Genomic DNA, 56,018 nt, shown 5'->3' with positions numbered 1-56,018 from the left:
CCATTCAGAGGGTGAATGGGCTAGACAAATTATTTAAGTGCCTTTGAACTGGGTATGGTAGTAGGTGCCAGCTGCACCGGTTTGTGTCAAGAACAGTTTTTATACGCTCAACAGTTTCCCATGTGTATCAAGTGTGTATCATGTGTATCAAGAATGGTCCACCACCAAAAGGACATCCAGTTTTTTTTTTTTTTTTTAACTGAGATTACAACATTCCCAATGACAGACAGGTTTGGTAGGATGTCCTCTATGGGCTGTCCTCTTTTTACACCACTAGATGTCCCTATCTCACCAGATAAGGGATGAGTCTGGATTTTGCCCAATGGACCGGTGGTGTGGCCTGGACTGGATTGAAACAGATACATACAGTACATTCGGAAAGTATTCAGACCCGCTGACTTTTTTTGTTAAGTTACAGCCTTATTCTAAAATAGAGCTGTTATTCTACGATGTAGAAAATTGTCAATATAAAGAAATACCCTGGAATAATATACAACTTTTGATCAATATATATATATATATATAGGTATATATATGTATATATATGTGTATATATATATATATATATATGTATATATATATATATATATGTATATATATATATATATATATATATATATATATATATATATATATATATATATATATATATATATATATATATACATTTTAGTTTATCAATTTAGTTTTAGACTTGTAATTTTGTGTTCTCATCAATGGTTATGTCCATTGCTTTTCATGGTTTTATTCACACTCTTTCTTTGAAAGATCAGTCACCCTTGACCCTGAACATCATTACTACCCCGAGTAAGGTCTGAAAATCATTTGGTTCTGATGAGTGAGAGAGAGAGAGAGGATGGCTCTTTGTTTCACTTAATATCATTATAAGACAGTTCCATTGTTGAGTCACACTGTAGGGTCCAGTGGTAGCACCCTGCTGCCTGGAGATTTGGCGAGATGCTGTGTCTTTTAAGGATGGAGCATTGCCAAGTTAACGAGGTAAAGAGATGGAGTTGAATTTGCTAGCGCATGCAGGCTAGCTGTCTGGATCTCTGTTAGCAGATCTGAAGTGACAGACGGGCTGATGAGAAGGAGCAGAAAGCATTAGAGCGCAATCCTCCTCTCATTATCTCCCTCCAGTTCAGCTAAAGATCTCCTTGTACTTTGGCTTCAACTCATGACCCTGAAAGAAATGACAAAATGTTACATTATTGAAAATGCTGAAACACCCGTGGTTATGAAAAAAATCCATGATGTTCCTTGAATAAATTCAGGAGATTATAGGCCTATATGACTTACACAATTTAGTTATGCTTTTCCATGTCCAGTCATTACAGTGTACAATATATTGTCACTGGATATCCTTATGTTACCCCAACACAGACACCCTGACATCAGTGTGTTCCGGAGTTCTAAATTGAGCAGCTGCTGAAAAATGAGCTCCTGTATATATTGAGATTTAAATGTTTTTTAGAGTGAAGTACATCGAAAAAATCAAGAGAGAACTGCAAGACTCAATAGAAGACAAAACAAGGAACAAACCAAAAAAGACAGGCTTTTGAAAAAGTAACTATTTTTCATAAAATTGTACAGTTATCTTAGCTAGCTGAATTGCTAGCAGAATTGTTTACTTGTTGCTAAGCAGTTGCTAGGGACTCTCCTGGAAGAAGCTAGCTAGCTTACAAAGAATAACAACAAAAAATATCTAGTTAACAGAAGAAAGGAAGACAAAATAAGGACAAAAGAAGGACAGAAGAAAAAGGAAAAGAAAGAGGACAACAAAGTCAAACAGTCAGCACTTCTATAGCAACTTCGTATTTCGTCGTCCTAACGTAGTCTACACTGCTATCTGCCCAGCAGCTAGCCAGCTAGCATACGTCCACCGTCTACCGAATAGCAGCACTGTAGAAACTATTACACTCAACTGAACGACTTGATTAGTGTAGTGTTAGCTAGCTACATAGTTGTCTTTGCTGTCTTTGTATCCAAGATAATTGTGTAGTTTAGAGCGTGTAGTCTTAGAGTGATTATCTTAATTTACTGAGGTTAGCTAGCCAGCTATTTGTCGTCCTTAACGTAGGAGACACTGCTAGCTAGCCAACAGCTAGCCAACGTCTACTGAATAGAACTTCCGCACTCAACAACCCGGTCGCATTCCGCTTCGCTCCACAAGTAGTATCACATTTTTCATTTAATTTCATTACAGCACAACGGTTTGATTTGTTTGATCGTAGCTAGCTACATAGCCGTCTGTGTATCACAGATAATTGTGTAGTCTAGAGCGATTTTCTAGGTTAGCTAGCCAGCTATTGTCGTTCTTTTAACGCAACGTAACGTAATCAACACTGCTAGCTAGCCAGCTAGCCCCCGAATAGCAGCACTGTAGAAACTATTACACTCAACGGAACGACTTGATTAGTGTAGTGTCAACAACGCAGCCACTGCCAGCTAGCCTACAAAGTCAACAACGCAGCCACTGCCAGCTAGCCTACTTCAGCAGTACTGTATCATTTGAATCATTTTAGTCAATAAGATTCTTGCTACGTAAGCTTAACTTTCTGAACATTCGAGACGTGTAGTCCACTTGTCATTCCAATCTCCTTGCATTAGCGTAGCCTCTTCTGTAGCCTGTCAACTATGTGTCTGTCTATCCCTGTTCTCTCCTCTCTGCACAGACCATACAAACGCTCCACACCGCGTGGCCGCTGCCACCCTAATCTGGTGGTCCCAGCTCGCACGACCCACGTGGAGTTCCAGGTCTTCGGTAGCCTCTGGAACTGCCGATCTGCAGCCAACAAGGCAGAGTTCATCTCAGCCTATGCCTCCCTCCAGTCCCTCGACTTCTTGGCACTGACAGAAACATGGATCACCACAGATAACACTGCTACTCCTACTGCTCTCTCTTCGTCCGCCCACATGTTCTCGCACACCCCGAGAGCTTCTGGTCAGCGGGGTGGTGGCATCGGGATCCTTATCTCTCCCAAGTGGTCATTCTCTCTTTCTCCACTTACCCATCTGTCTATCGCCTCCTTTGAATTTCATGCTGTCACAGTTACCAGCCCTTTCAAGCTTAACATCCTTATCATTTATCGCCCTCCAGGTCCCCTCGGAGAGTTCATCAATGAGCTTGATGCCTTGATAAGCTCCTTTCCTGAGGACGGCTCACCTCTCACAGTTCTGGGCGACTTTAACCTCCCCACGTCTACCTTTGACTCATTCCTCTCTGCCTCCTTCTTTCCACTCCTCTCCTCTTTTGACCTCACCCTCTCACCTTCCCCCCCTACTCACAAGGCAGGCAATACGCTCGACCTCATCTTTACTAGATGCTGTTTTTCCACTAACCTCATTGCAACTCCCCTCCAAGTCTCCGACCACTACCTTGTATCCTTTTCCCTCTCGCTCTCATCCAACACTTCCCACACTGCCCCTACTCGGATGGTATCGCGCCGTCCCAACCTTCGCTCTCTCTCCCCCGCTACTCTCTCCTCTTCCATCCTATCATCTCTTCCCTCTGCTCAAACCTTCTCCAACCTATCTCCTGATTCTGCCTCCTCAACCCTCCTCTCCTCCCTTTCTGCATTCTTTACTCTCTATGTCCCCTATCTTCCAGGCCGGCTCGGTCCTCCCCTCCCGCTCCGTGGCTTGACGACTCATTGCGAGCTCACAGAACAGGGCTCCGGGCAGCCGAGTGGAAATGGAGGAAAACTCGCCTCCCTGCGGACCTAGCATCCTTTCACTCCCTCCTCTCTACATTTTCCTCCTCTGTCTCTGCTGCTAAAGCCACTTTCTACCACTCTAAATTCCAAGCATCTGCCTCTAACTCTAGGAAGCTCTTTGCCACCTTCTCCTCCCTCCTGAATCCTCCTCCCCCTCCCCCCCTCCTCCCCCTCTGCAGATGACTTCGTCAACCATTTTGAAAAGAAGGTCGACGACATCCGATCCTCGTTTGCTAAGTCAAACGACACCGCTGGTTCTGCTCACACTGCCCTACCCTGTGCTCTGACCTCTTTCTCCCCTCTCTCTCCAGATGAAATCTCGCGTCTTGTGACGGCCGGCCGCCCAACAACCTGCCCGCTCGACCCTATCCCCTCCTCTCTTCTCCAGACCATTTCCGGAGACCTTCTCCCTTACCTCACCTCGCTCATCAACTTATCCCTGACCGCTGGCTACGTCCCTTCCGTCTTCAAGAGAGCGAGAGTTTCACCCCTTCTGAAAAAACCTACACTCGATCCCTCCGATGTCAACAACTACAGACCAGTATCCCTTCTTTCTTTTATCTCCAAAACTCTTGAACGTGCCGTCCTTGGTCAGCTCTCCCGCTATCTCTCTCAGAATGACCTTCTTGATCCAAATCAGTCAGGTTTCAAGACTAGTCATTCAACTGAGACTGCTCTTCTCTGTATCACGGAGGCGCTCCGCACCGCTAAAGCTAACTCTCTCTCCTCTGCTCTCATCCTTCTAGACCTATCGGCTGCCTTTGATACTGTGAACCATCAGATCCTCCTCTCCACCCTCTCCGAGTTGGGCATCTCCGGCGCGGCCCACGCTTGGATTGCGTCCTACCTGACAGGTCGCTCCTACCAGGTGGCGTGGCGAGAATCTGTCTCCTCACCACGCGCTCTCACCACTGGTGTCCCCCAGGGCTCTGTTCTAGGCCCTCTCCTATTCTCGCTATACACCAAGTCACTTGGCTCTGTCATAACCTCACATGGTCTCTCCTATCATTGCAATGCAGACGACACACAACTAATCTTCTCCTTTCCCCCTTCTGATGACCAGGTGGCGAATCGCATCTCTGCATGTCTGGCAGACATATCAGTGTGGATGACGGATCACCACCTCAAGCTGAACTTCGGCAAGACGGAGCTGCTCTTCCTCCCGGGGAAGGACTGCCCGTTCCATGATCTCGCCATCACGGTTGACAACTCATTGTGTCCTCCTCCCAGAGCGCTAAGAACCTTGGCGTGATCCTGGACAATACCCTGTCGTTCTCAACTAACATCAAGGCGGTGGCCCGTTCCTGTAGGTTCATGCTCTACAACATCCGCAGAGTACGACCCTGCCTCACACAGGAAGCGGCGCAGGTCCTAATCCAGGCACTTGTCATCTCCCGTCTGGATTACTGCAACTCGCTGTTGGCTGGGCTCCCTGCCTGTGCCATTAAAACCCTACAACTCATCCAGAACGCCGCAGCCCGTCTAGTATTCAACCTTCCCAAGTTCTCTCACGTCACCCCGCTCCTCCGCTCTCTCCACTGGCTTCCAGTTGAAGCTCGCATCCGCTACAAGACCATGGTGCTTGCCTACGGAGCTGTGAGGGGAACGGCACCTCAGTACCTCCAGGCTCTGATCAGGCCCTACACCCAAACAAGGGCACTGCGTTCATCCACCTCTGGCCTGCTCGCCTCCCTACCACTGAGGAAGTACAGCTCCCGCTCAGCCCAGTCAAAACTGTTCGCTGCCCTGGCCCCCCAATGGTGGAACAAACTCCCTCACGACGCCAGGACAGCGGAGTCAATCACCACCTTCCGGAGACACCTGAAACCCCACCTCTTTAAGGAATACCTAGGATAGGATAAAGTAATCCTTCTCACCCCACCCCCCTTAAAATATTTAGATGCACTATTGTAAAGTGGCTGTTCCACTGGATGTCATAAGGTGAATGCACCAATTTGTAAGTCGCTCTGGATAAGAGCGTCTGCTAAATGACTTAAATGTAAATGTAAAAATGTAAATCAGAGAAAATATTCATATTCTATACATGACCTTGGATGTCAGGGTGTGTCTATGGGATAAAAGAGTGATATCCAGAGAGGGACATCAGTCACGTGTGACAGAGAAAACTGTCTGCAGAGTGGAGTTAAGGCCTCTTGCATTGGTCCTGCTCTTAATGACCACAGCCTTTTGGAGCAGAGAGAAACGCACAGATACAGATGCCACACAGCACAACACTGCAGCCAGTCAGGCAGGCCATGCTACTAGCACAGTGTGCCCTGATCCAAAACCCTTCCAGAGAGATGCAGTACACCTACACATCCACAGGAGGGCACTCTGATGTCTTGATGATGATCAGGTTTTCGGAGGGTAGTCACCAGATAGCCACGCTAGAATGTAATAGAGTACTTGCACGGGTCAGTTTCCTGGAGCCGCACCCTCACCACGCCGCATAGAATTGTTCCAAGAGCCGACCCGTTACCCATCATATAACATCAATTTATGTCATTGTTTTTATGACTCCAGAGTAGTAGGCTTTACTATTATTGTTATTAATAGGCTATTATTACTAATTCCCTTCCCCACATGAATTAATTTCTCTGCATGTCTATTCAACATTGTATAAAAGGAAAACATGCCATGAATTAAGAATGATATATTTTTATTTTCACAATCCGATGCATCACTCAAATTATTTTGAGAAAAAGAGCATTCTAATTAGCCTTCTTACCTAATGAAAACATATAGCTGACATAACAAAACAATACATTGACATGCAATATTGTCTAGATAATGATATAGTTTATACCGAATTAAAACTTAAATAAACCATTCCCAGAGTCGAATAAAGGCTGCAAAGATAGGCTACATAAGTAAGCTGTTGGCAACTCAAACTCAGTGGTGGAAAAAGTACCCATTGTCAAACTTGAATAAAAGTAAAGATACCTTAATAGAAAATGATTCAAGTAAAAATGAAAGTCACCCAGTAAAATACTACTTGAGTAAAAGTATTTGGCTTTAAATATACTTAAGTATCAAAAGTAAATGTAATTGCTAAAATATACTGAAGTAACAAAAGTAAAAGTATAAATAATTTCAAGTTCCTTATATTAAGCAAACCAGAGGCACCATTTTCTTGTTATTTTAAGATACGTATAGCCAGTGGCACATTCCAACACTCAGACATTATTTACAAACTGTCAGGACTTCTACCGAAGTCGTTGCCTCTCCTTGTTCGGGCGGTGCTCAGCGTTCGACGTCACCGGTCTTTTAGCCATCATTGATCCTTTTTTCATTTTCCATTGGTTTTGTCTTGTCTTCCCACACACCTGTTTGCAATCCCATTAATTACCTGTTGTGTATTTAACCCTCTGTTTCCCCTCATGTCTTTGTCAGAGATTGATTTGTTGTCAGTGTAGTGTGATTGTTTGTATAGGTGCACGTCGGGTCTTCGTACCCATGTTTTGTTTGTTTGTACATTTATTGTTATGGAGCATACTCTTGGAACTTTATTAAAAGACTGTCCTGCTAAGCAGTGCTAACCTCTCCAAATGTAACGAGTACTTTTGTGTGTCATGGAAAATGTATGGAGTAAATAGGACATTGTTTTCTTTAGGAATGTAGTAAAGTGAAAGTTGTCAAAAAATGAAATAGTAAAGTACAGATACCCCGAAAAACTGCTTAAGTATTTCATTAAAGTATTTTTAGTTAAGTACTTTACACCACTGCTCAAATGTTTACCAGCTGCACAGGTTTAAACTTTATTTGGCCGATGTATGGTCTAATGAACAAAAGCCTGAATTAATGTAATAATCCTAATTGATACTTAACTGAACTATTGAAAACAAATAGGCCTAACTGCTTGCACTTTGTGCAGGCTGTGTATCCATAATCAATCTACCGTGTTGATGTCCTTCCAAACTGGGGATTTCACTCGCGCAGCACCTGTTTCCATGATGCTATTGTAGCCTATTCCTTTAACCTTTATTTTTATTTCTCGTGTTAGGCCTATGTTAGCCATTTTAGTGTGAGTTAGGCTATGCAGGGAGTCAACTTGTCAACGAGTCATATTCTCACGTGGGGAGAGGGAAAATTATAACATTTTAGCACCACACAAATAGGCCTTTTCACCACATAAACCCTTTTTACATTAGCAGATGTCACAAGGTAATATACAGAAACCCAGCCTAAAACCCCAAACAGCAAGCAACGAAGATGTAGAAGCATGGTGGCTAGAAAAAAACCTTAGAAAGGCAGGAACCTAGGAAGAAACCTAGAGAGGAACCAGGCTCTGAGGGGTGGCCAGTCCTCTTCTGGCTGTGCCGGGTGGAGATGATAATAATAGACATCCAGATTGTTCTTCAAGATGTTCAAATGTTCATAGATGACCAGCAGGGTCAAATAATAATCACAGTGGTTGTAGAGGGTGCAACAGGTCAGACAGCAGGTGCAAGAGAGAGAGAGAGAGAGAACCCCTGCCTTGGTGGGACATACTTGAATATTTTTGCTGAGAGAGAAAAGTGATACAATCAGATTGGATCTTCTGTTAAATACAGAAGTGCTGTTCTCTGAGAATAGCTGTTCTCAGGTCAGATGCTCATTGTGAGATTGCCAAGTTAAACCAATTGCAGCCAAATTCCTTTCATTCCAAAGCTTGGGGACAAATGATTGCTGGACTCAACACCCATGGATTCCTCAACACTGATCATCTTGTTTTTTGAGACATAAAGCCACTTTTAATCGTCTGGGTTTAGGTTTGTTTGTTAGCAGAATTCCTTCACTTTGGTGAGGGAGCAAAGGTCAACAGACATAACTGCCTGACTCTCTGGGGAAACACTGTTTATGCTCAACCATCTGACAGACGCTCATGGGTCATGGCCCAATACTTTGGTAACTAGGCTGAGGTGTGTTTGAGGCGGCATTCTATCTGGGAACTGAGTGGTACCTGGGACATTGGTGGGAGCAGGGTAAGGGCTTGGTCAGGTTTGTTCTGGAGTTAGCGCCTCACCCATTAGGGACACTGGCCTGGCCATTGTTCCCAAAAGCTCTTTGTGCAAATGCCGAAGAGAGAAATAGAAAACACTAATGTTTTTTTTTTTGTGCAACATCTTTATTAGGATTATTGAAATTGCTTGTATATCATCCACACTCAGTAATCTTGAACAGAATAATAATGCTGGTAAGTGGTTTTCAGATTGTTCACATTATAATGTTACACGGACAGAAGGGAAGTACATACATGGACGTTTAATTATTGTATTTTTTCATATTTTTTTGTTACCTGGTTAATGCAAGCCACATGCTTTGGAGCTCAAGAAACAGGGTTAATGAATTATCATCATCACCATCGTCATCATCATCATCATCAATATTATCAGACATTCTCTAATTAGGCCTATTTTTATTAATTGCACAAACTTTTGAAAGTCATAGAAACCTGAATGACTTTGTTTATAGAATTCAAGACAGAGAAAACATGACAGATAAAATGCAAGGGGTTCACTATGGTTATACAGACGAGCTTGGCCGAGCTGACTGTTCTAATTGCAACTAGGTTCTTCTGGGCCTTTTTCACTGGGGCCTTGTGCTTAAATGGACTCAGCTAGCTCGCTCTCGGAGGTGTATGAAATGACTCTTCATTTCACAGTAGTCTGACAGCAGCTTAAAAAACGAATCCTTTCATTTGAATCATGAGCGACCATTTGTAACAGAGCGGGTAGAAACACTTTTCCCATTTACAATTGTAAACACTAACATCAAAAACTTCCCACAAACCAACACATAAAGCCCCTTTAGAGCAAGGGCATCTTGTGTAATGAAACAGTAACTACACTGAACATAAACCCTGCATGCAGGATTACCTTGACAAAGGAGAAATGCTCACTAACAGGGATGTAAACAAATTTGTGCAGAAAATTTTAAGAGAAATAAGCTTTTTGTGCATATGGAAAATTATTGGGATATTTTATTTCTGCTCATGAAAAATTAGAACAACACTTTAAATGTTGCGTTTGTGAGGTAAAACTACTGCTGATACCTTACTGTAACTCTGAGATGAAATCCTGCCGGTTTCGTAAATACAATGTGCACAAACAGGCATAGTAACACATAGCACAACTGCATGCACTTTGTCAACACTATGTAGGAAACTTCAAGAATTATACAATTGTATACCACATTTTTCTTCCACAATGAAAAATACATCAAGTTAAAAGGTTCTGTGGCATAGCACCTAGCACCGAAAATGAGAAACTATCAATAGACTCAACACACAGGCAATACAACATTCAGGACAACACATCTAAAAACGTAACCAAAATCCAGTTTTATGTACAATACTCCAAAATACTTCTGTTTAACTGTACCAATCGACAACTTCCTTTATCTGGCACCAGAATATTTCTACCTAAGAACTGCATGTCCCCCCCACCTTCAGTGTGACAATCAGACTGCAAAGCTACATCTGATTGGAGTAGGAGGTGGGTCCGCCCACAGGACTGTATTCTGATACCTGCTCCTGGTCTCCCTGGGCGCTGTAGCCTCCTGACTGGTCAAAACTGCCCTGGTTGTAGGGCTGCTGCTGGTTGATTGTCTCAGCCTGTTTTTCGGGAGGCGCTCCAGCGTACCGAGCTGGTCCTCCTTTATGCCAACCAGTCTCCTTGAAGACAAACCAGATGTTTCCTGCCCACAGGACAAAGTTTAGGAAGCCAAACACCTGGGGAGAGACAGAGGTAACACTTTATTTGGATAGTCCATCTGTCGCTGCTCTAAAGACTAGTAAGATCAGTAAGATTTCAACTATCTACTAACCCTAACCTTAACCATTATTCCAAACCTAACTGTAACCTTAGCAAGCAGTTGCTCATCAACAGATAGTTTGTTGACAGTAGGACCATCTGTAGAGTATCTACAGATGGACTAGCTGGACTATCTAAATAAAGTGTGACTGAGACAGAGTATCACAGCAAAACAAACATACTATGGTTTATAATGTGTGTTTTGGTAGTGTGCAGTTCGCATTCGGACGCACCACAGAGGTATTGAGGCCTGACCAGCGGGGTCCTTGCACTGAGCCACACTTGTTGGTCATGACCTTACAGGCAGACATGAGCTCCTGCACCTCATCTGGGTCTGTGGCCACCTTGATGTCCGACAGGGCTTTAGCCCAGGCTGAAGAACTGACCAGCCACATGAAGGAGAACACCACGGTCACTATAAAGTCCTGAGGGGGAGGGGGACATGTTACTGAATATTGTTCAAGTTACTGTTTGCACAACCAGCAGATGTCAAATGTGCAGGGACTGAGTATAATATAGAAAATATATTGTCTGTAATATATATTGCCACATGGAAGCACTACAAACACATAGCACACTATCTTATTCAAAATGTAGATTTGAACATGGAAAAGCGTGAAAGGTGAGCAGCTCACGATCAGAGGGCCTCGGTTATTTTCGCGGTACTTGTTCTGGAAGAAGATGTAGACTATGGTGGCCATGAAGGAGTAGAGGAAGGCGAACACAGCGATGGTGACAAAGAACTCAGCCGAGGAAGTGTAGTCCCCGATGAGAGAGAGCCTCTCCCTCCTCCTCCCCTCACACAGCGGAGCTTCGAAGGACACCTGGTGCAACCTTCCACAGAGAGGGGAACAGAGGAGTCTAAAACACCTGTAGTCACTCTTTCAATAATTGAGAAAATGGATCTTAATTGCCTTGACTAAATCTTCCATATGATGTTAGAAAATACATCTGACATCGTCTCAAATATTAAACCCACTAGGCTGGTGTTGAAACGTATACTTCACACACACGCACATTCATACGCAAATAAACAGTAACACATTGACCAAGAAGACATTTTAATGAGGGGCAATAGTTCTGGAGATGATGACTCCTATTCTCTTTGGATGATTTAAAATGTTAACGGGGCTACACTGCACTCTTTTTACTGCTGCTGATCTTAGACTCATTCAGTCCGAAGAACAAATATTGACTCATGTCATTCATTTGAGTCAGTAATGACAGACCGCGCAGGAACCCCTACCGGCGAACGATTAACTGAAAACAAATGATTCTACAAGCCTCTCGTTCAGCATAGGGGGTTTATCTGAGCTGTCATTTGTGACTGGGATTTACAAAAATGTGCTTCAAACATTTGTGATGGCTAGGCATATAAATAAGATTATTTATAGATACCTTTGATATTATGTTAAATTGCAGCAGCAACCAGACTAGATTGTGGATGACTCTTTTTGAAATTACTTGACTACCGCGAAGGAGATAAGCACATAACGTTTGCGAACTGCAGCAGCCCCCCAATCGATTAATGAACGAGTTCGAGTTTGTTGAGCAAAGGCAGGCCGTGAAGTCTGTGTTTTGGTTTGACAAAGCTGTGTCCATCAATAACATTCAATAATCAATTAATTACATTCATTCTTGCACCATACGATAGATTATTAGTTGTAAATATGTATTTTTCACATAATAATCCGGCTGTATGATTCATTGTGGCAAGCAGGTCAAACTAAAATGAATGAGTCACTTGGAAAAATGTATAATGACCCTCGAGTCAGTAAAAATAGTAATTTAAAAAAAAAAAGAATCGTTCGCGAACTGCACATCACTAATTCCTATTATCTGTCTGAAATGTTACGAGAGAAAGTTTCGTACCTAAAAGGGTAGGCAAAATCAATGCCAATACTGAGGTTGCTGCTGGCCTTGTCAAGCTGGCAGTCCACACTAACCCACAGCTGTCCACTGTAGCCTCCACATGTCGCAAATGCAAAAATTGAAAAAAGCTGTTGAGAAACACAAACAAAAACCACAACATTATTGAATTGGAACTCTGTTCAGGAGTAAATTGCCTAACCATTTAATAACTAATCTGTTTAAAGTCTGAGAGGACATTACTAAAGACCCAACCAACTGAGAACTAGAAGAACCTCAGGGATAACATGTCTTGCTGTCATTTCCTCTAAAATATTTATGCATCCATCAATTCAAATCAAACTTTATTTGTCACATGCACCAAATACAACTAGTGTAGGTAGACCTTACTGTGAATTGCTTACTTATAAGCCATTAACCAACAGTGCAGTTCATGAAGAGTTAAGAAAATATTCACCAAATAAACTAAAGTAAAAATAAAAAAGGTTACACAATAACGAGGCTATATACAGGGGGTACTGGTACAGAGTCAGTGTGTGGGGGTACAAGTTAGTTGAGGTAATTTGAACATGTAGGTAGGGGTGAAGTGACTATGCATAGATAATAAACAGCAAGTAGCAGCAGAGCACAAAACAAATGAGGGGGGTGTCAATGTAATAGTCCGGTGTCCATTTGATTAATTGTTCAGCAGTCTTATGGCTTGGGGGTAGAAGCTGTTAAGGAGCCTTTTGGTCCTAGACTTGGCGCTAAGGTACCGCTTGCCGTGCGGTAGCAGAGAAAACAGTTTATAACTTGGGTGACTGGAGTCCATGACAATTTTATGTGCTTTCCTCTGACACCGCCTAGTATATCGGTCCTGGATGGCAGGAAGCTTGGCCCCAGTGATGTACTGGGCCGTACGCACTACCCTCTGTAGAGCCTTACGGTCAGATGCCGAGCAGTTGCCATACCAGGCAGTGATGCAACTGGTCACTATGCTCTCGATGGTGCAGCTGTATAACTTTTTGAGGATCTGGGGACCCATGCCAAATCAGCTGTCATGTCAAAGATAAACATGAAGGCCAAGCTAGCAGCACTAATCCCTCCAAACAATTGTTTTGTCTTCCGGCAGGCAAAGCAGTGTTCAATTTCAATTAGGCCTCCTCCCACACACAGGTAATTCACATCCAGGACCACTATAGAAAAGGTCCATAGAGTTGGTGGAATTGCTGTTTAATTAATTACCATTTGCGCAGCTGGGCCAAAGCGCTTTAATTAGGTCAGGCGGAAATGTCCGACAGATCTCATCTCATTAAAAGGAGGAAATCGTCCCAACTCTTGTCTAATCCAGACATTCTGTGCGTCCACGAATCAACCGATTCTGTTATCTTTCATCAAAACTATCTGTAGCAATCGGGAGAGCAGGTCCTCAGTTATTGTTTATAGTTATTACCGCGGAGCCCGGCTTGGAGCGCAAGCTTCAAACCTATTGTGTTATGTCAATGGACAATGATCACGGACCTATAGAACATCCCAGGCCAATTATGCCATTGATATCTGGTTCAAATGTAACGAAATTACATGTACATATGAAAATAAACCTGGAAGGATGAAATATGAAATGTCATTATTATTTGGTGAATTGATAAATCTTGATATCAAACTGATTGAGATTATAGACTGAATAATTGATAACTGATCGATTTATTTGCATTATTATTCTCATGATTATGATTTATGGTTAGGATCCTAAATGACTCAATCATGATTCCTATTGAACTGAATGACCTAATTATGTTCATAATGATTGTTATGATTAGACTTTTGTGATTATGAATTTGATTGGATACATGTTATTCTGTTTCCTTTTGTTATGCAGCACAGACAGACTACCCAGTAAATAAATATACCACGTTGTGGTTAAAGAAATTCCTGCCTCAGTCTCCTCCAGTCCTCTGTCATCTTACCCATGACCACCTGTTCACCTTCACTATTGTCAGTCTGTCTAGCTACCCACACAGATTCCAATAATCGTTCAACCACTCTCTCTGTGGTGAACTCACCCTGCAGACTTATACAGAGGCAGCGATACGGCTATGGCTAACAATGTCTGGAGTACCCACCCAAGGAAGAGTGAGCCAGGTTGAGAAAGACAGAGACACACAGAGAACGAAACAGAGAAGAAACTCTTCAATGTGAAGGATCTTTATAGTGTAAATTACAGGCCTGACAAAGAACAGTTGAAGACAGAAGTTTACATACACGTAGGTTGGAGTCATTAAAACTAGTTTTTCAACCACTCCACACATTTCTTGTAAACAAACTATAGTTTTGGCAAGTCGGGTTAGGACATCTACTTTTTGCATGACACAAATAATTTTTCCAACAATTGTTTACAGACAGATTATTTCACTTATAATTCACTGTATCACAATTCCAGTGGGTCAGAAGTTTACATACACTACGTTAACCACTTGGAAAAATACAGAAAATGACGTCATGGCTTTAGAAGCTTCTGATAGGCCAATTGACATCATTTGAGTCAATTGGAGGTGAACCTGTGGATGTATTTCAAGGCCTACCTTCAAACTCAGTGCCTCTTTGCTTGACATCATGGGAAAATCAAAAGAAATCAGCCACGACCTCAGAAAATAAAATGTAGACCTCCACAAGTCTTGTTCATCCTTGGGAGCAATTTACAAACACCTGAAGGTAGCACGTTCATCTGTACAAACAATAGTACGCAAGTATAAACCCCATGGGACCACGCAGCCGTCATACCGCTCAGGGAGGAGACACATTCTGTCTCCTAGAGATGTACGTACTTTGGTGCAAAAAGTGCAAATCAATCTCAGAACAACAGCAAAGGATCTTGTGAAGATGCTGGAGGAAACAGGTACAAAAGTATCTATATCCACAGTAAAACGAGTCCTATATCGACATAACCTGAAAGGCCACTCAGCAAGGAAGAAGCCACTGCTCCAAAAGCAGCATAAAAAAGCCAGACTACGGTTTGCAACTGCACATTGGGTCAAAGATTGTACTTTTTGGAGAAATGTCCTCTGGTCTGAAGAAACAAAAATATAACTGTTTGGCCATAATGACCATTGTTATGTTTGGAGGAAAAAGAGGGAGGTTTGCAAGCTAAAGAACACCATCACAACAGTGAAGCATAGTGGTGGCAACATCATGTTGTGGGAGTGCTTTGCTGCAGGAGGTACTGGTGCCCTTCCCAAAATAGATGGCTTCATGAGGGTGGACAATTATGTGGATATATTGAAGCAACATCTCAAGACATCAGTTGGTCGCAAATGGGTCTTTCAAATGGACAATGACCCCAAGCATATTTCCAAAATGGCTTAAGGACAACAAAGTCAAGGTATTGGAGTGGCCATCACAAAGCCCTGACCTCAATCCGACAGAAAATTTGTGGGCAGAACTGAAAAGGCGTGTGCGAGCAAGGAGGCCTACAAATCTGATTCAGTTACACCAGCTCCGTCAGGAGGAATGGGCCAAAATTCACCCAACTTACAACTTATTGTGGGAAGCTTGTGGAAGGCAACCCGAGTTAAACAATTTAAAGGCAATGCTACCAAATACCAATTTAGTGTTTGTAAACCTCTGACCCACTGGGAATGTGATGAAAGAAATAAAAGCCAAAATAAATAATTCTCTCTACTATTAGAGAAAGAATCTACAAGACCCTGCTAGGTAAAGTCTCCCCTTATCTCAGCTCGCTGGTCACCATAGCAGCACCCACCTGTAGCACGTGCTCCAGCAGGTATATCTCTCTAGTCACCCCCAAAACCAATTCTTTCTTTGGCCGCCTCTCCTTCCAGTTCTCTGCTGCCAATGACTGGAATGAACTACAAAAATCTCTGAAACTGGAAACACTTATCTCCCTCACTAGCTTTAAGCACCAGCTGTCCGAGCAGCTCATAGATTACTGCACCTGTACATAGCCCATCTATAATTTAGCCCAAACAACTACCTCTCCCCCTACTGTATTTATTTATTTATTTTGCTCCTTTGCACCCCATTATTTCTATCTCTACTTTGCACATTTGTCGACTGCAAATCTACCATTCCAGTGTTTTACTTGCTATATTGTATGTACTTCGCCACCATGGACTTGTTTTGCCTTTACCCCCCTTATCTCACCTCATTTGCTCACATTTTTCTACTGTATTATTGACTGTATGTTTGTTTTACTCCATGCTCCATGGGTAACTCTGTGTTGTTGTATTTGTCCAACTGCTTTGCTTTATCTTGGCCAAGTCGCAATTGTAAATGAGAACTTGTTCTCAACTTGCCTACCTGGTTAAATAAAGGTGAAAAATGTCAAAAAAATAAAAATAAACAGAGTTTAAATGTATTCGGCTAAGGTGTATGTAAACTAACGACTTCAACTGTAAAACAGTCAGAGGAAATACTGTCATTAGAGAAAACAATAGTCATAATCATACTCAACAAGCATGGTCATTCTGTAGCAGTTGAGTAGGAAAGGGAAAGGGGGATACCTAGTCAGTTTTACAACTGAATGCATTCAACTGAAATGTGTCTTCCGCATTTATCCCAACCCCTCTGAATCAGAGAAGTGCGGGGGGCTGCCATAATCGACAGCCACGTCTCCGGCGCCCAGGGAACAGTGGGTTAACGGCCTTGCTCAGGTGCAGAATGGCAGAACCTTTCTGGTCCAATGCTCTAACCAACTAGAGCAGGGCTGAACCCAGCAACCCTGCAGTAACAGGGCAAGAACACTACCTACGCCATTAAGGTCCAGACATGTTGGCTGTAGTTGTGCTGTGCTGACATACAGATGGGCTATAATACTCCAATACACTTGTAATGTCTATGATTGGATCATTGAGGGAGATATGAGGGTCAGTACTGGAGTACCTTAAGGGAGGTGTTGAAAGAATGAGGAACAATAACATTTAATATGATTTAATACACGTCCTGTCCTTAAAGCAATGTAGTGGTTTTGAGTGTGCTCCCTAATCCTAGAGCCTGGGGGATTGTTCTTCCTCTTGAGGCCAGGACTAATGGGGTGTTACCAATTGTATCTGGGACTATCGGGAGGAATCACAGGCTGTGACAAATGCAGATGTGTAGTTTAATATTGCATAGGTTATCATTTCTATTGTAAAAATACAAACAAATAACTCTCTGTGGCAATGATAGAAGAAAATCCTACGGCTATAGGGGAAAAAAACTGTGATTCCATGTATTCATTGTATCTGGTGAATTTCATGACGTAATTACAACGAAATGAAAGAAAAAAAAGATCAACATCCCTTTGAGGTAACACCTCCCTGTCTATAGTTCTCCAGTGAGATGTTTCTAATACCTATGAAAACGCATATAGAGGTTCTACCTCAAGACGCAGATTAGTGTTATAAGCCTGACATGGCAGCTTGGAGGTAGTTATATTAAGTAGTCTACACCACTGAGCATTGAACCTCGGCTCCAAACTCTGTCTCAAACCAGGTATATGTACCCAGATACTTTTGTATAGTGTATCTGAGTGTATGTGGACTCCCCTTCAAATTAGTGGATTTGGCTATTTCAGCCACACCTGTTGCTGACAGGTGTATAAAATCGAGCACACTGCCATGCAATCTCCACAGACAAACATTGGCAGTAGACTGGGCTTATTGTAGAGCTCAGTGACTCAGTTTTTGCATCTGTGGTTTGACAAAATGATGTTGAACTACTTCAGTTGAAAAAGAGGGCACCCACGGAACACATGTTAATTGAATCAGGCACCAAAAAAACAGACATAGGATGGAAGAAATTGGAGAGAACTAGCGTATGATGGACAGTGGCCTATGTTCACTGAAGAGCAATGGGCCTAATACTTGTTGGATTATACTTTGTTTTTGCATCTGTGGTTTGACAAAATGATGTTGAACTACTTCAGTTATGCACTCTAAAGATGAATCTCACTAGTTATTTCCTTGTCTCCTCTCCTTCATACCCACTGATCTGAAAAACAGCCTAGTTTCTTCATCAAAGACACAGGGTAGAGTCCCCCCAAGCGGTAAAGAGAGAAGCAGCAATACCTCCACTACAAGTCCCTCTCAATGCATCTCAGCAGGACACACCATCTCCTACACTTTATCTTGGTCTCTCCAAGACCATTTTCCATATAAAGCTATTTGCCTACAGGCTGCTCAAAACCATGATCACCATAATCAGAGCTGACACCTACTTAGCATGCAGCTCCATTCCGCCATTACAGGCAGCTGGATGGCCAGCTTGCCAAAAGGAGGAGAGATGGCAGTTTGGTTTCAATTCCTGGAAAGGCTGATTAAATGTCTTCTGACATTTTCAGATAATGCAGTTTGACCTCACACACTCACCTGGGTACGAGCGTCAGTATTGACTAACTGGTCTATTAACCAATTTACTGCCTGGTGTTCAGACTGAGGTCTTTTCAAACAGCTCATAATTTTCACAACTTCACAGTATTATTCCAACCTCATAGCGCGGAAATCCACTGAGTATACAAAACATTAAGAACACCTGCTCTTTCCATGACATAGACTGACTGACCAGGTAAATCGCAGTGAAAGCTATGATTCCTTATTGATGTGGGGGGTGGGGTGTGTGTGTGTGTGTGGGGGGGTGTTCCTAATGTTTAGTATACTCAATATATATATGTAAATCACAGGGAAATCATGTTTTAGCCTGCACTGGGCCATTAAGAGTGTACCGTTCAGTTTGCTTCCCTCTACTGGAGGTAATGGGTACTACTGAGCACTAACTACAGTGAAGATGGAAGCCCTTCCATTATAAGGGGAAGGTAGTGTAGTAAGTAGGTAGTGTAGTAAGTAGGTAGTGTTGTAAGTAGGTAGTGTAGTAAGTAGGTAGTGTAGTAAGTAGGTAGTGTAGTAAGTAGGTAGTAAGTAGGTAGTGTAGTAAGTAGGTAGTGTTGTAAGTAGGTAGTGTAGTAAGTAGGTAGTGTAGTAAGTAGGTAGAGTAGTAGGTAGGTAGTGTAGTAAGTAGGTAGATTAGTAAGTAGGTAGTGTAGTAAGTAGGTAGTGTAGTAAGTAGGTAGTGTAGTAAATAGGTAGTGTTGTAAGTAGGTAGTGTAGTAAGTAGGTAGAGTAGTAGGTAGGTAGTATAGTAAGTAGGTAGTGTAGTAAGTAGGTAGAGTAGTAAGTAGGTAGTGTAGTAAGTAGGTAGTGTAGTAAGTAGGTAGTGTAGTAAGTAGGTCGACCGTGCAGTCCAGTGTGGGAAGTGTTTCATTAATAGAGCTGTAATGTGTTCCTGGTTAGGCTGCCGGCTTAGACAGCTTTATGTCATCTCCTTCTTTAATTAACTGAGCTTCATATATCGACAGTGCATGAGGGATTGTGTGTGTGTGTGTGTGTGTGTGTGTGTGTGTGTGTGTGTGTGTGTGTGTGTGTGTGTGTGTGTGTGTGTGAGAGAGAGAGAGAGAGAGAGAGAGAGAGAGAGAGAGAGAGAGAGAGAGAGAGAGCCAATCACAATTCACAGAATCATGATCATGTAAAATAAAAAATCCTAATTTCATTCTCCATGACACACGCCTATCCTGCATAAATCAAAGATCGATAAAGGTAATGAAATCTCCATCTGGCCATCCCATAGTCCTGCTCTCTCTCCTCTCCAAAGCAGTACAGTGGCTCCATCTGTGTGTTAGCTGCTGTGGAGCATTTTGTATTCTCCCTAAGGTGGCATTGCAAGAGAGGAGCACATACAGTGTCCAGCAGTGAGCAGAACAGGATGATAGGCTAAGAGAGGACATTCTAAAGCACATCTACAATGTACTGTATCAGTCTCTCCGTTTCCCAAGGTATACTGTAAGTTACTTGTCATTGTCAAATTTCAAGCACAGAGAAACACAGCAGGATGGCAGAAACAAATACATTCAGTGCTTTAAGTTCTGCGATATGGCATCTATATCTAACATCACACTGTTCTGGTTGAGAGGGATCAGGGGCTTATGAAAAGCAAACAAGCACACACAAACAACCCACGGTGCACAGATGACAGTTCAACGTCTAGTTATGATTTACATTTGGTTGAGTTGTCAACTAACATTTCTCTATTAAAACGTGAAATCAACAAAAAGTGTCACCATGTCATTGGATTTAGGTGAAAAATTAGGTGAAAAAAATCCAATCAGTTTGCCACATCGATCCAACGTCACATGCCATTTTTTGTTCGAAACGATGAAGAAAAAAAAGTTAATTCAGTTTTTTCGCAGTGGGAGTGTTGGGTAGTAACAGATTACATGTAACGGGGATTATGTAATCTGATTACAAAAAATAACTAATCAACCCAGATTACTTTTTTTATTTTTATGAATCGGATTACATTCTAAAACAGCCAATTACATTTGGGACAATTTGATAAAACTTTGTCATCATTGTTGTCATTTGTCATTCATCTTCTCCTTTCCCCCTTCTGATGACCAGGTGGCCCTTGAAGGGTGGATCTTCTGCATGTCAAACTGGCAGAATGAATCAGTTCCAAAACGGATCACCACCTCAATCTGAAGCAGTCTGGCAAGTTCCTTTGCTTTGAGCTGCAGTTTCTTCCTCCCGCCTTTGGAAATGCTTTCTGATTGTACAATATTTCAAAATGATCTCGGGAAAAACACTGGTTGACAACTCCATTGTTCCTCCTCCCAGAGCGCTAAGAACTTTCTGGCGTGATCCTTGACAACAAACTGTCGTTCTCACAGCAATTAAAGGTGGGTGGTGCCCTCTCCTGTGAAGGTTCATGCTCACAACATGGGTTGGCTCTACAGAGCCCTGCCTCACAGAGTGGGAAGCGGCGCAGGTCCTAATCCAGGCACTTGTCATCTCCCTTTCTGGATTACTGCAAAATGCTGTTGGCTGGGCTACCCTGCCTGTGCCATTAACCCCTACAACTCATCCAGATTCCAACCAGCAGCCCGTCTAGTGTTCAACCTTCCCAAGTTCTCTCACGTCACCCCGCTCCTCCGCTCTCTCCACTGGCTTCCAGTTGAAGCTCGCATCCGTATTTACAAGACCATGGTGCTTGCCTACGGTTGGGCCAATAGCTGTGAGGTTGCTGGATTGAATCCCGCACCTCAGGTAAACCTCCAGGCTCTGAACAGGCCCTACACCCAAACAAGTGCACTGTCATTTCATCCATTTCTGGCCTGCTTGCCTCCCTAAACTGAAAATAACAGTTAAGATTAAATAGTCAAAATTAAATGTGCTCTGGCTATTCTAAATGGTGGAAAAACTCCCTCACGACGCCAGGACAGCGGAGTCAATCACCACCTTCCGGAAACATCATTGAAACCCCACCAGAGTTTAAAATACCTAGGACAAAATACATTTAGTCAAATCCTTCTCCCCACGTTGAAATGGCCCCCTTAAAATATTTAGATGCACTATTGTAAAGTGGTTGTTCCACTGGATGTCATAAGGTGAATGCACCAATTTGTAAGTAGCTCTGGATAAAAGCGTCTGCTAAATGACTTAAATGTAAAATGTAAATGTAAATTTAGCGCACCATTAAGACTTCTCACATGCTCTCAGAAATTATATTGTTCTGCTGATTGCCCTTGAAGGGTGGATGGCTTTTGGATTCAAACTGGTTGAATGAATCTAGAGGCTTCCAAAACATTTACACCTTGCCCACTCTCAATCAGACAGCAGTCTGGACTACAGAGTTCCTTTGCTAATTTGAAGTCTAAGTGCAGTTTAACTCTAATGTTGTCTCATGCCTTTGTCTAATGTTGTTATGGTCTAATTGTACAATATTTCAAAATGTAATGGAAAAACACTGTATTGAAAGCAACAACTATTGTTACTGTTAAGAGAAAATGGTCCCAGCTTTCTGGTCTAATTGTTATTTCATATTGAAAAATGGACTAATGCAATTATGGTCTAATGGTGTTATGTCTAATCTTGTGAAGATCTGAAGGATCAGGTTAATGTTGTGGGTTGGCTCTAATGTTGTTATCTCCTAAGTGGGAGGCGGGAAGTCGGCCGTTTCATGACAGTCTTAAATACAGAAACTCCTTTCCCCACTCTGCCAAAATGAAAGTTGGAATCCATGTGTTATGGTCCAGTCTAATGTTGTTATGGAAATACTTTTCAGTACAGTAACCTCTAAAGGTTTTATATATTTCTGTATTCCAACCAGTTTTAATGGTCCGTAATGTATTTAAACAATAACCATGTCCAACATTTACTGTGTGGTGATATCATTAGGTCTAATGTTATAATGGAAACACTAACTTTAAGAGCTTTCTAATGTATTTATCAGATTTACATCTAGCTGTTGTGGGGTCTAATGTAGCCTAGTGGTTAAGTGTTTGGGCCAATAACCCTAAAGGTTGCTGGATTGAATCCCGAGCTGACAATGGTCTAATGTTGTTCTGCTCTAACAAGGCAGTTAATGGTCTAATTCCTTGGTAGGCTGTCATTGTAAATATGAATTTCTTAACTGACTTGCCTAGTAAAATAAAATAACATATAAGATTAAATATTTGTGAGAAGATTAAATGTGACTTTAGTATTCTAAATGAAGTTTTTATGTAAAGATTATCCAGTCTAAGTGGTCTAATGTTGTTATGCCATTATGAGCACAGATATTATAGTCCAAACATCATTGAATGCCCCTTTCCACAGAGTTAATAAAAGGACTTGTGACAAAATGTTACATTTAGTCAAGATAACGCAGGGATGATCGGTCCCCACGTTGAAATGGCTACCACTCTATAGACCAAGCAGACTAAGGCATGAGCCGGATGTTGTAAAATGCTTTAAACAACTGCATTACCAAAGGACAAGAGTCTAATGTTGTTAGTCATGTAGTTAGTAGCTAATGTTAAAATGGTTAAATAAATGTTACAAACAAAAGACCAATTAGACTGGTCTAATGGTCTAACCCAATCTAAGAACAATGGTACTCTGAAAGATTTCCAAATGGTACTCTGATGTATCTATTATAAAAAGCTAGTGGTTCCTATTTTAAAAGTTGCGTCATACTGCAGCACACCTTGCGTGCTGCCGCAGCATTCTGTGGCATGTCATTTAACTGTCAGCTATTTTTTCTGTTATTGCCAGTTATTGCTAGTTTGACAATCAGAGGGAATCTTTGAGAAGCACTTGATAATATTCTGAATTGTCACGGTCGTCGTATAGAGGAGACCAAGGCGCAGCGTGGTAAGCATACATACTTCTTTAATCAAAGAAATACTGAACAAAACAACAAAACCGTGAAGCTAATATGGCTAGTGCAGACAGGCAACTAAACATAGAATAACAACCCACAAAATACCCAAGGAATATGGCTACCTAAATATGGTCCCCAATCAGAGACAACGATAAACAGCTGTCTCTGATTGAGAACCAATCTAGGCAACCATAGACATATAAACACCTAGACTTACAAAAACCCCTAGACATACAAAAACTCCTAGACATACAAAAACCCATAGACAATACAAAAACTAAACAAACTACCTTCGTCACACCCTAACCTAACCAAAATAATAAAGAAAACAAAGATAACTAAGGTCAGGGCGTGACACGTATTGGCATTACCAGAGAATTTAAAACCTTATAACATAGTATATGGGATTGATTTTTATGAAATTTTGCTGAATTAATTTGATTAATATTATGATGTTTCTATTCAGAGATAAATGAAAAACGAAACCCTCAGGGTCTATTGTTCAGCTATTAGCCCCTCTCCCTAATTTGCAACAAACTGTTGTTGTTCCCATCTCGTTCCTTTCCCTCTTCCAGGTGTCATCCTTCTGCGCCTGAGTGGCTCGCTTGTGGGCGTGCAGTCAGGGTATGGCAGCATCTTCGGTTGTGCGTCAAGAATTCTGCATACAGTAGCAAGTTTGTATGAAGGTGTGGCTATTCACAGACAAATTGTTATTATGCTATGGAGGTATATTTGTGTCTTTTTGTCGAGAGCAATTTATTTTATTTTCTAGAAAAATAATTGTTCTGAAAGCAACCTTTTTCCGACACAAAGGAAGTCATAGCGGACACCTACGAAGAAGGACTGTGTGATGATGACATCTCAGGTAAGCGGGCGTTCTTCCGTCCAACTTTTACATTGCTAGTAGTTAGCTCCTACGATTCAGTGTCGGTTCATAACATTCTACTATATTACTTACATACAGTGCAATAAAGTATTCATCCCCCTTGGCATTTTTCCTATTTTGTTGCATTATAACCTGTAATTGAATTGGATTTTTATTTGGATTTCATGTAATGGACATACACAAAATAGTCCAAATTGGTGAAGTGAAAAGAAAAAAATTACTTGTTTTAAAAAAATGCAAAAAACTAACAAGCGGAAAAGTGGTGTGTGCATATGTATTCACCCCCCCCCCATATGTATTCACCCCCCCATATGTATTCACCCCCATATGTATTCACCCCCTGAAGCCCCTAAATAAGATCTGGTGCAACCAATTACCTTCAGAAGTCACATATTTAGTTAGATTGCACACATATGGACTTTATTTAAGTGTCACATGACCTGTCACATGATCTCATTATATATACACCTGTTCTGAAAGGCCCCAGAGTCTGCAACACCACTAAGCAAGGGGTACCACCAAGCAAGCAGCACCATCAAGACAAATGAGCTCTCCAAACAGGTCAGGGACAAAGTTGTGGAGAAGTACAGATCAGGGTTGGATTATTTAAAAAATATCCAGAACTCACGGACCAGGCAATGAAGGCATTAATCAGAGAGGCAACAAAGAGCCCAAAGATAACCCTGAAGGAGCTGCAAAGCTCCATAGCGGAGATTGGGGTATCCGTCCATAGGACCACTTTAAGCCGTACGCTCCACAGAGCTGGGCTTTACGGAAGAGTTGCCAGAAAAAAAGGCATTGCTTAAAGAAAAAAATAAGCAAACATGTTTGGTGTTCGCCAAAAGGCATGCGGGAGACTCCCCAAACATATGGAAGAAGGTACTCTGGTCAGATGAGATTAAAATGTAGCTTTTCGGCCATCAAGGAAAAGGTATGTCTGGCTCAACCCCAACACCTCTCATCATCCAGAGAACAGAATCCCCACAGTGAAGCATGGTGGTGGCAGCATCATGCTGTGGGGATGTTTTCATCTGCAAAGACTAGGAAATTGGTCAGAATTGAAGGAATGATGAATGGCACTAAATACAGGGAAATTCTTGAGGGGAACCTGTTTCAGTCTTCCAGAGATTTGAGACAGGGACGGAGGTTCACCTTCCAGCAGGACAATGACCCTAAGCATACTGCTAAAGCAACACTCGAGTGGTTGAATGAGAAACATGTAAATGTCTGGGAATGGCCTAGTCAAAGCCCAGACCTCAATCCAATTCAGAATCTGTGGTATGACTTAAAGATTGCTGTACACCAGTGGAACCCATCCAACAATTTTGCCTTGAAGAATGGGCAAACATACCAGTGGCTAGATGTGCCAAGCTTATAGAGACATACCCCAATAGACTTGCAGCTGTAATTGCTGCAAAAGGTGGCTCTACAAAGTATTGACTTTGGGGGGGTGAATAGTTATAAACGCTCAAGTTCTGTTTTTTTTGTCTTATTTCTTATTTGTTTCACAATAGAAAATATTTAGCATCTTCAAAGTGGTAGGCATGTTGTGTAAATCAAATGATACAACCCCCCCCATTTAATTGTTTTTAAAAAAAATCCAGGTTGTAAGGCAACAAAATAGGAAAACTGCCAAGGTGGGTGAATACTTTCACAAGCCACTGTAAATACCATAGAATGATAAATCATGCAATTATTATTTTCAAGCTAACTAAAAGCATTTAGCTACGAATCCCTGTTCTCGCCATTTTCAGTTGAATTAATCTAACTTTCTTTCATGGCAACTCCTAAGCAGGCCATGTCATATTTGTTTCATAGTCTATATATAATCATATTTCATGACAGTGTAATGGTTAGCTTTTTTTACAGAAGGATGAAAGAACACAATATATCTTCCAGGGAATGCTATTCTGATATGTCAGATGAAGAGTTAGACCAGAAAGTCAGTGCCCTTTAAGGCAAGGATGCCCCATGCAGGCTTTAGAATGATCAAAGAAGTCTCAGAGTAATGGGCCATCGTGTACAATGGAGAAAAGTTAGAGAGTCTTTGCGGTGTGTAGATGGTGCAGGTATCATTGCATATTTCCCATCACCTAATGAACAACCACTCTACCAGTCTGGTGTTCAGCTTTCTGTGCTGTATTGACGTTTCCTGAAAATGGCATCTGCTCCTTTAGATTGAACGGTTATGTCTCAGTTATTGTTTTCATATCTACAAAAAATAAGTTATTTTAATTTACTTTTGGAGAGCGAGCTGATCAAGGGGTCGAAAATGTCGCTATTGCCAGATGCTCACTGTTCGAGGAACAGGCCGTGGAAGCTTTATTGCTGGCAAAAGTGTCTATAACCAGAGGTAATTAAACTGTTCTGTTTTTCTCTCTTCCTCTCTGCATGTCTTGTTGTACATGGAACCAGTCTCACATGGATTAATTTAAAAACCCTTAAAATGTCAGCTGCTAATTTTCAGATTTTTTTTCAGATTTGAAGGGGGGTGAATGAGAGGGGAATGAGTCAGAGGTCTGCCAGCAGCCTCGGTCTCGTGATGCGCGGTCATGACAAAGTTACGTCTCATTCCATTGCTTTTCTACAGACAAATTCTCCGGTTGGGACATTATTGAACATTCATGATAAAAACATCCTAAAGATTGATTCTATACAGCGTTTGATTTGTTTCTACGACCAGTAATATAACTTTTTTGAATTTTCGTCTGACATTTCCGCTGGACTTGCCCGCACCTCGTGAGTTTCGATTTGTTTACTAAACGCCCTAACAAAAGGAGGAATTTGGACATAAATAATGGACTTTATGGAACAAATCAAACATTTATTGTGGAACTGGGATTCCTGGGAGTGCATTCTGATGAAGATCATCAAAGGTAAGTGAATATTTATAATGCTATTTCTGACCTATGTTGACTCCAACATGGCGGATATATTCTTGGGTTGTGTATGTCGTCTGAGCGCCATACTCAGATTATTGCATGATTTGCTTTTTCCGTAAAGTTTTTTTGAAATCTGACACAGAGGTTGCATTAAGGAGAAGTATATCTTTAAATCTGTGAATAACACTTGTATCTTTTATTAATGTTTATTATGAGTATTTCTGTGATTTGTTATGGTTCTGTGCAAATTCACGGGATGCTTTGGAGGCAAAGCCAAATGTAAACTGAGGTTTTTGGATATAAATATGAACTTGATCGAACAAAACATACATGTATTGTGTAACATGATGAAGATTATCAAAGGTTAGTGGTTAATGTTTTTTGTGACTCCTTTCTTTGCTTGGAAAATCACTGTATGCTTTCTGTGACTAGTTGCTGACCTAACATAATGATATGTTCTGCTTTCGCCAAATAGTTTTTTTGAAATCGGACACTGTGGTTGGATTAACAAGAATTTTAACTTTAAAATGGTGCCTAATACTTGTATGTTTGGGAAAATTGAATTATGAGATTTCTGTTGATTGAATTTGACACCGTGGAATTTCATTGGCTGTTGGCGAGGGGTTCCACTAGCGGAACGGGGTTCTACACCTCTCCCACCTCGTCTTTATTCCTTGTTTTTTAATGCACACCATATGTGCATAGAAGTAGAGATTGAACTTGTATTTATAATATAATATTACAATTATCATAATTATAATGTACAGTGCCTTGCGAAAGTATTCGGCCCCCTTGAACTTTGCGACCTTTTGCCACATTTCAGGCTTCAAACATAAAGATATAAAACTGTATTTTTTTGTGAAGAATCAACAACAAGTGGGACATAATCATGAAGTGGAACAACATTTATTGGATATTTCAAACTTTTTTAACAAATCAAAAACTGAAAAATTGGGCGTGCAAAATTATTCAGCCCCTTTACTTTCAGTGCAGCAAACTCTCTCCAGAAGTTCAGTGAGGATCTCTGAATGATTCAATGTTGACCTAAATGACTAATGATGATAAATACAATCCACCTGTGTGTAATCAAGTCTCCGTATGAATGCACCTGCACTGTGATAGTCTCAGAGGTCTGTTAAAAGCGCAGAGAGCATCATGAAGAACAAGGAACACACCAGGCAGGTTAGGTAAGAGAAAAATTGATTCAGAATGCAGGGTATTTAACCTGCAGTGGACAAACGATTATTTTTTTGTTCAATGCAAAGAAAAGGCTGTTTGTCTCATCTGTCAAGAGACTGTGGCGGTATTCAAAGAATACAATCTTCGCCGACACTATGAATCCCGTCACAAAGACAAGTACGATAGCTTGCAAAGCCAAATACGAGCAGACAAACTCTCAAAGCTAAAAAGTGGACTACTATCTCAGCAGAATACATTTGTACGCCAAGCTCAGCTGAACCAGGCATCCGTTCGGGCCAGCTTTCGGGTTGCTAAACTGATAGCAAGAAGCGGTAAGCCTTTCACTGACGGAGAGTTTGTTAATAAATGTATGGATGCTGTCGCGGAGGAGGTGTGTCCCGAGAAGAAAGATGCATTTAATGCCGTAAGTCTGTCGGCGAGTACAATCACCAGACGCGTTGAAGAAATCGGGAGTAATGTATATGCCCAGCTGCAGCAGAAGACGAAAGAATTTGACTTTTTTTCATTAGCACTGGATGAGAGCACGGACGTGCAAGACACAGCGCAACTGCTCATTTTTATTCGTGGAGTTAGCGCAAACTTTGAGATATGCGAGGAGCTGGCAGCCCTCCAAAGTCTCAAAGGGACTACAACGGGAGAGGATATTTTTGACAAAGTGTGCCAAACCATGGAGAAGTTGGACCTGGACTGGTCAAAGCTAGCTAGCATCACGATTGACGGGGCTCCTAGCATGGTGGGCGAAACTCGCGGTCTAATAGGACGCATGAACCGGGAGTTGGAAAAAAGGGGTCTCACCGCCCCGCTACGAGTCCACTGCCTAATTCACTAGCAAGCACTGTGCTGCAAAGTGTTGACGTGGGATTCTGTAATGAAGGTTGTGGTGTCGTGCATAAACTTCATCAGAGCAAAGGGACTTAAACACAGGCAGTTCCAAGAATTCCTGTCTGAACTGGAGTCTACGCACGGAGATGTGCTGTATTACACAGAGGTCCGATTGCTGAGCCGGGGCAGAGTTTTGAGGCGTTTTTACGAGCTGCTACCCGAAATTAACGCATTTCTTCATTTAAAAGACAAAACGGTCCCAGAGCTGATCGACCCAGAATGGAAATGGCACCTCGCATTTTTAACAGACGTGACAGAAATACTTAACAGCCTTAACTTGCAGCTACAAGGCGAGGGGAAACTCATTTGCGACATGTATTCACACATAAAAGCATTTGAGGTGAAATTAGCGCTGCTTTTGGAACAAGTGAAAAAGCGCAACTTCGTCCATCTTCCTGCTACCCAAAACCTGTCGACAGAGAACCCAGCGGTCCCGTTCCCAGCTGAAAAGTGCGTGGAAGCACTGGAAATGCTGAAGGCGGAGTTCGGTGTGCGATTCAGTGAACTACATGTTCATGCAAAAGAAATCCGTCTTTTTCAGAACCCCTTTGTTGCCGACATTGATGAAGCCCAGCCTTCATATCAGTTTGAGTTGGCTGAGTTACAGAACTGTGATGTTCTGAAAGACGCATTCAAGCCCAACAGTCTCATTGACTTCTATGCCGCCCTCCCAAACGACACATATCCAAACATCAAAAAACACGCAATGAAAATGTCCACAGTTTTTGGCAGCACGTATATCTGCGAGAAAACCTTTTCTCGCATGAAACTGCTGAAAACCCCGATGAGATCAAGATTGACAGATGAACATTTGCATCAGTGCTTGAGACTGGCTGTAACTAGAATGGAACCTGATATTCAACTTCTCACCAGCCAGATGCAGGCCCACAGTTCACACTGATGAACATACATAGGTAAGCTCACTTTTCTGACTTGAATGAGTCATTCTGAGCATAAACAAATATAATCATAATAAAATCTACTGGGATAAAATCCATCTTTACAACCATACTGGTAGTGAAATGTATTGTGCTGTGTAGGTGCTGTATTACTTAGTTCAGTTTCTCAACCTGCTTCTTTTGTGGTTTTCACAGGGAAGTTGATGAGAGAGAGCTGCAAACAGCGGTGTCTACAAGCCTACTGGAACCTACAAAAGGATTATAAGGAAGGAACACAAGAACTTTAAGAGACTGCTCATATGTGTCAGAGAGATTCTGCTCTGACAACTGAGCTGAACTTTTATCTGTTAAGATTGCGCATGGCACGACAGAAAGTTAATGTTCCATGACTTTTTTTTCTATGAAGAACCCAGAGAGAGTTATTTAGTTATTATTTATTTCCTGTTTTTTCTGTGAAGAACTCAGAGGGTTATTTAGTTATTATTTATTTCATTAATAGTGTTATTATTTGTTTCCTGACTTTTTTCTGTAAAGAACCTGGAAAGGGTTATTTGGTTATGTGTGGCTTTCTGGAAAACAATACATTTTTAAGCTCCCCTACGATCGTCACACTTTTTCTGTTACAAACTGACACCGGCCCCCCATCAGAGAAGGGAAAAGTTATGTGGCCCTCACAGGAAAAGGTTTGGGGACCCCTGCTCTAAACTTTCAGCTCATACAAGGAGAAGACTGATCAGAGATTCAGCCAAGAGGCCCATGATCACTCTGGATGAACTGCAGAGATCTACAGCTGAGGTGGGAGACTCTGTCCATAGGACAACAATCAGTCGTATATTGCACAAATCTGGCCTTTATGGAAGAGTGGCAAGAAGAAAGCCATTTCTTAAAGATATCCATTAAAAGTGTTGTTTAAAGTTTGCCCACAAGCCACCTGGGAGACACACCAAACATGTGGAAGAAGGTGATCTGGTCAGATAAAACCAAAATTGAACTTTTTGGCAACAATGCAAAACGTTATGTTTGGCGTAAAAGCAACACAGCTCATCACCCTGAACACACCATCCCCACTGTCAAACGTGGTGGTGGCAGCATTTCAGTGTATTAAGCCTAACTAGACACACCTGGCTCTGCACCCGCACTGGAAACACAGTGCGCTCCATAGCATAACACGGTGCCTGCCCGGTCTCTCTAGCCCAACGGTGAGCACAGGGAGTTTGAGCAGGTCTCCTACCTGGCATAACTATTCTCCCTTCTAGCCCCACCCAATATTTTTTTTGGGCTGCTTTTGCCTCCTCATACCAGTGCCTCTCCGCTTTATCCGCATCTATTTCTTCCTTGGGACGGCGATATTCTCCCGGCTGCGCCCAGGGTCCTTTTCCGTCTAATATCATCTCCCAAGATCAGAAGTCCTTATATTGCTGCTCCTCACAATTAACAGGGAGAGTAGGCTCAGGTCTGACTCCTGACTCAGACACTCTCTCTCTGCGCTTTCCCCCAATAAATATTTGGGGGTTACTTTCGTTTTTCGCTCTGCGTCGCCGTGTTTTCCTTTTAGACTCCTCGTCTATAGCCCTCTTCGCATTCGCATTGCTGAAGCGAATCCCAAGCGGGCTCCTGCACTCTCTCTGGGTCGGCCGCCCACCTGTCGATTTCTTCCCACGTCGTATACTCCATGCTTCTGCTGTCCATAACGTCGTTGCCAGTTACACGCTGCTCGGTCCGTGAGGGGTGGGTGTTTCTGTAACCGCGTTCGTCTGTTGAATGAAGAGAGTAGGACCGAAATGCAGCGTGTTGGTTACTCATGCCTTTAATGAATGAAAACGCGATACATGAAATAACTGAAACTAAATGCAAAAACAACAGAATGGAAAGTGAAACTAATTACAGCCTATCTGGTGACAACAACACAGAGACAGGTACAAACACCCACAAAATACAAAGCGAACTCAGGCTACCTAAATACGGTTCCCAATCCGAGACAACGAGAATCACCTGACTCCAATTGAGAACCGCCTCAGGCAGCCAAGCCTAACTAGACACACCCCTAATCATACACAATCCCAATGCTAATAAAACCCCAATACGAAACACAACATATAAACCCATGTCACACCCTGGCCTACCCAAACATATAACAAAAACACAAAATACAATGACCAAGGCGTGACATCCCTAAAACATTAAACAACACAAATCACAAATTAATTCTCATGTAATAACACTAGCTAGCTAGCTGGCTAATGTTAGCTTGTCAGATAACTTCCTAAATAGCGATTTTGTAAATTTACTTTATGACAAAAAAATATGGACAAACGTTTGTCTCTACATAAACTAACATATTCCTCTCAATTGTACATTTTTTCTTGACTCGTTATGACATTATAACTACTTACATTTGGTTCCACCATAATGTTTTGTCAGCCATCTTCACCTAGGGACGGGTGGCTTGCGTCATTGGAACCACTCGATATGATTGGTCATATAAAAACCTTGGGACCCAAATGCATAATTAGTGCTCTACCTCCCCCTTGTGGTGGTCTGGAGCAATAAAGCCATGACGCTGGGTACCTCTAAGTCCCATGGTGTAAGCTCACAACTTTTAAAGGAGGAACCACTGTAAGACTACAAAAGACTTTGATCTCTGGTAGAAACACCAGAGACTTTCTGTCGACTGACTATCCAGCAGACGAACCAGCGATCGCAGAGAGGGACAACAAAGGCATACACTCGTAAATATGTAAATCACAATTTATTTTCGAATGGGCGGTTATTCATGTTCAAAGTATTATAATTTCCATGAGTGTAGTTATTGACTGTAGGGACATGGGTCCTCTGAGTTTCCCACTCTTTAGCTGGCCCCACCCCTTTCCTTTGTCTACCATGCCGTCATATCGGCTTAGCCCACTAGGGACTTTTCAGTGTATTATGTCGGTAACCAATGTATAACTATTGTGTGTGTGTGTTCGGTAATTCTGTGATTGATTAGTTAGTAAGTAAATAAATAATTAAGCCAATTTGTATATCGCTGATTCATAATTTATGTTAGGGTACATGCAGAAATCCAAGGGTTTGTAACATTTAGGAATGAGACTGATGAGGTAATAATAACATTAATAAGTGACGATAATAAATAAGAAGTGTTAATTTGGGAATTAGAGACTCTTTAAACATTTTCTCGTGATTAAATTAATTAATTAATTAAAGTTTACATGATTACTTTAATCACGTTAGGAATAATTACACATAGAATTGATTTGATAATATAACAGTCTTCATATTTAATGATCGTCACGCTACGACAGTGCATAGGCCGATACATGATAGTTATTGTTAGATATCAATTAAACAGCTAACTATCAGTGATATTAGGCTGTATTTAGAGTTAGCGATCTAGCTAACCACTCCCTAAGGTGATTAACTAGCCCCAAATGAATTAGCCTATGTGATATTAGTCCCCAAATAGATGTAGACAAATTAATCTCAATTTAACAAAAACATCTGAACATTCTGGACCCCTATTTTCATACTAAAATAATAACAATTTCCTAGTTGTCAAAACCCAAATACATGACAATCACTGGTTTAGGTTACACATAAAAATATATGGAATCATGCTGTTGTGCTTGAATAATACAATTTTAGTAGTCTAATACACGTATTAATGAAACACTTTGAATGATTTTATAATATAATAAGGCTACTATTTATTTATTATGTGACCCCATTGCAATTGTAGTGCGACCAACTGTAAATGTTAGTATGGGACCCTGTGACTATGCTCTTACACATATGTGAATTAAAGGATCTATAGGCTATGCTCCCACACTAGACCCCAAATGGGAAATACAACAAAATGTTTTAAACATTTTAAAATATGTCTTTAAAAAAATATGTTTTTAAATGTTTTAAGTAATCAAAAAGTAATCAGATTACGTTAACGATGACTTTATTTTTCATGCAACTGTAATCAGTAACGGATTACATTTATCAAGTAACCTGCCCAACCATGCGCACACACACACACACACACACACACACACACACACACACACACACACACACACACACACACACACACACACACACACACACACACACACACACACACACACACACACACACACACACACACACACACACACACACACACACACACACAACAAGAGAGAGAGAGTGAGAGAGACAGAGAGAGAGCAATTCTAAACTCACATTAGGGTAAAAGAAACCCGGGCCCACCCCATTCCCCCCCTCCTTCCCTCTCTCCCCCTCTCTTTCCTGCAGCTGCCTCCATTCCCTATGATTTTTTTAGTCATTTACCACTCTCGTTTATAGTGGAGGCCTTTGAACAGGCGAGTGTGTCATTGTGAAGGGGAGTGTGTGCTAAGCCCCGCGCCTGTGTGTATATCAGTCTCTCCCAGCTGGGCTCCTGGGGGAGGGATAAGACCTGGGAGAGAAGCCTGGATGTGGGCTCGAATGGAGACTGGGAGAACGCTGGGAAAGAGGCTAGAATGAGGGCCGGGGAATGATTTATATTCTTTTGTCCTTCTAAATGAAATTCTATCCACACAGATTACCCCATCAGTTACACATACAGTACACACAATAAGCTACATCCCTAACCCCCCATGAAAACATACATGAGATAAATATATGAGAAAGACGGCTAGGATGGGCTCATGGACTCAACGAGAATAGAACGAACGCAAGAGTGAGAACGCGTGAGGGGGTGCTAGAGGGATCATTAAGTGTGTAGTACAGGTGGAGCGTATGTCAAGGACACTGTATTCACTCAGTCAGTATCACTGAAGAGCCTAAGCACAGCATTCATCAGCTACACTTAGGTTCCCTCAGGCACTATAGACGCTGCTATCCACCTGTTCTATTAAAGACGTTAGGCCCACTTTGGGAACAAAAAGCCTGAAATCTTCTCTCTTTACGACTGCAGAAATCTGGACCATGTCTGCAGCCTATTACATGTTTTGAACCACCATCATAAAAACCCTGGGTCATATAGAGTCTATACAACCAACCTGAATGCCAGGAACCCAGCTATTATACCATTATTACCAACGGGGTTAGAAAAACTAAACAGGGACATGATCATCACTACAGTACATCTCTCAGCTGCTGTATTAAAGCCCACTTCAGGCTAAGATGCTCAAGCTGTGCCTCTAAGAATATAAACACTCTCCAGTGACACTATGTGTGTGTGTGTGTGGGACAATGTTAACAATGTTACCATTGACTAGTTAGGAAGCTACAAATGGATCTATTTTGGTAAAAATATGTATTCTTTAAATGGTCTTGGGGCGTGGTGAGCCTACAATTTCAATAATATCCTATTTTGTATATCATCCTCTCTTTCTACCTATCTAGTCTTGAAAGAGGACCATCTTAGATATGTAATACTGTACTTTTAAGGGGCATAACTAACCCAACACACACTGTGATAACGGTCCTGATCAAGACATTATGGTAGAATCAAGTTCTCATAGCAGTTGATCTCCCTACATGGTGAATGGTTTGTTCCCTGTCTAACCTATGACCCTCTCTCCCTATCTCCCCTGCTAAATCCCCCCACCCATCTCCCTGTAAGCTTGACTGACCATAAGCAGGCAGACAATCGCAATAACAGTGCTTATTCATGCTCCTCTTCTCCCCTTGGAGTTTCCATGGCTACACAGCAGTGCAGTTAGTCAGCCTCAGCCACCAAACAGTAATATGATTTGACTGTGTTTGTGTGTGTGTGTGTGTTAGTACGCCTCCGCACCCAGCAGTGGTACAATCCAAACAAGTGTTTGTGTGTGTGGATGGTGGGACAGCAGTTATTCTTTGTGTGCATTGGGACAATCAATGGGTCTGTGAGCGTACGTGACAGTGAATGTTTGTGCAAAAACCTATGAGTGAGAGTTAATTATACTATATGTAAGGGTTGACTCTTTTAGCAAAACGCCACTTTATATCCATATTACTGTGCAAGTGAAATGTGTTCTGTTTTACTAAAGAGACGAGACACAAACGAGACACAAAAGTCTGTTCACCTTGATGAATCTGTTAATAATGATTTTTGCTCTTCACACAATGGTGTATGTTACAGAACTACGTACTTGTGAATAAGTTGGTTCTCCGTCTCTGGAGAAAAAGCAACACCAGACCATTACGCGCTTCAAGCTTTTCCCTGTAGAGTTCACTCACTGAGTGAGTAGCGTTGGGCTTGATTTCTGCCCCTGGCTCTGACATTGGGCCCTCCGAGCAAACAGGATGGGACAGGCTGTCCTTCTCCTGTCTGACTCAGACAGAGCCGAGCCCAGGCCAGGGAGGGACGTGAGCTCCTCTCTGACCTGGTGGGTTAGGGTTAGCAGGGCTAGATTACAGCCTAAAGCTGCATCCACATGGGCCTTATGACATTGGATTGGAACTGAATAGTTCATTTTGCTTTGCATTCTGTTGATCTTGTAGGTTTGAAGCCAGATAGTGTTTCTTGAAGCTTTGGAAATTGACATGATCTGACATTTGCTAATGTCCAGGGAGGTATGAGAGAGCAAGAGAGAGAAAGAGACAGACAGAGAGAGGCAGAAAGAGAGACAGAGAGAGAAAGAGAAGGGGAGACAGAGAGAGAAAGACACACAGAGACAGACAGACAGAGAGACAGAGAGAGAGAGAGAGACAAAAGAGAGAGAGAGAGAGAGAGAGAGAGAGAGAGAGAGAGAGAGAGAGAGAGAAGGATAGAGAGAGAGAGAAAGAGAGAGACACAGAGAGAGACAGACAGACAGAGAGAGACAGAGAGACAGAGAGAGAGAGACACAGAGAGAGACAGACAGAGACAGAGGAGATTAATACTCCCTTGAGAAGGCTAAGAAGGTGCATATTTTTTCTCACATTTCCTGGACATTCAATAACAATTATTATCTGAAATGGCAATTCCTCTTATTCAGCACCATTTGTGAAATACAAATAGAGAAATCCCAACTTGTGTAAGGTTCTGTTTTGTTGAGCATGACCTATACACTGTCCTATGAAAACAATACAATTGTAAATGTAAATGTGTCTAGTTGATGCACCTGAGAAAGTTGTATCAAATATTTCAGTCACACTGAAGTCACAAATACTATACTGACATATGACACAAATCCATATTTGTTGGTCAGCTGTCAGTATTCTGAAAGAAACCTATCATCTGACACAAGAGCGCTATGCTGCAGGCAAGACAGTGACTGTACACTAATACAACTAGTTCAGTATTAGGATGCCCACACATGCACACACACAACACACACACACACAGAGGAGTTGAAGCACATATCAAAGGCCAGCTTCTGCATGACTTGGGAGGGAGGAATTTACAGCTGTTTGGAGAATTGTGTGCCAGATACTGACAATATTTTTTTTAAGTAACCTTTATTTAACTAGGCAACTCAGTTTCTTAATTACAATGACGGCCTACCCCGGAGAATGCTGGGCCAATTGTGCGCCGCCCTATGGGACTCCCAATCACGGCCGGATGTGATGCAGCCTGGATTCAAACCAGGTACTGCAGTGACACCTCTTGCACTGAGATGCAGTGCCTTAGACCACTGCACCACTTGGGCACATGTGCCAGAGAGCCACAGCTGCAGATTCGGAAATGTATGGGAGATGACCCATACATCCATGTCTAATGGAAAGGTTATGGACCACATATAACTCTGGAATAATCATCCACAAATAGATCATACAGACATAAAGATTGGTGCCGTTGTGTGCAGGACAACACAATTGTGTTTTTAAAATGTCATTGGTAATGTAAATGTCAGCACGGACCTAAACCCATCAGATTAAATGTGAGCGGCTCATCAACAAACTGAACAAACAACCATGACTCTTCATCAATTTCAAAATAAGGCAGAACAAGTTTCCTCTACTACACTGTACATGCTTTGTAACGATTCTCCTCTTCGTCTGAGGAAGAGTAGTCAAGATCAGACCAACACGCAGCGTGGTAAGTGGTAAGTCTTCCTGGGGTCCATCAAAATTAAGGAAGCTATACATTTTAAAAACATTACAATACATTCATAACAGATTTCACAATATATTAAGTGTGTGCCTTCAGGACTCTACTCTGCTACCAGACATCTATAACACAACATCTATGTGTACATGTGTATATAGTGTTATCGTGAGATTGTATGCATGTGTCTATGTTTGTGTTGCTTCACAGTCCCCGCTGTTCCATAAGGTCTATTTGTATCTATTTTTTAAATCCAATTTTACTGCTGGCATGAGTTACTTTATATGTAATAGAGTTCCATGAAGTCATGGCTCTATGTAGTACTGTGCGCCTCCCATAGGCTGTTCTGGACTTGGGGACTTTGAAGAGACCTCTGTGGCATGTCTTGTGGGGTATGCATGGGTGTTTGAGCTGTGTGCCAGTAGTTCAAACAGACAGCTTGGTGCATTCAACATGTCAATACCTCACACAAATACAAGTAGTGATGAATTCAATCTCTCCTCCACTTTGAGCCAGGAGAGATTGACATGCATATTATTAATATTAGCTCTCTGTGTACATCCAAGGGCCAGCCGTGCGACCCTGATCTGAGCCAATTGCAAGTCCCTCTTTGTGGCACCTGACCACACGACTGATCAGTAGCGAACTACCTGCCCTCCAGGACACCTACACCACCCGATGTTACAGGAAGGCCATAAAGATCATCAAGGACATCAACCACCCGAACCACTGCCTGTTCACCCCGCTATCATCCAGAAGGCGAGGTCAGTACAGGTGCATCAAAGCTGGGACCAAGAGACTGAAAAACAGCTTCTATCTCAAGGCCATCAGACTGTTAAACAGCCACCACTAACATTGAGTGGCTGCTGCCAACACACTGTCATTGACACTGACCCAACTCCAGCCACTTTAATAATGGGAATTGATGGGAAATGATGTAAATATATCACTAGCCACTTTAAACAATGCTACCTTATATAATGTTACTTACCCTACATTATTCATCTCATATGCATATGTATATACTGTACTCTACATCATCGACTGCATCCTTATGTAATACATGTATCACTAGCCACTTTAACTATGCCACTTTGTTTACTTTGTCTACATACTCATCTCATATGTATATACTGTACTCGATACCATCTACTGTATGCTGCTCTGTACCATCACTCATTCATATATCCTTATGTACATATTCCTTATCCCCTTACACTGTGTATAAGACAGTAGTTTTGGAATTGTTAGTTAGATTACTTGTTGGTTATCACTGCATTGTCGGAACTAGAAGCACAAGCATTTCTCTACACTCGCATTAACATCTGCTAACCATGTGTATGTGACAAATAAAATTTGATTTGATTTGATTAGCACCAGGTGTGACACAACTAGGACCTGCCTTGTTGATAGCACTGTTAAGAATGCAGAGGAGCACTTTTTTATCCAAGTTGGCAGCCAATCAGTCTGTCCGTTTGATTCTTGTGAACACAGTTGTAAGTGTTTTTATGTTTGAATGACCCTGATACTGTCTACAGAAGCAAACACTTTTGATGTGAAGGTGGATGCTGTATAATACAACTGTTGATGGGAGACTCTGTTACAGAGGATTGTAAATATTTTCTTAGGCTGGATCATGTTGTTGTATCGTTATATGTTTTTATTATGTAATGTATTGATTGTTGCAGCCTTCTTGGACAGGTCTCGCCTGAAAAATCAACTCAAGACTTTTCCTAGTTAAATAAATGTACAAAATTAAAGACATCTCCCCATTCTAGCTATTGTTCTATCAATATGTTTCGACCATGACAGTTTACAATCCAAGGTTACTCCAAGCAGTTTAGTCTTTTCAACTTGCTAAATTTCCACATTATTCATTACAAGATTTAGTTGGGGTTTAGTGAATTATTTGTCCCAAATACAATGATTTAAGTTTTTTAAATATTTAGGACCAACTTATTCCTTGCCACCCATTCTGAAACTAACTGCAGCTCTTTGTTGAGTATTGCTGACATTTCAGTCGCTGTGGAAGCCGACGTGTATAGTGTTGAGTCATCCGCATACATAGACACTCAAAGCCAGTGGCATGTCGTCAGTAAAGATGGAAAAAGGTAAGGGGCCTAGACAGCTGCCCTTGGGAATTCCTGATTATACCTCATTTTGCTTTCCAAAATTTACTACGGGTTGGTAACAGGCTGATTGGTCGGCTATTTGAGCCAGATAAGGAGGATTTACTATTAGGCTTAACCACTCTAGGGGGTGTGCGACGGTAGCATCCCACCTGGCCAACATCCAGTGAAATTGCAGAGCGCCAAATTCAAAAACAGAAATACACATTCGAAAAATTAATAAAACATAGTGTTATACATTGGTTTAAAGATGAACTTTTTGTTAACCCAACCACGGTCTCAGATTTCAAAAAGGCTTTACGGCAAAAGCATACCATGCGATCATCTGAGAACAGCGTGCAGCAGACAAGTCATTACAAACAGTCACCAGCCAAGTTGAGGAGTTACGTCAGAAATAGCGATAAAATGAATCACTTACCTTTGATGATCTTCATATGGTTGCACTCACAAGACTCCCATTTACTCAATACATGTTTGGGCCTGGGCCTGAGTAGCAGGCAGTTTACTTTGGGCACGCTTTTCATCCGGAGGTGAAAATAGTACCCCCTACCCCAGTGAGGTTAAATTGAAAATATGGCAAATAGGAGTGACAATTTTGTCCCCTATTATCCTCACTAATTTTCCATCCAAGTTGTCAGACCCCGGTGGCTTGTTATTGTTGATAGAAAACAATAATTGTTTCACCTCTTCCACACTTACTTTACGGAATTTAAAATTATAATTCTTGTCTTTCATATTTTGGTCAGATATACTTGGATATGTAGTGTCAAGAGTTTGTTGCTGGCATGTATGTCATGCCTAAGTTTTCTAATCTTGCCAAAGAAGTAAATCATTAAAGTAGTCGGCAATATCAGTGGGTTTTGTGATGAATGAGCCATCTGATTCAACGAATGATGGAGCAGAGTTTACCCAACATTTCATTTTATGGTGCTCCAAAGCTTTTTACTATAATTCTTTATGTAATTTATCTTTGTTTCAAAGTGTAGTTTCTTCTTCTTTTTATTCAGTTCAGTCACATTATTTCTCAATTTGCAGCATGTTTGCCGATCGGTTGTATAGCCAGACCTATTTACCATTTCATCCCTCTCAACCATAAAATGTTTCAATTCCTAATCAATCCACAGGTATTTAACCGTTTTTACAGTCATTTTCTTAATGGGTGCATGCGTATTAGTAACTGGGATAATCAATTTCATAAATGTATCAAGTGCAGCGCCTGGTTGCTCGTAATGTTTTTTTCTCCCCAATTTTGTGATATCCAATTGGTAGTTATAGTCTTGTCCCATCGCTGCAACTCCCCATGGACGCTGCACACACCTCATGATGAAATGATGTGCAGAATGACAAAGAAAACTGCCATCAGAGCTGCTAATAAGAATCTGCAATAGTAAAGATACTGACGATGACCGAGATGTAAGTAAACCCAGGTTATCTTTGTTTTGTCCGACCGGGGTCATTCCTACTAACAAAGCTGAATCAATTAAATCACCCTTGAGAATCACAGTGTGCAGTGGGTTGATTGTCTGTGTGTCACTATGCTCGTGGTCGGGAAATGTCTGTGTGTCACTATGCTCGTGGTTAGGAAATGTCTGTGTGTCACTATGCGAAGGTCAAGAACCATGCATCCTCCGAAACGGGATCCTACCAAGCCGTACTGCTTCTTGACACACTTCTTAACCCGGAAGCCGGCCGCACCAATGTGTCGGAGGAAACACCATCCAGCTGGCGACCGAAGTCAGCTTGCAGATGCCTGGCCCGTCACAAGGAGTCGCTAGAGCGTGATGGGACAAGGAAATCTCGGCCGGCCAAACCCAACGCTGGGCCAATTGCACACCGCCTCATGCGTCTCCAGGTCACGGCCAACTGTGACACAGCCTGGGATCAAACCCAGCTCTGTATGGTTGCTCATCATTACACACTGACCAACAAATAATCTTCACATCAACAACATAGGAATCACTACAAAACGTATTGTATGACTTCTTATACACAATATTAGGCCCAGCCTTTGTAACTTTGGATTTCCTAGATATGGCTACTATATTGTGATCACAACATCTAATGGATTTGGGTACAGCTTTCAAACCAATTTTGTCAGCATTAGCAAAGAGATTATCAATAAATCTTGATGATTTCATTCCTGTGCTGTTTGTAACTACCCTGGTAGGTTGATTGACAACCTGAACCAGGTTGCAGGCACTAGTTACAGTTTGAAGCTTTCTCTTGAGCGTGCAGCCTGATGAATGCCAGTCGATATTTAAATCACTCAGAAAGTATAATTAATAAACATTTATTTTTAAACAGACGGAATTCCCGGTGTTTCTATGTTAAACAGTTTGTTATAATATTTCAGTGTTCTGTGATGTATATAAAATGTAATATTGGGACGCAAACTTAAAGTTTAATACATTTCAACTCTATATCTGACATATAGACAATAACCATGTGTATTAGGTGTATACTTTTGTTTCAGAGTAGATTTGTTTAAGACTACCAAGAAACACTACGTGACCCTGATTTAGCCCACTGCAGTAAAAGGTTCAAATCTTCTAGGACAGCTTCAACAGCTAAGCTGCATGGCACAGCTACAAAAACAAAGACCTTTGTTAGATACCCCTCTTGTAATATTATCTCTCAATTGTTGTAACTTGAGCTGCTGTACCAAACCCCCCCTTCTTGTTCATGTCTTGTTGCAGTGCAGATCATGTGACTGCTATCGTTTGTTTGATTGACATTGATAAAAACAACAAATACATTTAAAAAAAAATCAATTAAAAAAAACTTGAATACATGAAATGTCTGTGTGTCACTGTGCTCGTGGTTGTGAAATGTCTGTGTGTCACTATGCTCGTGGTTGTGAAATGTCTGTGTGTCACTGTGCTCGTTGTTGTGAAATGTCTGTGTGTCACTGTGCTCGTTGTTGGGAAATGTCTGTGTGTCACTGTGCTCGTTGTTGTGAAATGTCTGTGTGTCACTGTGCTCGTTGTTGGGAAATGTCTGTGTGTCACTATGCTCGTGGTTGTGAAATGTCTGTGTGTCACTATGCTCGTGGTTGTGAAATGTCTGTGTGTCACTGTGCTCGTGGTTGTGAAATGTCTGTGTGTCACTGTGCTCGTTGTTGTGAAATGTCTGTGTGTCACTGTGCTCGTTGTTGGGAAATGTCTGTGTGTCACTATGCTCGTGTTTGGGAAATGATGGGTCTATGGACTCGTACTGCTTACGCCAAATCCTGACTCTGCCATCAACATGAGACAACAGGAGCTGGGATTTGTTGGACCAGATGATGTTTTTGCACTCCTCAATTGTCCAGTGTTAGTGATCGTGTGCCCACTGGATCCACTTCTTCTTGTTTTTAGCTAATAGGAGGGGAACCTCCTATTGTCTGCTGCAATAGTCCATCCGAGACACGACTGAGGAGTTGCATTACGAGATGCAGGAGTTGCATTCCGAGATGCAGGAGTTGCATTCCGAGATGGCTTTTTGTCTGTTTGTGGCCCGCCTGTTAGCTTGTATGATTCATTCTCCTTCGACCTCTCTCATCAACAAGCTTTTTTTGCCCACAGGACTGCCACTGATTTAATGTTTGTTTGTCAAACCACACTTGGTAAACCATAGACACTGTTGTGCATGAAAAGCTCAGGGGGGTGGCTGTTTCTGAGATTCTGGATCTGGCGCGACTGACACCACCGACCATACCACACTTAAAGTCACTAGTTTTTCCAATTCTAACATTCAATCAAACAATACCTGATTTCCTCAATGCCTGTCTGCCTGATTTATATAACAAGCCAAGGCCACGTGATTCACTGTCTGTAGGATGGTCCATTTTCTGCCCTGCTTCACTGCGATCTCTTTCAGGCAAAAGGTTAGTTTTTAGGTGTTGTTGTTCTCCAGCCTCCCGGTGAAGACCTAACAGAGCAGCGATTACTTAAATAAACGTGAACTAGTTGGTCACGGTAAAGCAGTTTGTTCACGCGCTGGGACGGTTACTCGTCTGAGAAATAGTAACACATCATCAGCGACACAGAACTCAATTACGATAATTCAAAGTTTCACCTGAGAGTAATGGAAATGAATTTAAACAAAAAACTTACAGTATAGCCTGCTATAACGCTGATTTACTCGCAAAAACACGAGACCCCTTGGGTAAACATGAAAGGCGCAATTATATTTCCGTGCGCAAATGTAGCCTAAATATGACTGCTATGCTATATTTCGCAGACACTAACGTTAATACATATGATGAATAAATTAACTGGCAACTGTAAACGTATTTTCTATCATTTAGTTATTTCATGCAAAACAAATATGTGTTTCTGCAAACACTCAAACTTACCCATTCCAAAATGCGGATAAATCCAAGAGGTAATTTAAGCACTTGAAATGTCCCAACAGACACGAGCTAATGGAATGACAACAATAACATATACAAAAATAACGATATTTGTCATTAAAAAAATACACAAAATATGTCATGTTTGTATAGCCTATTTGACATGTAAGTTAGCCTACATTGTTATTTTTTTTAAATAATGGCTATTTAATGCATATTATTTTGAGACCTGACAAAACAAATGTACAATCAACAAACATACCTCATTAGCTGATAACATTCTCAAAATACCTATCTCCTTGTTCAGTAAGAGTAAACAATTGTACAGAGTTACCCAAACCGCTTGATGTCTATGCCTCGCGTGTGTAAGACTCTCGGCTCTTATTGCTACTTCACGGAAAAACCCGAGCTTTCGTCAGCTTGTTGAAAAATAAAACACCATAGAGACAGACGGGGATTGGCTTCACGGAAATTAACGATGGCTTCAAGATTTTACGATTGGATGAGATTTTTTTGTTATCGATTTAGGCTACGATGTGTTTATTGTTTGAACTGCCTCTCCTCCCCACGTCGGAGATGGATGAGAGGATGTGATTGTAACCGAGTGCCTGAATGTCGTATCGAGGCGCCACGCATTAGTCTGATCGTATAATTAGAAAAATATAACTTATTAATCATGCATCATTTTGTAGGTTACATGCCTGCGTGCATGCAGCGCATGCACTATCAATAGACTGAGAAATCCTATGAAATGCCTTTGACCTGTGGGTTTTTTCTTGTGCCCATCTGTAGCCCATTCAGGATGAACCCGTCATCTGTCCCTCTGTAATGGTTGTGCTTTGTGCAGAATAATAACCCCCAAATCACTCGCCTATGGCTCCAAAAGCATCTAAATGGACCTCTTTTTATAAGAGGTCATTTCTCTGAATTCTGGAAATATGGCCTATAATCAGATGTTACTTCCATTACTTGTAGGCTACATAAATTATGTGGATTATTATAGAATTTGAGTGAATATGCCTAAATTGCTCAGAACAAAACAGTCAGAGAACATTGCAGATATAAATTGACTAAATGGAATATATTCCAATTCTACGTGAATGGTTCTTAGAGTTATGTCGTTCTGAAGGATCCCTTGTGTGATTCCCAGACAAAGTCAACATGGCTGCTGGCTAAACACAATCCAAGGGCAAATAGGTATGTAACTCACTGAAGACATAATGTTATGTAATGTGAAGCAGGGACTGTTTTCAAGACTGAGTTGTTCTCCTGTGTAGTCAGTGTACAGTCAGATTCAAATGCCCTGATGAATTATCATTTGCCTGACATTTTTGTTGTTGTTGATAAGGACATCTTTGTGTGAATATTATGATGAAAACATGAACCAGATTTTCCTTGTATAAATCTGTTAATATGATGTTCCCTTGCTGTGTGATAGCCATTCCTAGCCACCCCACTGGAGGTTGAGCAATTTCTCATCTAATTAGCCAGCCGAGGCAGATACAAGAGAGCTGGACTGTAAACTAACTGTAGGCAAGATGATGGTGAGCAAGCGAGGCTTCTTGTGTCTGCTATAGAGATGACAATTCCAGTAGAGATAAGTCAAAACCAGGCTGACAGTGTGGCTAATTTGACAAAATCTCTTCTCACTCCACCCCTCCTCCTCCCGTTTTACTCTTGCTCACAAACATCCCTCTCTTCTCCTTTCCCTTTTCTCCCCCTCTCTCCGTCTGCCTGAATTGCTTTGTCCTAGCGATTAGAAAACTGTTAGATCCGATTGGCCTAATATATTCATCACAGTAAATAAAAAAGAAGTGAGCAGGAAGAATAGAATATCTCATGCATAGTTTATCCATTTAAGTAGGATGTGATTTTTTTCGTAAGCTGACTGTTTCTGAAAGGGCTGCCTGCCATGTATTTGTTGAGCCAGCAAACTCTACAGGCTTACCAGGATCAATAAAACTATGGTCAATACAATGATTGAGCATGGTGCGATGATGTTGACTGATAATGATTTAAATAATCACTTTTCTACGGAGTACAGGTGCCATCTCAACATACACTATATACAGTATATACAAAAGTATGTGGACACCGATCCATGTTAGTGGATTCGGCTATTTCAGCTACACCCGTTGCTGACAGGTCTATAAAATCGAGCAAACAGCCATGCATTCTCCATAGGGAAACGCAGGCAGTAGAATGGCCTTACTGAAGAGCTCAGTGACTTTCAACATGGCACCGTCATAGGATGTCACCTTTCCAGCAAGTCAGTTTGGCAAATTTCTGCCCTGCTAGAGCTGTCCCTGTCAACTGTAAGTGCTGTTATTGTGAAGTAAATAATCTAGGAGCAACAACGACTCAGCTGCAAAGTGGTAGGCCACACAAGCTCACAGAACAGGGAGTGCTGAAACACATAAAAATAATTTGTCCTCATTTGCAACATTCACTACTGAGTTCCAAACTCTCTGGAAGCAACGTCAGCACAATAACTGTTCGTCGGGAGCTTCATGAAATGGGTTTTCATGGCCCAGCAGCCGCACACAAGCCTAAGATCACCAAGATCACTTTTTCAACCTCCTGAGGGTGAAGAGGCACAGTCCTTAGTGATTTGGACCCCAAGGAACTTGAAGCTCTTGACCCGCTCCAATGGACCTGTCGATGTGGATGTTTCCTGTAGTCCACGATCATCTACTTAGTTTTACTGACGTTGAAGGAGAGGTTGTTGTCCCGGCACCACACTGCCAGGTCACTGACCTGTAGGCTGTCTCATCGTCACCGGTGATCAGGCCTCCCACCGGTGTTGTCGGCAAACTTGATGATGTTGTTGGAGTGGTGCAGGACCAAGTAGTTGTGGGTGAACAGGAAGTACAGGAGGGGACTAAGCACATTCCCCTGTGGCGCCCTCATGTTGAGAGTCAGCATGACAGAGGTGATGTTGCCTACCCTCACTACCAGTGTCGGCCCGTCAGGAAGTCCAGGATCCAGTTGCAGAGGGATCCAGTCCCAGGGTCCGAAGCTTGTTGACGAGCTAGGAGGCGGCAATGGTGTTGAATGTTGAACTGTTGTCAATGAACAGCTTTCTCACATATCTATTCATTTTATCTAGGTGGATGAGGGCAGTGTGGAGTGCAACTGAGATTGAGTCGTCCATGGATCTGTTGGGGCAGTATGCAAATTGGAGTGAGTCTCGGGCACATGTGTCAAACTCATTCCACGGAGGACCGAATGACTGAGGGTTTTCGCACCACCCATGAATGATGAACTAATGTTACTAATTGTTAAGGAACACCCCTCACCTGGTTTTCTAAGTCTTAATTGAAAGGAAAAAAACAAAAACGTGCAGACACTTGGCCCTTCGTGGAATGAGTTTGACAACCCTGATCAAAGACATGAAACCTAAGGTTACTTGCGTAACCCCGGTTCTCTGATAAGATGAGTGAGATGTATCACATATGGGATTCACTCTGCGAATGAGGTGAGCCGTTCCTCCCTATGAGGTGCCACTCACATGTCCTCTGGTCATTCTTGACCGATCCCCTATTTGATTGAGCTCTTGCAAGCAGGGAAATTAGGTGATACATCTCAAATCAAATCAAATCTAATTTTATTTATATAGCCCTTCGTACATCAGCTGATATCTCAAGGTGCTGTACAGAAACCCAGCCTAAAACCCCAAACAGCAAGCAATGCAGGTGTAGAAGCACGGTGGCTAGGAAAAACTCCCTAGAAAGGCCAGAACCTAGGAAGAAACCTAGAGAGGAACCAGGCTATGTGGGGTGGCCAGTCCTCTTCTGGCTGTGCCGGGTGGAGATTATAACAGAACATGGCCAAGATGTTCAAATGTTCATAAATGACCAGCATGGTCGAATAATAGTAAGGCAGAACAGTTGAAACTGGAGCAGCAGCATGGCCAGGTGGACTGGGGACAGCAAGGAGTCATCATGTCAGGTAGTCCTGGGGCATGGTCCTAGGGCTCAGGTCAGTTGAAACTGGAGCAGCAGCATCGCTAGGTGGACTGGGGACAGCAAGGAGTCATCATGTCAGGTAGTCCTGGGGCATGGTCCTAGGGCTCAGGTCCTCCGAGAGAGAGAAAGAAAGAAGGAGAGAATTAGAGAACGCACACTTAGATTCACACAGGACACCGAATAGGACAGGGGAAGTACTCCAGATATAACAAACTGACCCTAGCCCCCCGACACAAACTACTGCAGCATAAATACTGGAGGCTGAGACAGGAGGGGTTAGGAGACACTGTGGCCCCATCCGAGGACACCCCCGGACAGGGCCAAACAGGAAGGATATAACCCCACCCACTTTGCCAAAGCACAGCCCCCACACCACTACATCTCACTCATATTATCAGAGAACCGGGGTTACTCGAATACTTATTTCGATGTATCACATATGTGGATATGGACCGTATCGCAGACATGTTCTCTGAAGCCAGGGTAGTCCCAACAGTGTAACCCACTGAGGACAGTATGTGCCAACAAAGGTGCAGTGACATCCAGTCAGTAAAACCTCATGAAGTTATGAGAGGCGGTCCGACATGTCGCGTTACAAATCTCTAGTAAAGAGATGCCTGTGAATAGTGCCCAAGAGGCAGTCATACCTCTGGTGGAGTGAGCCCTCAAGCCCTCCGCGGGCTGTAAACCCTTGCCAGTATTAGTAGTTTAGTATTTTCCACTATCCAGTGGGAAAGCAGTTGATGAGAGAGGGGCCTCGCCTTGCAGGGAGGGGCCCAAGCAGCAAAGAGTTGGTTGCCCTTGTGTAAAACTCTCATTCTATCCAAGTAAATGCGCAACGTGCGTACTACTCTTCTTCCATAGCGGTGAAGGGCAGCGGACAGAAAGTTACAAGCTCTAAGGTGAGACTAGTGGTGTTTCTCAATGTGCATACAACCATGCTTCTCCCCCTACTGTATTACCTCAATCTTCACCTCCCAATTCACTGAACATTCTTCAAGCCAGGACAATGGCAACTGTAACGGTTTTCTTCTGGGGAAAGAGAGCCGGACCAAAATGCAGCGTGGTTAGTTTTGTCCATCTTTAATAAAGATGAAAATACAACAATCTACAAAACAAGAAACGTGAAAAAACCGAAACAGTCCTATCTGGTGCCACAAACACAAAGACAGGAACAATCACCCACAAAACCCAACACAAAACAGGCTACCTAAATATGGTTCCCAATCAGAGACAATGACTAACACCTGCCTCAGATTCTGACATTACTCTCCTGAAGTAGCCGGTAACAGGTTACACGAGGAGTTGACAACCTTTCTCTCGTAAAATGCCAATTCATCTTACCATTTCTACCGATCTGTATGCCAGTTTTGGTTTTCATCTGTCGTAACCAGCCGCGACCGGGAGGTCCGTGGGGCGACGCACAATTGGCCTAGCGTCATCCGGGTTAGGGAGGGTTTGGCCGGTAGGGATATCCTTGTCTCATCGCGCACCAGCGACTCCTGTGGCAGGCAGGGCACAGTGTACGCTAACCAAGGTTGCCAGGTGTGCGGTGTTTCCTCCAACACATTGGTGCGACTAGCTTCCGGGTTGGATGCTCGCTGTGTTAAGAAGCAGTGCGGCTTGGTTGGGTTGTATATCTGAGGAAGCATGACTTTCAACCTTCGTCTCTCCCGAGCCGTACGGGAGTTGTAGCAATGAGACAAGATAGTAGCTTCTAACAATTGGATACCATTGGGGAGAAAAATTAAGTAAAATTAATTACATTTTTACACTACTATTATTCATATTTTACACTACTATTATTCATATATGCAGTACTATTAGGCCTATGATATGAATTGTATGGAGCGTGTACTGTTTCTGTATGTTAATGTGTAGGTGTACAGTGCATTCGGAAAGTATTCAGACCCCTTGACTTTTTCCACATTTTGTTACGTTACAGCCTTATTCTAAAATGTATTAAATATTTAAATATTTTTTCCCTCACCAATCTGCATCTAGTACCTTATAATGACAAAGCAAAAACAGTTTTTCTTTACATTTAAGCAAATGTATTAAAAAAATATCACATTTACTTAAGTATTCAGACCATTTATTCAGTACTTTCTTGAAGCACCTTTGGCAGCAATTACAGCTTTGAGTGTTCTTGGGTATGACACAACAAGCTTGGCACACATGTATTTGGGGACTTTCTCCCATTCTTCTCTGCAGATCTCTGCAGCTCTGTCAGGTTGGATGGGGAACGTTGCTGCACAGCTATATTTAGGTCTCTCCAGGAATGTTCGATCGGGTTCAAGTCCAGGCTTTGGCTGAGCCACTCAACGACATTCAGAGACTTGTCCCGAAGCCACTACTACGTTAGCTTGACTTTGGGCTTAGGGTCGTTGTCCTATTAGAAGGTGAACATTCGCCCCAGTCTGATGTCCTGAGCGCTTTGGAGCAGATTTTCATCAAAGTTCTCTCTGTACTTTGATCTGTTCCTCCTTCCCTCGATCCTGACCAGTCTCCCAGTCCCTGCTGCTGAAAAACATCCCCACAGCATGATACTGCAACCACGATGCTTCACCGTAGGTATGGTGCCAGGTTTCCTCCAGAGGCGACGCTTGGCATTCAGGCCAAAGAGTTACATTTTGGTTTCATCAGACCAGAGAATCTTGTTTCTCATTGTCTGAGATTATTTAGGTGCCTTTTGGCAAACTCCTAGCGGGCTGTCATGTGGCTATTACTGAGGATTGGCTTCCATCTGGCCACTCTACCATAAAGGCATGATTGATGTGCTGTAGAGATGGTTGTCCTTCTGGAATGTTCTCCCATCTCCAAAGATTAACTCTAGAGCTCTGTCAGAGTGACTATCGGGTTCTTGATCACCTCCCGGACCAAGGCCCTTCTCACCCGATTACTCAGTTTGGCCGGGTGGGCAGCTCTAAGAAGAGTCTTGGTGTTTCCAAACTTCTTCCATTTAAGAATGATGGAGGCCACTGTGTTCTTTGGGACCTTCAATGCTGCAGACATGTTTTGGTGCCCTTTCCCAGATCTGTGCCTCGACACAACCCTGTCTCAGGGCTCTACAGACAATTCATTCGACCTCATGACTTGGTTTTTGCTCTGACAAGCACGGTAAACTATACGACCTTATGTATACAGGTGTGTGCCTTTCCAAATAATGTCCAATCATTTTAATTTACCATAGGTGGACTCCAATCAAGTTTTAATGGAAACAGGATGCACCTTAGACTCAATTTCGAGTCACATAGCATAGGGTCTGAAAATAAGGTATTAATAAAATAATAAAATTTCTAAAAACCTGCTTTCACTTTGTCATTGATGGGTGTTGTGTGTAGATTGCTGAGGAATATGTAAAAAAAAATATTTAGATTAAGGCTGTAACACAACAAAATGTGGAAAAAGTAAAGGGGGTCTGAATACTCTCCGAAGCCACTGTATGTGTGTTTTCATTCAACTTATGTTTTCCAAACCTTTCCTTTGAGATATAAAAAAAAGATGGGACGGATGTTGTGTTGGGAAGAGAGTTGAGTTATTGACTAGACTGGTTGGGGTTGTGTGTGTAGGCGGCTCGGCTTGGCTGGGTGGTCTGGCTGAAATTTGATATAGAGGATGACTTAAAGAAAATAAAATGTTGTCTTGTACTTTATTTGTAAGAGTTGTTCATTTGTTAGGCTATTGGTTAAAGGTGCTATTATCATGGATCTAGTTCAGTCTTATCAATCACTGAAACATATTTAATCATCTCTCACCTAGCTTGATGTCACGTTCTGACCTTTATGTCCTTTGTTTTGTCGTTATTTAGTATGGTCAGGGCGTGAGTTGGGGTGGGCAGTCTATGTTTGTTTTTCTATGATTTTGGGATTTCTATGTTTCGGCCTAGTATGGCTCTCAATCAGAGGCAGGTGTCGTTAGTTGTCTCTGATTGAGAATCATACTTAGGTAGCCTGGGTTTCACTGTTTGTTTGTGAGTGTTTGTTTCCGTGTCTGTGTTTGTCGCCACACGGTACTGTTTCGGTTTGTTCACGTTTATTGTTTTTGTATTCATAGTGTTCAGTTTATGTTTTTAAATAAACAACCATGGACACTTACCACGCCGCATCTTGGTCCGATCCTTGCTACACCTCTTCAGAGGAAGAAACCAGCCTTTACACTTGATGACTGTGGGCATTTCTGATGACTTTTTGTTGTTCTAAATAGAGATGGCTAGAAGGGCCATGGGTCATAATAGATTGTGTATAAATGCAGGAAATGTGGTTTAGATGCCCCCCAAAAATGGGAGGGCCCCCAGACCCCCTACCAAGCTACTGTATGTCCCCCTCTGCAAATAGCACTGCTGGGTGATTTAAAAATGTATAGTTAATCGATCAATAATTGAATAATACTCTTAACAAAAATGTGTATTTTTAATTAACAATATGTAGAAAGCTATGAGTATAGAAATGTTCAGAACTTTTGTGATACATCACAGCACATTTATTAAATATATGGAAAATAGAAATCAAAACTGGATGGTGTTCAGAGATAGATGGGAGGGGTTGAGGGTAGCTGAAGGATGGGATGAAAAACAAACAAAACATAAATATTGCAAAATATACTGTGTCCGTAAAATGTATATAGTATGTATAAGCTGAAAGTAGAAGCCTAAATGTTGTTGTCCATTAGTTTACTCCAATTAGGTGAGGGATGGTAGGGTTAGGGGAAAATAATCATGGAAAATATATTTTGAAATATATATATATTTACAAAAAATATATATGGGGGATTGGAAATTATGCAGCCAATTACATTGATGGAAGCCATAATCTATCTGCCTCATTAAAGAATTAAAGCTGATTTTTGTTATTTTGTTATTATTATATCCCCCCCCCACTTCTAAAACCAAAGTTGCGCCCCTGCCAAAAACACATGTTTGTTTTGCATATGTGTGTGAGTTAAATCAAATATATCTACACACATTGGTTAGAAACCTGATATAAGTTTGATGAATCTAATGACAAAGTAGGTGATGCCATCGCAAATTCTGTTTAAAAAAAAAAAACTTTCTGACCTCAAAATCAGATTTCTGGCAATAAAATCTGCAGAGTCTATAACAAGGGCTGCGGTCCAAACACTTAAAAAACACACCCTATCCCCTCAGTCCTCAAATTAAGTGGACACTTCTGATGACATTTACATTTACATTACATTTAAGTCATTTAGCAGACGCTCTTATCCAGAGCGACTTACAAATTGGTGCATTCACCTTATGACATCCAGTGGAACAGTCAATTTACAATAGTGCATCTAAATCTTAAAGGGGGGGGGGGGGGGAGGGAATACTTATCCTATCCTAGGTATTCCTTAAAGAGGTGGGGTTTCAGGTGTCTCCTGAAGGTGGTGATTGACTCCGCTGTCCTGGCGTCGTGAGGGAGTTTGTTCCACCATTGGGGGGCCAGAGCAGCGAACAGTTTTGACTGGGCTGAGCGGGAGCTGTACTTCCTCAGTGGTAGGGAGGCGAGCAGGCCAGAGGTGGATGAACGCAGTGCCCTTGTTTTTGGGTGTAGGGCCTGATCAGAGCCTGGAGGTACTGAGGTGCCGTTCCCCTCACAGCTCCGTAGGCAAGCACCATGGTCTTGTAGCGGATGCGAGCTTCAACTGGAAGCCAGTGGAGAGAACGGAGGAGCGGGGTGACGTGAGAGAACTTGGGAAGGTTGAACACCAGACGGGCTGCGGCGTTCTGGATGAGTTGAAGGGGTTTAATGGCACAGGCAGGGAGCCCAGCCAACAGCGAGTTGCAGTAATCCAGACGGGAGATGACAAGTGCCTGGATTAGGACCTGCGCCGCTTTCTGTGTGAGGCAGGGTCGTACTCTGCGGATGTTGTAGAGCATGAACCTACAGGAACGGGCCACCGCCTTGATGTTGGTTGAGAACGACAGGGTGTTGTCCAGGATCACACCAAGGTTCTTAGCGCTCTGGGAGGAGGACACAATGGAGTTGTCAACCGTGATGGCGAGATCATGGAACGGGCAGTCCTTCCCCGGGAGGAAGAGCAGCTCCGTCTTGCCGAGGTTCAGCTTGAGGTGGTGATCCGTCATCCACACTGATATGTCTGCCAGACATGCAGAGATGCGATTCGCCACCTGGTCATCAGAAGGGGGAAAGGAGAAGATTAGTTGTGTGTCGTCTGCATAGCAATGATAGGAGAGACCATGTGAGGTTATGACAGAGCCAAGTGACTTGGTGTATAGCGAGAATATGAGAGGGCCTAGAACAGAGCCCTGGGGGACACCAGTGGTGAGAGCGCGTGGTGAGGAGACAGATTCTCGCCACGCCACCTGATAGGAGCGACCTGTCAGGTAGGACGCAATCCAAGCGTGGGCCGCGCCGGAGATGCCCAACTCGGAGAGGGTGGAGAGGAGGATCTGATGGTTCACAGTATCGAAGGCAGCCGATAGATCTAGAAGGATGAGAGCAGAGGAGAGAGAGTTAGCTTTAGCAGTGCGGAGCGCCTCCGTGATACAGAGGAGAGCAGTCTCAGTTGAATGACTAGTCTTGAAACCTGACTGATTTGGATCAAGAAGGTCATTCAGAGAGAGATAGCGGGAGAGCTGGCCAAGGACGGCACGTTCAAGAGTTTTGGAGAGAAAAGAAAGAAGGGATACTGGTCTGTAATTGTTGACATCGGAGGGATCGAGTGTAGGTTTTTTCAGAAGGGGTGCAACTCTCGCTCTCTTGAAGACGGAAGGGACGTAGCCAGCGGTCAGTGATGAGTTGATGAGCGAGGTGAGGTAAGGGAGAAGGTCTCCGGAAATGGTCTGGAGAAGAGGGGAGGGGATAGGGTCAAGCGGGCAGGTTGTTGGGCGGCCGGCCGTCACAAGACGCGAGATTTCATCTGGAGAGAGAGGGGAGAAAGAGGTCAGAGCACAGGGTAGGGCAGTGTGAGCAGAACCAGCGGTGTCGTTTGACTTAGCAAACGAGGATTGGATGTCGTCGACCTTCTTTTCAAAATGGTTGACGAAGTCGTCTGCAGAGAGGGAGGAGGGGGGGGAGGGGGAGGAGGATTCAGGAGGGAGGAGAAGGTGGCAAAGAGCTTCCTAGGGTTAGAGGCAGATGCTTGGAATTTAGCGTGGTAGAAAGTGGCTTTAGCAGCAGAGACAGAGGAGGAAAATGTAGAGAGGAGGGAGTGAAAGGATGCTAGGTCCGCAGGGAGGCGAGTTTTCCTCCATTTCCGCTCGGCTGCCCGGAGCCCTGTTCTGTGAGCTCGCAATGAGTCATCGAGCCACAGAGCGGGAGGGGAGGACCGAGCCGGCCTGG

The 56,018-nt window shown here is 42.4% G+C and overlaps 1 protein-coding gene across 2 annotated transcripts; it reads right to left on the bottom strand.

The window, feature by feature from the left end:
• Nucleotides 1–8,818: 8,818 nt before the first annotated feature.
• Nucleotides 8,819–45,136, bottom strand: LOC124020426 (synaptoporin-like). 2 transcript variants are annotated; one of them, XM_046335673.1, is made up of 6 exons: nucleotides 45,009–45,130; nucleotides 44,750–44,815; nucleotides 12,383–12,510; nucleotides 11,146–11,344; nucleotides 10,744–10,935; nucleotides 8,819–10,428 (listed from the first exon to the last, which is right to left on the bottom strand). In XM_046335673.1, exons 1-6 carry the CDS (start codon nucleotides 45,024–45,026, stop codon nucleotides 10,171–10,173), a joined length of 861 nt encoding a protein of 286 aa, XP_046191629.1. In that variant the 5' UTR covers nucleotides 45,027–45,130; the 3' UTR covers nucleotides 8,819–10,170. The 2 variants fall into 2 exon arrangements, with proteins under 2 accessions (XP_046191629.1, XP_046191633.1); XM_046335677.1 differs by lacking the exon at nucleotides 12,383–12,510 and having other exon boundaries at nucleotides 45,009–45,136.
• Nucleotides 45,137–56,018: the final 10,882 nt, after the last annotated feature.

This window comes from Oncorhynchus gorbuscha, linkage group LG03, assembly GCF_021184085.1.
Source record: "Oncorhynchus gorbuscha isolate QuinsamMale2020 ecotype Even-year linkage group LG03, OgorEven_v1.0, whole genome shotgun sequence".
NCBI lineage: Eukaryota > Metazoa > Chordata > Actinopteri > Salmoniformes > Salmonidae > Oncorhynchus > Oncorhynchus gorbuscha.
This window is presented reverse-complemented; position numbering and strand designations above follow the sequence as displayed.

Excerpts from the sequence above, each read along its gene's own strand:
- LOC124020426 (XM_046335673.1), bottom strand. Across the intron at positions 12,511-44,749 it reads TTATCCGCATTTTGGAATGG|CTTTTTTCAATTTTTGCATT; the intron begins GTAAGTTTGAGT and ends GTTTCTCAACAG. Across the intron at positions 11,345-12,382 it reads GATTTTGCCTACCCTTTTAG|GTTGCACCAGGTGTCCTTCG; the intron begins GTACGAAACTTT and ends TCTCTGTGGAAG.